At 40.6% G+C, this 72089-nt stretch overlaps 3 protein-coding genes across 6 annotated transcripts; all 3 read left to right on the plus strand.

Moving 5' to 3' along the window:
* Nucleotides 1-635: 635 nt before the first annotated feature.
* klhdc3 (kelch domain containing 3) lies at nt 636-23143 on the plus strand. 4 transcript variants are annotated; one of them, XM_085369471.1, is made up of 11 exons: nt 636-696; nt 2205-2470; nt 3497-3673; nt 3888-4003; nt 4091-4162; nt 5557-5770; nt 6052-6138; nt 7488-7596; nt 16880-16953; nt 18615-18693; nt 20638-23143. In XM_085369471.1, the coding sequence occupies exons 2-11, from the start codon at nt 2359-2361 to the stop codon at nt 20702-20704; spliced, it is 1107 nt and encodes a 368-aa protein (XP_085225597.1). In that variant the 5' UTR covers nt 636-696; nt 2205-2358; the 3' UTR covers nt 20705-23143. The 4 variants fall into 4 exon arrangements, with proteins under 4 accessions (XP_085225597.1, XP_085225594.1, XP_085225595.1 ...); XM_085369468.1 differs by having other exon boundaries at nt 2205-2463; XM_085369469.1 differs by having other exon boundaries at nt 2208-2463.
* Nucleotides 23144-27896: 4753 nt separating this feature from the next.
* Nucleotides 27897-32167, plus strand: LOC146620221 (uncharacterized). Its single transcript, XM_085369621.1, has 8 exons — nt 27897-27997; nt 28934-29097; nt 29289-29434; nt 29538-29637; nt 29992-30253; nt 30333-30442; nt 30718-30856; nt 30946-32167. Exons 1-8 carry the CDS (start codon nt 27897-27899, stop codon nt 32165-32167), a joined length of 2244 nt encoding a protein of 747 aa, XP_085225747.1.
* A 1052-nt stretch (nt 32168-33219) lies between these two features.
* Nucleotides 33220-34258, plus strand: LOC146620222 (uncharacterized). The gene is made up of 3 exons (XM_085369785.1): nt 33220-33295; nt 33571-33709; nt 33799-34258. Exons 1-3 carry the CDS (start codon nt 33220-33222, stop codon nt 34256-34258), a joined length of 675 nt encoding a protein of 224 aa, XP_085225911.1.
* The last annotated feature ends 37831 nt before the right edge of the window (nt 34259-72089 follow it).

Genomic DNA, 72089 nt, shown 5'->3' on the forward strand with positions numbered 1-72089 from the left:
AGTCTGCCAATAAAGATTGAATTGAAATACACATATCCATTGCTGTTAACGGGTATAGTAGATGGATACACATGAAAAAAATCCAGTAAATGTTTTACTGTTCAAATAGGAAGACTGCATTTGCTGAATATATTTTATATTTCCGCATTCATGTAAATTTTTGAATGGAGTGTGTCAGATATCCAACAGATAGTTAATCTTGATGAGAGAGCCTTTAAGCAGTGACTGCAATGAACCCTAAAAAAGAAAAATCAGCTTTCTTGGATGACATTGTGATTGCAATCTTGGCATATTTTCATTTACATGTTAAAAATTTGCATTGTTATAGTAACTGGTCACATTATTATGTGATCACACCACGTGGATGACAAAAACGTTAAGCTTCTGGGTCACCTAACAGGTTAATCCGGCCATTCTGCATAACATCACAGTTACAGCAAGACACTCAACTCTAACTTCTCTCTGTGCTATGCAAAAACGGTGTCGAAAAATGCAGCCGCTGACCTATTTTGCACTTAGCACGGCAGTTAGTAAATCCATCTGTTTTTAAAGCAGAAAGACTCACGTGCGTGTTTTCCCCAAGTATAAAACAGCCGACAGGGGGTGCTCGCGGTAATTTCTCATTCCATCACGCTTGGTAGAGGCTCTCGGGGGATAGCCCTGCCTGGCTGCCTGTCAACCACAACCGGCTCGAAGGTAGAAAAATTGAACATATATGAATGTTATTCTGTTTCACTTGACTAACTCGTAACTTTGCCAAAGCTGGGAGTGAATGTCTTTGTGTTACAAGTTGTCTGTCGTTTGTTTAGAGTTTACGTTAGCTTGCTAACAGCTAAATAGTTAGCTTCGACTGTTTAGCTTTAGCCTAGCCTCTCAAAGCCTAGCACCTTGGCTGTCAAACAGCTGTTTGCAGTAGCACCATATTCGTTACTGTGGTGATGATGTTGAGAGATAAGCGACCGCGGCGGCTAGCCAGTGCGCCACAAAAGGTTGTTGTTATGCCTGTTAACGTTAGCTAAAGAGCAAAGCTAGCTAGTGTGTGAGGCGTCCACTGGTTGTTATAACTGTTACAGCTCAATGTCACCAGCTTTAGATTAGCTTCATCTGTCAACAGTTTGTGCTTCAGTCAGTCGAGATCTGTGCAGAAGTATGCACCCATTTACAAACGAGTCTTATTTACTTGATAGCCGCTGTGCACTTTGAAGCACCGTTGTTAGTCATCTGATGTCAACAGTGCACTGTTCAATAGGACAGGGGGATAGAAGGTGCTTTCTACTCAGCTCGGCTCTTGCAAAAATGTTCATGTTGTCTAATTGTATAGCAAATTATTCGAGATGAGTATTAAGTATGTATAAAGGAAACTGTGTGCATTTATACTGCTAACTTTGAATAACCTGGGAAAGGTTAAACGGTTTAACTGTATTTGCATGTTGGGGTGTCAATTTACCCATAGTGCACATAGTGCAATCATCGAAAATATTGGCTCCAGTTAAGGTTCACATGCCTGGTGACTAGATTTGTGCTTCTGTTGCTCCTCATAGATATGAGGGCTTAAAATAGGTCTATGTTAAATGGTGCTCTAGGGGTTTTTTATTTTTAACGGTAAACAAAGGTTGGAGGTCAGTGGTAAAGTGTGTCACAGGGACAGAATAAGCAAGGGGAGAGGCAGAGTTACTTGTGTTTAACAAGTAGTGTTTTATGTCACTTAATTTCACTGTTCAGAGCTGAAAATGTCGCTTTGGAAATGTTTAATTTCCCATTGAGCTAAGAGCTGCAGGTGTACTTCAGTTTTGTCAATCATTATGGATAAAATAGGCAAATTATGGTTGTATTTGTTTTTAAGAAAAAAACAATAGAAACACTCACAAATATTAAATTGGCAGGATTTCAATACTGTGTATAGATTGAGCAATCTCCTTGAGTAGTGTGGCAGTGTTTTGTGTTCCTATAGTACTGCCTAAAGGAGGCACATGTTTACTCTGACTTTGAACTCATTGTAGTGCAGTGGGTGGGTACAAAGTGAAGAGTGAATAGAAAGGCGTGGTAAGTGTAGGTCTAATCACCTCTTAAAATACCCTGCAAGCATAGATACAGAGGCTTGTACCTGTCAGCAACAGCAGAGCTGACGTTAGCCCAAGGGAACAACAGTTACCCTTTGTTGTCCTTGATTGCCCCCTCACAACTTACCCTGTTGTTCTCTTTAGCAGAGTGCTGCTACTACCCTTGTTGTGGTCACAGGTTTTAATGGCCTTGGTTTGATGGGAGCATCAGAGTGATGGTCTAAGCGCTCACAGTCACAGAAGTGGGGAATGTTGCGCTGGACTGTGCACCTAGAAGGAGGGCCACGGAGAGTCAACCATGCTGCTGTGGCAGTGGGTCACAAGGTGTACTCCTTTGGAGGCTACTGCTCCGGGGAGGACTATGAGACACTTCGTCAGATTGATGTGCACGTCTTCAACACAGGTATGTGGTAAGTGTGTGTGTGTGTGTGTGTGTGTGTGTGTGTAGAGATCAATTGTTTCATTTGTAAAAGTGTTTAAGTTAAAAAAATATATAAATTAAAGGATATTCTGGAAAAAGACTATATTGGTGTTTATGTAAAATTGATTCATTCACTTTTTTTTGTATCTTAAATGGGTGGGGAAAAAAATCTATTTGACAGGCAGGACAGCACTTCTTCCCCCCCCCCCCCCCCCCCCCCCCCCAGTGTATTGAGAAAGGTTAAACTGTTGTAATTTGTTGAATGTGCACAACTTTACTGAAAACTCACTCAGGTTGGCAGTTAAACCCCAGCTTTTCGTAGCGGTTTGCAACAATTTTTTTTTTTCCAGTTGTTGTTTTTCAGTTGCTATCAGACAAGCACAGCTGTTTTCTTTAAATGGGTTAAGAGAAACACCCTTAACTCATTTTGCATGGTTTTTCCCCATTGTGTGGTCAGCCACCTGCTTTAGGGTTTTACGACTTCCCAAAGTAGATAGAGCCTACCTGCTATTGGTGTATCATGAAAAGATCTGTGGAACTAATGCTTTGAGTGTAATGGAAATGGGACCTCTTTAACTACAGTTTCCTGCCATCTTGCTTTGTCCTCCTTCCCCCATTGGCCCATTTACTGCAAAGACTGATTCAAATTTTTTTTCTTTTCTTGATGGTACTTTTTATTATTAAAGTGATGTGAACTGTACTGAAAACTCACTGTGAGAGAGTTGTAGGCACGTTAACAAATTTTACATTTTTTAGCTCTCAGAGCAAGAAAGATAATAAAATAAATTACTGACTACCAACCTAATATCCATTTAAAAAAAAAATAAAAATATGCGAATAACTGAATTTGTAGAACTTCCTTTGTAACGCAGTAAGTATCAAGTAAAATTTGTCAGGCAGCATTGTTTTTGTGTGTGTTTGTTTTTAATTGAATTTTTAAAAAAATGTTCTTTCATTAAGTTTTTATATTTTATTTTTTTAATAAAGGAAAATGTTTACTTTTTGTGTTTTTTAGTGTCATTGCGCTGGATGAAGCTGCCTCCAGTGAGGATTACAGGACTTGAATGTGCCCGTGAAGTGCCATATATGCGTTATGGCCACACAGCTGTGCTGCTGGATGATACTATCTACCTCTGGGGCGGGCGTAACGACACAGAGGGGGCCTGCAATGTGCTCTATGCTTTTGATGTCAGTAAGTAGACCCTCGTCTAACTCGTGCTGCTGAGAGTTTCAGGGTGTATTTCCTTTGAGATGAACCTGTTTGAAGTTAAAATTGTGACAACAAAAAGTAGAGGAACTGTTTTATATTAAGAAAGCTGTAGCACCTGCATGCGTGTGATAGTTTTCCATTGCATGTAACGCAAGTGCTCTGATCTCAATATTGAACAACTGCGACTGCTTCACAGATACTCACAGATGGTACACACCCAGGACTTCAGGGACTGTTCCAGGGGCGAGGGACGGCCACTCTGCCTGTGTCCTGGGAAAGGCAATGTATATATTTGGAGGATATGAGCAGCTGGTGAGTTTGATTTTTGATTTATTTTTGCTTACACAAACTTTCTCTGTGAACATTAAAAATGAATCTTTTTTTATTTATTTATTTTAGGCTGACTGTTTCTCCAATGACATCCACAAACTGGATACCACTACCATGGTTTGGGCACTAATTAATGCCAGAGTGAGTTAAAAGTCGCTAGCTGTTGCTTTTCAACCGTTGCTGGTTATTCCTTGACAGTTTTTCTGTATTGAGCATTCAAAATAATTCTCCTAACAAACAAACAGGAAACCCTCTCATAAAAAACAAAGATGACACAGCTGAACATCAGCAACATAAGTTATCTGTTGGTGTATTGGCATGTTATAAAAGCAGCGCAGTATGGAATTTCAAAGCAGCTTCCTGCTAGGAAAGTTCAAAAAGCCTCACACTGGATTATATACAGTCTCCTTTTAGCAAATACTATTTTTGTTTATGCAGTCAACATGCTCATGTGATTAAACGCTTGTAAAGTATATTTTAGTCATCATATGACGGAGTTACTGTGGATTAAGTCAATCCATTCAGTTTTAGTTACAGCCATGTTGTCAGTAAGGAGATTGGACTGTGGTGCTTACAGATTTAGCGGTGCATGTAACTGAATAATACTTAGGATTGCATTCCTCTTTAGGAAAATGAAAACTTCTGTGCTGTTACTCACTTGCTTTTTTCCCCCTTTGAACTTTGGGATCATTTAGCGTTTGTATTTTTACATTTGCATGTGTAAAACTCACTTTTCAGTATTGGTTCTGGTATTCTTTCAACCATGTTAACGATTTACAAAGCCCCCCTGTCTGCATAAAGTTCATGGTTAGACATTGGCAGCACATTCCTGAAAGGAAGGCTTGTGAAAGACTTTGGCATGACTACAGGGCAGTGACATGTAAAGTGAGTCGAGGTTTGCCTCTGTTAGAGTTGGTTGCAGTATGTGAGAGCAGGTCCTGTTTCAGTCATATTTCTGGTAAAGTTCATATATCTTGATTATGATTCTGTGTCTTGCTCCAGTTAAATTGTTTACACTATCCCAATGACTGGGCTGACTGGACACCACTATCCCTTTGAAAAGGGATGGTGGTGCCTGGGGGAGGTTTGGGATTCACTGTGGTTTTGTAGTTGGAAAACTGATCCACTAGATGGCAGTGTTTACCTGAAATTGCTGGTTTTTTTTTTCCTGGGCGAAATGCCTGAGATGGTTGATCATTTATATGGAACGAATGAGCTTCAACACTGTCCCTTATATTGAACGTAAGAATTGTTTCTGACATGTAATGGTTTAGTTTTGAATATTAGGATTTTTTTCTTATCCCAGGGAATAAGATCTGGAATATTTTAGGAAGACGAATTCCATACCAAGGCTTATGATCAACATAACTTGATGAAATTTTAGATTTAATAAAGACAGTAAATTAAGTTTTACCAAAAATGTTCTCAATAGCTATAACTTCAGTGTCTGAGTAGACTGCTCTGCTCTCTCTTCACTAAAACTTTGAGTGTGGAAGAGTTTAACAGTAACATCGTGTGTTGTCTTTGCTCTGCAGGGAACTCCAGCACGCTGGAGAGACTTCCACTCGGCTACCATCATTGGGACAAAAATGTTCGTGTTTGGAGGAAGAGCAGATCGTCTTGGTCCCTTCCACTCCAACAATGAGGTCTACTGCAACAAGATCAGAGTATTTGACACAAAGACTAACTGCTGGCTGACCACCCCTTCAACACAGCCACTACCAGAGGGACGCAGAAGTCATTCAGCCTGTAAGGCACAAAATACACGCATAAAATCGACTGTGTTATTAGACCAGTATCTGATTAAATTCTTTTAATTTGAGTTCTGTTTGTTCCAATATATTTACAGGCTAGGTGCTAATCTTTTATATGCATCTATGTGTTGGATTAGTGTTGTGAGAACAGTGTTGTCAAATATAATCTGCCAACGTTATTCGATTAAACAAATCAAGGTACTTTATCTGGGTCAAGTGGTTCCTTATAGTATACTTCAAATATCATTAATCTGGACTTTTTATTTATTTTTGAAGTTTCCTACAATGGAGAGCTGTACATATTTGGAGGATACAATTCTCATATGGAACGACACTTCAACGACCTTTGGAAATTCAATCCAGGTAAGTCTATATTTACATCATTTAGATTTGGAAAACCTGTCCTGTTGCTGTAGAGCACTGCTACTAGAGGGTTTAATTCCTGGTAGCTTTATTTTTTAAAGAGTTCTTTAAATTCCACCCTGACTATTTACCTCAATACAAGAAGTGCAGGACTAGCTTGTGTTGACCTACTTTTCTCATTTCTTCATGCATAAATAACCGGTCCTCCTCCGCTGCATAATTGACATTTGCGTAATGGTGATTGGCTGCTTCCTTTTTCACCACAAAGTTGCTTTCTGTGTTTCATGTTTTGCAACACAGATGCTGGAATGACAGCCCATTCAGTTGCTGATGAATGTTACCTGATTGCATTTCAAATTGGTTTAGGAGGTTTTCTGGAAGAAAGCCTCAGGCTCTTGTTACATGCTAAACATAGTCACTGATGAAGCAACACACCTGTGGTAAACTCGTTGTGTCCTAAATGGTGTTAGATAGCACTATATTATCTGATACTATCTTTGTGTCAGGAAATAAATGACAAAGGTAATACCAGGCACTAGCTAAAAGTCCATTATTTTAATTAATTTATGTTTAATTGTCTCCCAACTGCCATTTCTAGTTGTAACTAGAGAAAACCATTGTGACAGCAGTTGCACATGGTGTTGAATCATATTAAAAGTAGATCATTAATGTAGCGATGTGTTGGTAAACATTGGCAGGGAATTTGGACAAGGACAGCCATAGCTGTTTTCTAAACTCTTCTCTAGTTTATTTGAGAATTTGGTCTTTTTTTGTAGTGGATATGATCTTATGTGCCTGTGCTATTTAAAGCTGATTTCTTCAGTTGCCATCTAAATGTGCTCTGCAGTTCGCTAGGTGGCAGCACTTTAATTTTAGTCATAATTATCTAAGGGTCTGAATGGCCTGTTGCTATAGAGATGCAGTGATGCTGTTTGGGTCTGAGACAGTTCATCCTTATATGGAACAAGTGAGTGAGCTTCAACATCGTCGCTTACGTTGCATGCACTTCATAGAGGACTTGTTTCTATTTTTGAAATGTAAGATTTTGTGTTGAAGGTTAACCCCCCCTGTCTCTTTTTATTTTTATTTCTTTATAAATATTCCTTTATCTTAGAGCCTTGCGGTTTAATATTTTTAGGAAGCTGAATAAACAGCAGGCATAGTGAGAAACTCTTCTAGTTTAGCTGGTATGACGTAACCCTGTTGTAGTTTAGATTTATTGTGCTGCAGATACATTTCCAAAGAAATCTCTCATTGTATCTATGCCCATTCTTTTTATCCTTGTTTTTTATATAAAATATAACTTTTAATATAATCAAAATTATTTTTGCCTTGTGTGTATACACTAGAAAACTTCACATGGAAGAAAGTTGAACCTAAAGGGAAAGGCCCATGCCCTCGGAGGCGTCAGTGCTGTTGTATGGTTGGAGATCGAATCATCCTCTTTGGAGGAACCAGGTGAGGCACAAAATATTAGTACTTGACCTAGATTTGAACTTCAAATATTTATTTATTTTTCAATTAAATTGTCATCATTTGTCAATCATTTGTATATTTACATCTCTGCCAAACATTTTGTGTGTGCTGTACTCATTAACTCATTCCCTAATTCAGAAAGAAATGCATGTTATCAAAGTTTGCCCAGACGTTCATGTAATGACACAATGTAATAGACACATGGATGTCAGAGTCAATATGATGGAAACTTTGTATCGATGTTAAGATTTTGAACATTTACAAAAAATCCCCCCCCCCCAAAAAAACATAATCAGTTTACCTGGGTTCACCTGATAAACTCTGAGTTCACAAAAAGACAAAAATCTGGTCCGGTAGCCTAGCACCTGAGAAGTCCTTAATAATGATGTGTACACCATCTGCGCTGGTGAAGGTTTCCAGGCAATTAGAGTCTAAAAAAAAAAAAAAAAATACATGTCTTACCTCTACTTCTCAGGTTCATTTCAGAAAATGCACCAAAGGACATGAAATTAAGCATGGATGGACTTCAGTCGCTCAAATTTCAGTTGTTCTTTCAGGAAAAATCACAATGGCTCCTCATTGCACTAAAGATGACTGCTTAAGTGTTCTTTTGTGTCCTTGCCTTCACAGCTCTCATAAAAAACACTAAATATGGGCTTTTTGCACTCAGTTTTTTCAGTGATTGTCTTTAGGTGGGTGGAGGGGGTGGCAACTTTTTGTGCATCTGACCATTTCAGGACAGACGACAGTCTTCTCTCTTCAATATGCCAAACACAGTCTGGATCCTGTAGATTGCTGTCTACAGTAGTGATAACCAGGGGCTTCGTAGCTGGTTAGGTGCCGCTGAGGTGGTGACGTTCTTGTGATAGGCCAGTAGCCGCTGGAGTAATGAGGTAGCTTACAGCATCGTTCAGGGTAGTCCATGTCCTGGGGTACTGTTATCAGCAAGACCCTGTTATCAGGAGAACTCCACTGGGATAACCTGATGGTAGGATCACAAGGCTGTGGATAAGGCTACTTTCAGACCCTCTACGTCTACGTGCCCTGTAGTTTTTGAGCCACTGACTGTTGCTGGATGTGTTTTGTAAAGCTTCACTTGCTACCACATTGTGCTGTGCATCACACCCCAAAACGCGTACGTGTGACACACATTTCAAATAATATGCAAAAGCATAATACAGAAGAGTTGTCTCTCTAAATTTGTAATCATTAGATATTCATGTAGTACTGAGAAGCTTATAATGAAAATGACAAGCTCGGGAGGAGTCTTAATTTTTGAAGGTTATCCTTTGTTTAGGTACTCACTGGGATTAGTCCAGAATGGAGTCATGATTTCCTGTTCTGAGCAGATAGGGCTGGAAAAGGGAGTGTCACTGAGCTGATGAAGGGTGCAGAGGAAGAAATCAAACACTACATAATATCTCTGACATCCTGTTTAAAAGCCCAAGGGCACAGAGGTTAACATATTCATGAATCTATCTTTAGAGAAAAACTGCTTTGTCTATTATGTGCTTGGTAGTTGCTGTGTTCAAAGTCTGGAGAGGGGTTTTCTGTTACTGTAAAAATTGGAGCATGATCCTCACAGGCTCCAAGTAAGTTGGCCACACAGGTTCTCTTGGCCAGCATTGCTCATTATTTTGTTTTTGTTATTTTAGAGCACACTTAAGCTTCTTACACGCAGGAACTCCCATAAGCATTTGCACACAAACACCATCCAAGCAGACCTAAATTCTTTTTCGTCTTTTGACTAATAAAGTTGTAATTTTAAGATTTGAACAGTGTTTAGGCTTTGTCTTGACTTGCATTGATAAAGACTAGCCTGATCCAGTTTCATTAACTAATTACGTTTGAACAGTCCCTTTAAAACCAGCACCTCTTGTGTTTATTTTTGCACGGCCTAACAACATGAGGGCTGTTAACAGGGCTAGAAAGTTATTAGTGTCTGTCTCAATGCAGTTGACGAATGCTTGCACAGGCTGCCATGAATTATTTGCTGGACACCTTGCTTGTGTTTGTTGTGGGGCTCCTCATTTCAGTAGATCTTCTGAGGAAATTGTGTTGAAATTTATAGTCCAAATGTTGTTTTCCTGAGTTGGTTGTCCTTTCAGACTGATCTTAAACAGAACCCCTCTGATATTTATTCCCAGTTTATTTTACCTGCAGGAATTTGTTCAGAATAATTTATCACTTTAGTGAAGGACTGTTAAACCATTAGTTCAAGCATGACTGCTCTGCTTTCCAAAGGGTTGTGCTTCAGTCGTCTTGCAATATGCTAAAATGCATTCGTAAATTAAAATGTAGGAACAGCTGAATGAGACACACTGCTGTTAGCTTAGAAATTCCAAGTGTAAGTAAGATTTGAAGTCAACAAGCCTGGTTTACTCTAATTGGGTGCTGTTAAATTTGGATTCAGATAATCCTTTTTAAGTGGAAGATACCTCTATTTTCATACATGCTTTCACTTTGAAGGTAAATGAGCAGACTGTGTGTGAAAGACGGGCTGGTCATTAGTGGCAATGTGTTGAGTACCACTTGCGTCGGTGTAAACAGGACTGCTGAGCTGCAGAAAGGTGCGAAAGTCTGCCCCATCTCTGATTTATGACCTTAGGGAGCATTCTTTCTCACAGAGTGCAATTTGATATACCCCCAGTGCCTCTGCTACACTCATTTACTGAGTTCTGCTCACTGCCCCACGAAGGACGACCCGTGCATGACCAACTCCACCTGTACCGACCTTCACCTATGCATACAAGCAATGAATAGTTAAACCCTGTAAATTTTGTTTTCTTTTTTATTTCTTGCTTTTTTCTTTTCTTTTTTTTCTTTTCTTTTTTTTTGTTCCCCGAGGAATGAAGTGCAGCTCAAGTTGAGTTGCGTATGAAGGCAGAGCCACACAGTGCTCATGTTGTCATTGTTGGCTCTCTTCTCACTGTGTGTTTAATTTCTTACGACAAACCCAGGTTGAGCTAAATCAGGAAGCATTTCAAGCCTGGGAACAGGGCATCCTATGAGGGGCAGGAAGTGAACAAGGACATGACAGCTTGGCATGCTGGGAACAGACAGCTCGGAATCTATGAAGGGAAATCTGGCACAGGCCTCTGAACTACTTGGACCTGATGTGCATTCATTCCAACAATGCTTTTAGGGAATGTATTTTTACCATGACGGCATTCATTCATCTTTGAATGATGACAGACTTAAATTATCTGTGTGTTTAAATGTTAATCTGTGATTGAAGGCTTTTTGTAATTGCTTGATCCTTGTTGTCCTTTGCGCCTTTTTTAGTCCTTCAGCACCTTTTTGTGTATACTGCTGATAATTAGTTTTTTCAAAAGCAGGTATAGTTTTCATACACCTAGGATGATATTACTGTGCATAAGTAAGAGCAGGTAATACATCTGACTCTTACATATTTCAGAGATTACAGAAACCTACTTATAATCTGTATTTACATTTACAAATCAAATACATGATGATAAATATAGTGTGAGTGCAACTCAAATAGTTAATAAAAAAATAATACCAGTGTCAAGATGATATCTAATAAGATGAAAGTGAGGTGTATGTTTTTCTTCAAAAATAACTCCTTCATTAAATGAACTTTTTTGTTGATTAAGGAGAATCATGCAACTCCTGTCTTGAAACTGCTGGTCGTGTCTCCACAATTGGGTGATATTGAGCAACCTGGGATATTTTAAGGCCTTCAAAATCAAATTTTCCCATTAATTTACTTATTTGCATCTGAATGTCAGTGCTTAGATATTCTACTGACTTATGTATTTGGACACTTAGTGCCTTTTCTGGTGGTGTTTGCATTTGTCTGGATGTCTTCACATGACTTAGTGAGTCACAGCTCTTGTTGGGCTTACGTCAGCGTGGTACACACACTCTGCTGTGCCAACCTTAACACATTTGTTCCATTTTGGAAATATGCAGAGTCACTTAGTACATTTAGTAAAGATGGAAAGCATGCTGACGCCATTTCTAACATTAGGATGGAAAAAAACAAACATTTTTAATATTTCTGGCTTCTGTCGAGTCATTGCACTGGATGAGTGGGTTGAAAGCTCTAAATATAAGACTCTGGGTTTGAATTACTTGATTCTAAAACTCAAACAGATCGGAGTCGTCTGATCTCCACTGAGAGTGAATTGCTGCTTTACGTAATTAGCAAGCGGGAGACCACATAGCAGGTAATCTTGCTGGTAGCCAAAACATTCCAGCTCCAAACCTCTAGTTTAAGCTACCAAAATCTCACTGGGATATTTAATCTGTGTGGAATTTAACAGCTCATTATAAAACTGCAATTTGCTGAGCCAGAGAAGTCCAGGGGTTTTTGTTTAGTAGTCCAGGAAGGTCAGAAGCCTGGTGCCTCTATATCTCGGACACGGCTGAATTGCGCCTTTATCAATAGCTGAAGTGGCAGCTGTTACAATAGACATCTGGTTAAAACGTGACTTGTTATCACCCTGGAACCTGCCTGTCTAAATGTTAGACTCAACACAGCATGGGTCTGAGAAATGATAGTCCTCTCTTGCCGGGTATTGTACCAAAACTAAAAAACTCTGCTTGAAACTTTAATATTTTTAGCTTCAGTAGGCTTGCTACAATGCCAACTCAATATCTTAGATCTGCCAGAGTGGAAATCGACTCTATAGATGCACGCCTGTCAGCACAACAGATTTTGATACCACACATGTTGTCTTTTGGCCTTTGGTGTCAAAGGGTACCCTGCAGAGTTTTCCTTTATTATTTGTCTGTGTGTGTTTAGTATTCCTGAGACAAAACCTGTCAAACAGCGAAGGTGACCCCATCAGGATATGGGGCATACCGCGCGTGGCAGGACAAGACCTTGGGGGAGCTCAGCTACACTGTGATTTACTCTTCAAAGACAAGCTCATGATAGTATTTCATCTGCATCTTAACCCTCCTTAACCTGCTAACGGTCTGTATACATTATGGTGTCGTAGGGGTTGAGTGTTGCACAGCAGCTCAAATAAACAGCCTTACACAGATGATGCATTGTGATGCTGTTGTCCATGTCAGTAGACATTTCTAAATAGTAGTATTTTTGAGTTAGTGCTGTCATTACAACTAAAACACCTCTGTGCTTTTTGGATTAGTAGAATAACGTAAGACTAGCAGATTTCACACATGCACAACATACCTTAAATTTAGACATTAGAAGATGAGCTTGCACGTATGTCTGCATCTGAAATTTAAATGCTCTGTGTAAGTCTCTGCAGCCTAGTACAATGTCTGTTTGACAACACGGATTTACACTCATGTGAGAGTGGTGCTGGGAGGAGGCCAGGGAATTCACTCGACAAGTGTTACTTGCCTCCTGCACACACTACTCGGGCAGGTCTGCCATGTGCTACATGTGAGGGGAAAAGACAACTCTGGACTGTGATCCTTCTTACATTGTCTGGAGTTTGTGCTGAAGCTGTTTAAGTAGTAAATTACAAGAAAAGCCCACCAGTCAACTTGTGTAACAGGATAATGTCTGATGTTTTAATCAGCAAGTCGTGTTTTAAACAGTGCTGCTTTACGTTAAAATTGATATTTCTGGAAAATGGAGTACTCTTATAGCAGTACTATAAGAACTAATTGCTCAAGCAGTGCACTGATGGAAAGTTAACCAGTGAGCTAATACATGTTATAATGATCTATGAGAACTGTTTATTAGTATGTAAATGGCAGTGTATCAAAATCAACCAAATAACCTATTTTTCCAAAATGAATCTGGCAGTTAAACATTTGACAAACCCTTTGAGAACCAGTTATGTTGAGAGCTGTGAGAAATGCTTTTTTTTTTTTTTTTTTTTTTTTTTTTTTTTTTAAATCACCCTAATTTTGCTAGGTAGCTAGGTTGATAAGAACCTGTCCTGGGACCAAGGGACCAAATTACTAACCACTCTGACTTTGCAGTGCCTTTAAGTATTATCACTAAGTGCAATTATATTTTATCTAGAGAGACTGAAATTTGAGTTGCATGCTTCATTAGGGGTTGGCATCTCTTCTTTCTAATCTAAAGTCAGTTATTTGTCTCACTGGGAGCCAGCTACAGGTTGTATCTCACCCTCTGCATGGGGTATAGGTCTGGGCAGCTCTATGTCTTAATCCACTGTCCAGCCACTGCCCAGGAGGGGGCACAGATAGCTGGGTAAGACGAGTTGAGACAGCAGAGATTAAGCCAAAAGCATTGAATAGAAATCTATTGAGCAGTGATAACCAAGACCATTACAAACTCTTGCTGGAATCTTAACAATCCTTTAAATTCCTATTGGATAATGTCTATATAGATTGTTTCATTACATTTTAAATGCTTTTGCTTTTTACCTTGGGTAAGGTTAATAGACATGACCAAGCATTGCCTATACTCTTAATGTATTGAATTTTAATAATTTTTAGCTTGTACTGTTGTCTGAATGACAGTAACAGTTAAAGCTTTTTTTTTTTTTTTTTTTAAACAAATATAACCCACCAGTGAGGACCTGGGTTGCCCATCATATCAGAAGTAATTTTAAAATGTTGAAAGCGCATCACAAACTGTTCTCGCTGCTTTCATGTGTTTTCAGTCAAGGTGTTTCAGCAATAATGTGTAAGTCTGGCTCTCCTGATAAAGTCCTCTACAGGAAGTTGTAGTGGATGATGAGTTCCTGTGAATTAGATGGTTCTGATGGACCAAAGTTCAATAGGAAGTGGAGAAAGGAAAGGGATGCAGATCATATCATTCCCAAGAATGAGGATATGCCCAATGAAGCCACTTAAAACATGCTTACGACAGGTCAGGTTCCAGGTATATTGTTGACTCTATTTGTTTTGAGATAGCAGAGGTGTCATTAATAGAATTTCTATCAGATCCAAATCTTTTCTTTGCCACTTCGTTTTCAGTGTTGGTTCTGAAAGTAAGTTGCAAAAATTGTGGGCAATTAACTTCTTCGACACTTTGAAATAGTCCTCGGCTCTTTGGTGTCTCTTCATTAGTTTTAGAACTGTAGCTCAACTCTTTGTTCTACACTTTTGAAACCTTGGTGTGTAAGATAATGAAGTGGAGCAGGTAGTGCCTTGCTAGAGAGGACCGGCAATTAGGTGATTAGACGCCCTCATTGAGTGTTGTTTGAAATAGCACTCAGTGTTGTTTTAGTGGGGGGGCGGCATCACTCAGGCCTCATTCAGACTGGGAACCACTATGCTGTAGGGGGAGGAGCACTTTCACACATGGTGATACTTTGCTGATCAAGTAACAAAGTGGCCCATCAAACACCAGGATGCCACATAAAGTCACACACTGTGACTTTCCCGTTTCCGAATAGTGTGTCAGACAGCCATTATTGCCGCTGCCTCCATAGTCTGCTTCAGCCCTTTCTCTTTGTTGTGACCCATAAAGTATTACCATTCCCTAATTTTCTGCTGAATTTCACACCCTGACTTGCATTATCCACGACCATCCAAAGAAGCCATATCCCAGTGGATGCAATCTTCATCTCTGTGGTTGCTCGTGTTAAAACATTCCCTTATCTGTACTCTTTCACGCGTCAGCATCCAAGGCCGATGCCCTCCCTACGGGTTTACACAGTAGTTCACAGCTACTGCGGGGTGCTCTTTAGATAGAGATGTTGCTTTTCATTACTTCTGTTGTGTAGCCAGGTTGCTGATATTTGTCCATTCCACACATGTGGTATCTAAAACTCCCAATTCACTTAATATTTCTATATCATACTGTTTCTTACGTTAAACAAATGCTGTTAGCTGGCTTAACTTGAGAATGATGCACTTTAAAAAAACAGGAAACTGTTCACTGAATACGGCAATGCCACCCAACAGCATGGTGTTTTTTTTTTTTTTTGTTTGTTTGTTTTTGTTTTGTTTTTAGGATGTTTGGGGGAAAAAAAAGAAAAAACAAACGGCTGTAAGACTGATTTAATGAGTCATATCAAAGCCATTTGTTTGGTTAAAATTAATCATCAATACTAATTATCACATGAGGGATGTTTGTGCTAATTTAATTCCGGTGGCAGTTTTAAAGTTTCAGGTAACTCACATGTGTGTCATACATTAAAGAGAGTGTTTCTCACCACTATTGAAATGTACCCTTTCAATCACCACAGTAATGTTAGAGCTTGGGTGAGTATTCTGATAAAGGCTCCCACTTTAAGCCCGGGTGGGTCACCTCCTGGGGGGCAAGGGGCGTAATGACTTCCCCAGCTGGCCCCCTGGGACGACGGAGCTCGTGCTCTGCATCTCTCGTGGCTGCTTTAAGCCACCGCCGTGTTTGTTTAGGGAAGATTAGCAACGTAAAACCCTTACAACATCCTGAACACGGAGCGAAAGGAAGATGCGATGGAGAAGACAGCAGGAAAGGGTGAGAGAGATTGATGGGTGGTGGCGAGACGGTGCATTGAGATCAGCAAGAGGATGGTTCAGGGCAAGAATGAAAGACGAAGAGAGTGATGAAAATCGTAAATGCAAAAAAACTGCAACAAATCTGTTGCCAACAATTTTATTTATTTTTTTCTTCCTGTGGTAATGTCTGGGTTGGTTGGACACATGCCAATCGCTAGCTGGTCCAAAAAGCATCTTGATTTTACTCTTAAAACTTGGCTTCTGCATTTTACACTTTCTCCTTAATGGTTCCATAGAACGCAAACGGCTTGGTGAATTTAAATGTAAAGTGTAGTTTTATCTTCTAGATGAGTTTTATTGTTACATTATGAATATAAAGCAGTCGTGTGCAGCGTGCATTTGGAAAGCTATATGTACTACCTTGCTATATGTGCGAATAAATCTGAACTGACAGGCTACATTACCTAGAAAAGGTAATTAAAAGAATGGTTTAACAGGTATATAGTTTGGGCTTGTTCAGCTGTGGTGCACCAGGTGTCACAGGTGTATGTGCTTAACTGTGGCAGGAAACAGATGTGCAGTGATATCTATGGCTGCTCAGGTCTGGGAGACTATCAGCATTGGCCAGTCTGTCTTACAAGACTGCTCCACTTCCTGTGGACCTAAATCATGCAACACATGATAAGGAGAGCTGTGTGAGAGCTCTTATTTAGGATAGTCTGTGGCTCCCTGATTATGGTCCCAACTGATTCATGTAATAAGATAAATAACTGAGAGTCCAATGCTGGAATTCTATGGTGTGTGTCGCATTAAGTAGTTGAGTAATGCTTACGGTCTTTGTAAGCTGTGTGAACTGTGCTCATGAAAACAGGAAGTTTATAGAATCGCTCTAACCCTATTACTTTTCTCTTTACAGCCCCTGTCCAGAGCAAGGAATGGGAGATGAATTTAACCTCATGGATCATTCAGACCTGTATATCTTAGACTTCAGTAAGTACTCTTGTCTTTATTGGTATCTCTCTTAGGATTCTGTGTTGTTGCAGATAATGCACCCCCCAAGCAATTTTTGACTCAATGACATAAAGAAAACATTAAGATGATCTCAAAGGAGTCACCAGAATCGATGAACTGTGTTATAATCTGAACCTGCACCTTCATGGTTTAGATGTCATATCTATTTTACTGCTTTAGTTCAGTCCTGCTGCTTTAATAGTGAATTATCTCACAAAATCCACTGTACTGCTTCTCAACAAAGGGGTTGGCAGCAACTGGCTGGTAAAGTGCAGGTTCTGCAGCTAAAAAGACAGTAGGTGGTCTCCACTAACTGTTACAAGAGTTAAATTTACAAGCCTGGCTGCACGCTTCCAGAGTCTTTACCATTATGAGTACTTGCTGAGCTAAGGGTTTGTGAATTTTATTCATTTACTTAAACAAAAATCCTACAAACATATATTTTGACTTTTTTTTATATTATACATATCAAAGCAGCTCAACAAAATAAAAGTTAAAAAAAAGGCAGATGTTGTAATTAAGACTGTTTTACCTGTTCAACTGATATTCATCCATTTATTTCAGCTAATTATAGATTAATTAAACCAAAATACGGTTTGTCATATGTGAACGAGATATGATGAAGAGTTAAGGACATAAAATCCCGGGTTTTTTCTCATTACCCACTCTCGTGTGTACAGGGACATCTCTGCCAGACAGCTGTTCGGATTGATTTGTGATGCGTTAATTAAGTACAACATTAATTAGAGCCCTACGGTTTTTGCCAGTTGAAGCTGCTGCAGTTAACATCTTTTCTGGCATAAACTTTGCCATATTGCCAAAAACTCAAATTCAGACTTGAGTACAAACAGAAGCCAATGCTGGTCAATAACTGTTGTGAATTGTACAGCAAATGTTTGTCAGGCAGCCCACAGATAACTTAAAAGGGAATTATATTGACTTTTCTGTTAAGATGTCAGAAAAGCAAGCTAAACAAATGATTGTTTTTAAAATAAGATTTGGGATGGTTTTTTTTCCCCTTCTCTGTAATAAATTATGAAATGACTGCTTTATTTCTGACCAGACCTAGTATACTTGGCCTTGGCCCTGCACGGTGCTGTCAAATGCGGCACTTCCGTCTCTTGGACTACCAAATATGGCAATATCCTGCCTGCACTGGGGTAGCCTGTAATGCTGTCAGGTCACAGTTAGGGTTTGTGTAGGTGGGCTTACACAGGGACCTTATGGGACTGGCAGTACCCAATGACAACCCCCGTGGCCTACGCTTCCTCGTGCCAGTCACGTTCGCCTTCACACTGTTTATCACTGAACATATGGTGGAACAGCCTTTGCCGATGATAGTAAATGAGAGGGAGTTTGTACGTATTATTAGAAATCTGGCTTTTAATAAGATGATTTGTGTACTGAAGTGACTTCCACACTCACGTCATCATGTCCTGCTTGTTCTCATACGTGAACACTTGCTTTATTTTCTTTATTTTTTCCAGCTATTGATTATTTTTGCACCCTTCCATCTACAGATTCTTTAGATCTGAGCTGCCTGGCTCAACTTTGAATTCCCACAGCTGAAATTGATATTAATAGCTTGAGTATGATTAGTGCCACTGATCATCCTATGACTCACTGCACTCTCTTTTCAGGCCCTAATTTGAAGACTTTATGCAAAATAGCTGTCATTCAGTACAGTCTGGAGCAGTCGGGACTCCCACATGATATCAGGTCAGATGAGCATCCTCCTCTCAAACATTAGCACTGTTTTGTCATAGAGCTGACATATTGTTGTTCGTGCTGTTTTTATTATGCCAGTCATTGTAGCCACTACTCAGTCTCTCTCTAATTAGGTTGTTTTTCAAAAGAGGCAAATTATGATTCATTATCCTTCATTTAACTAGTGGCAAGTTTTACTCTGGCTTTTGTCTGACTTGGCTTAGGTCCTCGCATGTAGAAATCATAATTATAGATCTAAATGCATAAAGGTTCGAGTACAGAAGTCAGACAGCCAGGAACCATTTGTATAGTGCTGCTTTCAGTTGCTTCATTGTCTGTGATCACATGTACAGCTTGTATAAGATCCTTCCCTGTGATGTAGAGGAAAGGCCAAAATACAAATGCAGTACATGGTGTGCAGAGAGTACCTATTCAGCCTTTAAAGAACTGAAATTAACAATAAAGTGGACTACAAAAAGTAATTTCACTACTTTGTCCTTGGAAATTAAATATAACAAAATCTTAATGCTAAAACTTTATATCTTTGAGATGATTAACAGTCATTAAACAACTTCAGGTGTGGTTACAAAGTAGCAACATAAACTAATCAAGTGAAAAGTTGGCTTTGACTTAAATTACTTCTTGTCCACCTGAAAGGTTTTGAAATGGTTTAGGATTGCTTAAAATTAATTAATTAAAAAAAATTTGACTTGGTGATATATAGGAACGTCATAGTTACACCACACTGCTCATGGAGATCATGACAGCATGAAATGCTATCGCAGTTCTTCTAGTTGAATATCCTGCACAGGAGTTGGCACACAAGTGTGTAAAAAGTCCCTTTTTTTTTTTTTTTTTTTTTTTCCCCCCCCCTCAGCATTTTGAATTAATAACACATAATTTTCCCGTCTTGCTGACTGATATCAAATTGTTTTGACACATGACTAGCAAGAGACTCAATTTTGACAGCACTACTTTGATTTGTTGTGAGGTTGTAATGGCAGGTTTGGGAAGTTTTAATAGCTGCATTTAAGCCCATGTTTAATGCATATAAAGGTAAGATGCATTAAAATAGACTAGCTGTCAGAAAATGTGTATATATAAATTGCAGAAAAGCAAATTAAAGTACATTACTGTTCCCCTAAAACCTTAATTCATAGATTCGGGCAAGCTAATGGAGATCATTAGGAAAGGTGTTTGTCTAAAATTGAGGACTTCCACTAAGGGGATTTTCGTTACACGTGGACCCCCTGGAACCTGATACTAATTACTCCTCTTAGCCTCTCATTTCTCTTGCACCGTCACTGCCACCTTGCATGTTCCCCACTTTGGTGTTTGCAGTTGTGTTTCTAACCTTTTTAGAGGGTTTTCAGTTGGGGTCACAAGACTTTGGTTAACTCCTTTTGCCCCTCAGTGGCATCTCCAGGTCCTGTGCCAATCTCCCCTCTTAAACACACATGTGCACAACAAAAAAACGAACAAAGCCGTTTGATAGGGAGTGAGTGTGAAACCAGACCCAGTGATAACAATCTGGAGCTCAACCTCTGACCTGTCATCAGGTCAGCACTAGACCCTGTTGTCAGCTCCTGCTCCTGATGCTCATGTTACAGCGGGGGCCACGATGTAGCCCCTCACGTGGGTAAGGTGGGGTCAGGGGTCCAAATATAAACTACTTGATTTAAAATATAAAAGGATTCTGCAAATATAAAATTGTAGACAGCTTAGCATAAGGCTCAAACCTGCCCATTTCAGTTATTTTAATAACTGAACTATAAAATTGTGAGCTAAAGAAGCTTAAAAGCAAAAAATTAAATCCAGCATGAACATCATGCCTATTCATATTTGGCACTAATAACTTTGGGTTTTGCACTGGTGCACTTTAAAATCAAATTAATTGTTTGCTGGTGATTACTAAAGCTTTTTTGTTTGTTTGTTTTTTGTTTTCTTTAACGTCAGGTGGGAACTGGCAGCCATGACAACCAACAGCAACATCAGTAGGCCCATCTTCTCCTCCCATGGCTGAAGAAGCTTAAAAGTGAAGCAGAACCCAGACTCTGTTTCAGGACACTGGGCTTTTATCTTTCTAAATCGAGGACTGTTTTTGTATAGTCTGGATCCGATTTATTTTACACATTCTACAAGTTGAAACTTTTACTGACCAAAACATCCCGTATCAGACTCCCTTGGACACCACCGGCTTTGCCCTGTCTGGGGATATTTTAGCCCTTAAGATGGAAATCGTTGATGCCTGTTCACCTTTTTTCTCTTCTTTCTAGCCTCTCTAGAAATTCAATCAGCCTATGATAATCATAGACTTCTAATGTTAAGCACAGGAAGAGACAAGAACTTCAGCCAAAGGTTTTGAGAGCTAACCTCTTTGAGGATTGTCATCCAGATGTCACACTCATACAAATGTGAACCTTCTGTTTCAAATGCAAATGGTTATTTCACTTGCAGCGTTCTCTTACTTAGCCATGTGCAACTATCAGGTTCGTGGGCAGATAGAGCTGGTGCATGTTGAATGAAAGGAGAAGATTCTTTACCACAATATTGGAATATGATCGTTACAAAATAAGCTGGTTTTCAATGCTTTGCCATTTCCCTTCATTGTAATTCTGTCAGTACCCTACTTAAGTGGCTACAAGGTGATTTGCAAGGCAGCCAATGAAAATGTCTGCCTTGTAGAGTGGAGTGCTTCTATCTCCCTGAACTGCATGCATCATTGGGCCTTTAAGATTTCCCATACACTGAATCACTAAAGGAGGTGTTTTGCAGGGAGGTATTTGTGTTCTTCCAAGAAATGCTGTAGTTTCACTAAAGGGTTCACCTGCCCACCCCCCTTTAATATGTTTTACAGTGCCAAACGTGGAAGGGAATCTTGATGCAAAGTGTGCGTGTAAGCTAGTGGTCCTCGCCCACCTCATTTAGTTTACTTGTTGTTGAAGAGATCATCTGATATGCATAGTGTAGTTTCTTTTTAGAGACAATCCCATAGTTTAACGATGTGACCCTCTTATGTTTGTGCATAATGACAGGCAAAATTGCAGATGTTTTAAATGCACAATGGCTGTTGACAGATTACATGCCACACTGCTTGAAAATGACTTGGAAATTCTCAAATTGGACATTTATTTAGGTTGTGGGTTTTTACATTTTATCTGACTTTTCAAAACTTGATTGGTGATGGGCTTTTATTTAAAACAAAATAAATAAATAATCACAGCTTCACCCACATTAGTGAATGAACAAGGCCGTTTCATTTTTTTTAATATATATTGTCAACAAATTCTCTATAAAGACCAAAACAAGCTGTGTGTCTGTGCAATGCCTTTGTTTCCACTGCATGCTCAGTAAACCCACATGGCTCTGATGGTTCTGTCACTGATACACAGATATAAATTTTGTAGGTTGGGTGATTTTTATTTTATTTTTTTGACAACAGTAGTGTCTCAGACAATCTTTGATTAAAATTTAATACATATTTTTGGTTTTGGCCTTTGTTGACAACATCAGACTTAATGAGCATAAATTCATAGGTGATAAAGTTATTTTAACCATGGTTTTACTTTAATCTGGTCCTGGGAAGGAAATGCCTGAGCTAAGGTGGGATTGGAAGCTGTGTAGCCACACACTCGTGAGGATGTTTGAAGTGCCGGTCCTTGGGACCAAGTGTTCTGTTGCTTTCAGTCTCTGATTAGCTGGTCGACATTTAAAAAACCAGCAGGGCTCTGGGTCCCAAATATTAGCGTTTAATAACCTACATCCTGAATATTTACAACTGTGTCATATAAAGCAGTGTTCTTAAAAAACAAAACCCCCAATCTTAAACATTTAAGTAGCTGGATAAGTGCACTATAGCCATGGGACGTTTGACCTGACGGAGAGGAGATATGTTGATGCTGCGTTTGCCTAAACAGACTTCAAAGTTTGGGGCATTTGGTTGCTCTAACCCCTTTACAGACCTGTGGTGCCACTGAGACTCTGTCACTCTTAGCCCCTGCACACGCATGCATATTGACACACTCTTGATATTCCTCAGATATTTCTTTCATTTGTTTTGTGTAAAGTTTACGGGTGACATTTTTAGTAAGGACCTAAAATTAATTGCACCATAGTGGGATTAAAAAAAAAAAAAAGTACCTGCATAACTTTCCTAGATAATAGCCACTCTCTTTCCTCCACATAATGAAGTGTCCTGCTCCACCACCCAAATATTTTTGCGTCACATGTTTAATTGGTTAGCGTCATTTTACTTTGAGTTGGATTTACAAATGAGTGATAAGCTTCTCGTGGTTACGCTTGCTTTACCATCTTTTGTGTCGCGGACAGAACCATGATAAAGAGATTGTATGCAGAAAAAGTTTTCATACCAGTAAGTATATCTTGAAAAGTTGTTTAATTTAAAAGCAACATGGTTTTAAAAACAGAACAAAATCTGGAGTGTGTTTGGATTCCTTTTACGACTGTGGGCTCCTGTTGCTGATTTGTTTTTATATATAATTTTTTTTTTTTTTTTTTTTTTTTTTAAGTGGGTCTCTGTATCTGGCAAAGTTGGTCAGGACTTCCTGTGCAATATGCTTTATAACTGTGTCAATAAATCTGAGACAGTCAAAGTGGTTACTCTTTGTATCCATTGATTTCTAAAAGTGTCCAGAGTTGTTGTCATTCATATACTGCTCTGTGGCAAAGGTGTACTGTACACCCTTTTAATTCTAAGGTTTTACCCATCAGGACCCAACAAACCATTTGGTTCTTAGCAGGTCTTAAAATTGAGTAAATGCAACCTCCGATGAACAACAAAACATGACGCATTATCCTCCGTTCACCAAAAACTAAGCCAAAATGCTCCTCCACCACCGCGCTTGGCACATGATAAGGTGTTTATGCTGATATGCTGTGTTTGGTGTTGGCCAAAACATTAGTTTCTGAGCATTGCCCGATCTGACCGTGGGGTAAATTTGCTAAGGTGTCCATTTCTTGGCAACTGAATGTTTTTCATTTGTGAAAACATTCACACTGATGTGCTGCTTTAATGCTGCAGACCAGCGAGCTCACAAAACATTTGCTTTTATTGAGGTGCTCACACTTCAGCGGCACCTGGCTGCTACATACTGTCTTAATTAAGGCTCCTGTTGATTTTTGAACTTTGACTTTAGCAGGTTTTAGTTACATATGTTGCATCTGTGTTTTTAAATGTTGTCCCTCATACAAATATTAGACTTAAGAGATGGTTACTTTCTTTTTCACATCACTGCACATATTGTGTCATAGGACTATAATAACGTGCTCTTTATGCTTAAACTTTGTTACCTCTCAAGGCCAGTATTTGGCATGTGGCAAGCTGCATGATGCAAACGTGTTCTAAGGCCCTCACCACCTTTGTTAACCCAAGACACTGATTTTTGGGGGCCTGTTTCAGGCAGAGTGAACAATTTTGTCTTTTGAGATCACAGGATGAAGTGAATTTAAATTTACTGTTGAAAGAAAACAATCTTTTATGTTTCTGACCACTTCTCTGCACCAACAGTCCTTTGTCAAAGGAATGGATTTGATCACTAAATAATGAGCATTTCTACTCACTGGAAGGCAGAGCCATGTGTGTCCAGGTTCCACCTCTTTGCTCTACAGACTGATAACTCCCCTTTGAGCTACTGTATATGGTACTTAATAGTTAGCAGGACTTTGAAGCCTCCACTTCTATATTTTCTGTTTCCTGCTTAAAAACCATCCACATCTACCCCAGCCAGCCTGTCTGAGACCCCTCACCGTCTACTCGACTGGGTTACCGCCTAACCCGCTCCCCCCGCACCAGTCTGCAGACTAATGGATTGTGTGTGGTTGCTTTTTTGGTTTCCATAAAATGAGCATCTTGCACTGAGCCTCAGCACCAAGCTCTGCCCCTGCTACCAGTGGTGTCCTGGCAGTCTGTTCCTGTCTGTCACCAGCCCCCTGCTATAAAGCCAGTGTTATCTTCAGTGTTAAGTGCACGCCACAGACGGAGGGTCAGCTTAAAGTGAGGCAGCAGAGACACCCTGTCCCGCCTGGTCCCACCGCACACAGGAAGCAGTGCTTCGCTGGGTCCCCTTTGTCTGGCCCCGGAGCCTGCTTCGAGCTGTGACGCAGGCGCTAATGCAAGGAGACACTCAGCCAAATTACGCTCTAATTTCCCCTCAGGACTCAGACGGTCCCACTGGCCCTTGAGAATTGGACTGAGGATTTGTTCAGAGTGATTTGTTTTGTCTTGTCCCTCCCATATCGATGTCCTGTTCGCTCACTCAAGTTCTAGTTCTCTGGTAAAAGGCGACTAAATTGGGGATTTGAGAATAGAGGGATTCAAGGAGCATGAGTCCTTAGAGGATAGGAGGCATAGCTGTTTAAATACACCCAAAGAGAAACAAAAGTAGTAATTTCACTAATGAACACGAATAAACGTGCAAACTAATCAGCAGTTTCGTATGCAGGCATCACTTGCCATCACTCTCGTCTTAGATGAGTGTGAGAATTTGGTAGACTTCTAAGTTTCTAGTATGCTTTAGTCATGTTTTGTGATGCCCGTAATCTACTCATCTGCTTAAAGAACTAATTTTGTGTGAGCCGCTCAGACTCAGTGCGTCATATTTGTAGACCTGTAGCTTAGTTCCCTTCCAGCAGGGGTTTAATTGAGTGACTAATATGCACGCAGTCAAAGCCCTTTGAAGGCTGCCATAACTCACTTCCTCACAAGTCTGTTCACAGATTAAACAATGATGCACCAAACTGGTTTTCTGCTTCAGGTTTGAATGGCTTGTGACTTTGTGCAAAAGTCTTAAGCCAGTCCCCATTTAGACTGCGGTTGGAAAAATGGGAAATGGATGCAACGATTTGAGATGCGGAGACACAAAAATACTGTATATGATGCGCACACACAGTCTGTATAATTTTAACAAGTCAATATTTAGTATGATCACCTTTGTTCTTCAACACAAGCAAGATTTCTTTGGATGTTGGCTGCCTTTTGTTCTGTTCTCTGTCAAGATGATGCCACAGTGCTTCAATAATGTTCAGGTCCGGGCTCTGGGGAGGCCAATCCACGGCTGATTCTGCTTAATTTTGTTTTTTATCCAGGTGAGCTTTCACTGTGTTGGCAGTGTGTTTGGGGTCATTGTCGTGCTGAAAAATAAAGCCGATACCAATTAGACACTTTTATATTGTGTTGCATGTTGGATCAAAATCTGACTACTTTTCTGCGTTTATAATTCCATCAAATTTGCCAAGATCTTCAACACCACTGGCTGAAATGCAGCTCAGAGCCTGCAGTGAGTTTTATAGATGGCTGGAGACGCTCACTGTTGTACCGTTCTCCTGTGATTGATACATACATACATACATACATACATACATACTGATGATCATTAGAAGCGAAACAAATCAAATTTGGATTCATCACTGCATAAGACTCATCAACACTCATTTTCAGTCCAGTTCTTGTGTAATTTGGCATACCTCAACTTTTTCTCCCTGCTTCCCTTCCTTAAGAACGGCTTCATGACAGCCACACTTCCACTGAGACCATTTCTGATGAGGCTTCAGTGAACAGTAGACGGATCAACTAAAGGGCATCTCTCAGGCCTTTTTTTGGATTCTCTCAATTTCTTAAAGACATGACTTTCAGAAACTGTGCATCTGCTGTAGATAGTCCTCCATTTCCCTAGTTTTTTTTTTTTTTTTTTTTTTTAAGGACAGCACATTATGTCACGAGGTGCCACATTTTTGATTAATACCTTTTGTTTTTGAGAATCACCTTGTTTGTGGACAAATGTATTTTTTTGTTAGGTATTTTTTTTTTAAATTCAATGAAATGAGAACAACATTTTTGTGACAGTAATACAAATATTAAATTCTTAAGTGTTTCTTTTTATATTTCAGTGACTCATACCTCAGTGTTAATCGGCTGAATAAATAAATAAAGAAAACAAATGTTCAGACACAAGAACTGGACAGAAAATGAGTGAGAAAACCCCCGATACAAACCGTGGACAACATTTCTAAAGTCTGAAGAATTATTAAGGATGACTTGATATATAAATAAATAATAGTTACAAGACAGTGATTCCTTGAAAGCAAAAAATAAAGAAATAAAAGTTAACCAAAGACTTTTTTCATACTCTAAAGCAGCACAGAAAACCATCAAATGCGGAATTTCTACTCCACTGCATTTCACAACAAATGCTGGAGTGAGTTTGTAAAATCCAGCAGACTCAACCGCTGGTTCTTAATCTTTCTGTCCTGTGAGCGCCATCTGTAGTCGGTTCTCCTTTTAACCCTACAAAGCCCGAACCATGAAAGTTCCCAGAAAAAAGTTCCCACTTTTTAAACGTATTTATTTTACTGGAGCCTTTATTAAATCGTGTGACAAAAGTAAAAATGAATAAAAATAAATTACATATAAATGTACACGACTCATTTTTGCGACAGTCGGTGTTTTTGTGCACTTATGGGGGACAAAAATCACGTTATACGGTTAACAGGTCTGAGTTCCTGCAACACAGAAAATAGATCAACACTAAATAATAATAGCCAATAATTTACAAAAAGGTAAAAGTATTTTACAGTGTGGTGTGATGTTCTGAATTTCAAAGCTGTTCCAAGATGGATTATCAATTTTTCCCCTTCAAAACAACAACAACAAAAACAACAAAAAAGGACTGCTTTGTCCGGGTGCCAGGGGACGTCCTGATTGGCCAGGGAATCGCAGTTTTCTTAAAATACCACAGTGTCTGCACATATAAGAGGAAAGTTTCAAACATTTTTTTTGATGATTGCACTTTAATTCATCACCGCTCATTCTGCGTCCTGTCTGACGGGTTATTTTTTAGGGCTCTTTTCACCAAATATAACCCACCTCGGTCGTTTGTCATCGCGTCACAACAGGTAACATTATCCCATTTAGCCTTTTCCTCTTCCTCACTGGCTGGGTCGGAGGAGAGGTGTGGGGTTTGGGGCTATAAAAGGAGGGACGGTCACAAGTGCCTGACACTCATCTTCGGTCTGCTGAGGTAAGAGATGAAGACGCCTTTTCTTTTCACCTCACAGGGGGCTGCTTTAAATACTCACGATAGAACTTCTTTAAAACTTAAGAAAAAAGAACATTTTATTGCCTTTTTAAAAAAGCACGAGCAATGTCTGATCGTTTGCAACCAATGCTTATTCGTTAGGTGGAAACAACGGCGACAAAAATGACTATTTGGTGCAACTTGTGTAAATGTCACGTCAGTACTCCTTGCACTTCCCACCATCTGCCCGCGGATCACCGGAGCCCAGTCTACAGGAGGTTCAGGTCAGTGATAACTCTTCTTTCCCCTCCTCTCTGCTCCACGTCCTCTAGCGGCTGAATCAGCGCACGGCTGCTGGGAAAATTTGGAATCAGCTGTGCGTTATAGTGCATGCACGACGGGGAGCACTTAATCCCCTCCCATGTCTACAGCCTAGTAGCTTATTATTTGTGATACATACTAATCCAGCCTTGCACATGATGCCGCCAAAATTATGCTGAATCAAAGAAAACTCTTTCAAAGTGATTCTTTTAATATACATATATACAGGAAATATGGTTCTGAATATAACATAATAATGGAAATTCATAGTGTGTCCATTTGAAAGGTTATAACACATAAGCTAAGTCCAGATAACTGCCCTAAAAAGTCCAGTTGTGGATCTCTGATTAACTCACTGGGATACATTGTGATATAATTCTCCTTTTGTGGCACTTTCTGAGAGCTTGTGACGTGGGGCACCCCACTCAGAGGACACCCACTTTATAAGGCAATGAAGGGAGCATCAGAAGCCCAGCCTTCCCTGTGTGACGCCCACGCTGAAGCCTTGGCAGCTATAAAAACCCCAGGCTCTCCGTGGATGGGTCCAGACAGATACTGATCACGCAAAGTCTATCGAGAGCCCTCATTTCTGTTGGAGACGCACAACAGCCTCTCATATCAGCAGTTTCCATAGGAACCCTTGATATTCAAAGTCAGCTTTGGCTTGTGGGGAAGAGATATCAGGCGGGGTGAACTGTGGAAAAAAGAGGCAGGATCAGTTCAGAAAACTCTCTGTTAGGTTTTTGTTTTTTTACTCTACACTTGCCACTTAGACATCTTTTTTTTTTTTTTTTTTTTGAAATGCGAGTGATGAAATAGACAAAAGTTCGGGCTCACCGGATTTACTACTTTAGTTTTCAGTTCAGCCTTCTGACCTCAGTGACCATGGTCTCTCACAGATCCACCAAAGGGGCATCCAAAGCTCGACGGGACCACATCAATCATGAGCTCAAGAACATGCGTGCTCTGCTGCCCATCACCCTGGAGGACCAGGAGCGACTCTCGTACCTTCACTCCATGGCCGTCATCTGCACCTACATCAAAAAGTCTGTTCTCTTCCAGGGTAAGTTTTCATACTGCAGTCATCCTTTAATGCCTTTGAACTTTTAATCTGCATTCAGCCTGCATCGCTGTCAAACAAAATGGGACTGAGCATGAAGGCCTCTAGGGACCATATCAAAAAGTAACAGATGTGATAACCCGCAGAGATGCATGCTGTATAAGCAAGGCTGAACTCACTCTTTCCTCTCTAAGGGCTCCCAGCTGGAGAGCGATCACACTGCTCTCTGCCACATGAGGTCTTTCTTCAAGCCTTGCACGGTTTCATCCTCGTCTCCACCGCACAGGGCAGGCTGGTGTATGTGTCAGAAAATGTAGCCGAGTATCTCGGGGTTTCCATGGTGAGCCTTTTTGTTAGCTACATTGTGTTTTCAGGTGTAATGTTGCAGCACTTTTAGTTTCTGAATCTTTGGGAGCTAATGGGAAATTGTGTAACTTTCCCAGGTAGACGTGCTGCAGGGAGACACGATATATGATATGGTGGAACACTCTGATGTCGACATTGTTAAATCAAACCTGGACCTTGAAAACAACTCAATGTCAGGTAAGAAAGATTTGGAATTCAGTTTAAAATGATATGTATGGCATTTGAAACGATTATAGTGTTATCACATGCTGGTTGCTGGTACTGTCACAGATATTTCTACTGTGAGGAAAAAAAGTAAGCCGGTTTCCTTGGAAATTCAACTTGGTTTGATGCAAATCCAGTGAGGACACTAAAGAGGTTTCAGATCTGCAGAAAATGCCAAATTTGTGAAATGTGCTACTGATGCAAAATCCCCCAAATGCCCCACAAAGCCCTTATTTTAAGCCATTTTATTCATAGTGAGTTTTAAAACTTGCCCAACCTCTTTTTTACAAACATGAAAGACTAAACTGTTACGTTTTCTTTCCCCAGAGCGGAGCTTTATATGTTGCATGAAAACCTCCAAGACCTTTAAGTTGCAACATGGCAGCTGTTCCTCTATACTGGTCAGAGGAAGCTTCCAGTTCTTCCCTCAACCCTATGCATGCTCCCCTACCACTACAACCAGCGAGCCACTGTTCGTGGCTCTCTGCACCCCAACAGTGAACTGCCTGAGGAGCACCGACTCTCACTTCTGTCACAGCTTCAACAGCACACATGGACTGGATATGAGCTTTATGAAGCTGTCAGATAGGTACAATTGCACAACTTCTTCTGTGAGCAGAAATAATCAGCATGTTTCTGTTTATTGACATTTTGATTTTCCTTTTTAGCGTTTCTCCTTTGTTGGGGTATTCAGCAGAGGAAATGATTGGTCGATCATGGTACAGCCTCGTCCATCCTGAAGATCTGTCGCTGAGTGCAGATTCTCACAGAAGTTTGAGTAAGTGAACAACAGCCTTTAAGACAAAGAGACAGCTAAATGTTAGGATTTCAGTATTCACTGGCACATTAAATAGCTGTTGTCATCTATTCACAGCACACTGAGCACTTTAGCTTTCAGTTGTTGAATGATATGAAATAGTAAATATTAAGACTGTTTAGCATCATTCTCTTTGAATGCAGTTCTTTAGTTCAGCACGTTACATATTTATTTTAGCGTGTGCGATACGTTTGAGGTTTTGTGTGCACGGTTATAACCATGAACATTTCCTCCAGTGCACTCAGATGACGGCTTCCAGGTGGAAATGGTGCTGAGACTCCAGCGCATGGATCTGTCGTGGTGCTGGATCTATAGTCGAGCCACCAAAGTCTCTGGGGAATGCCAGACCATCAGCTGCACCAACTTCATCATCAGGTATTATGACCTCCTCTGGAAAAACTGAGCACATGTTTCAGTGTTTTCCCAGTAAAGACGCTGACTTGTTGCACGTTGTGTTACTGCAGTGAAACTGAGGCCAGATTTCTTCAGAAGAAAATCAGCAGCATGGCCTTCAAACCAGCATTTCTGCCAAATTCCTACCACTGTGCTCAACACCCTCAAAGCTCCAACAATAAAAGTCAGAGGACACCCAACAGCCAGAGTGAGGAGCCTGGTGCCAGAGATACGAGGGAGTCTGAGCACGACACAGACTGTGTGGTGAGCGGCTCTTCCCCGAGCTCACCTGCCCTTCTGGGTGATAGCCCTGCTGTCCTCATCCCTCCATACAGCCCCGCCTCCTCCAGCTCCTCTCTGCAGCAGGAGGAGCTCAGCCATGACATTCTGATGGATGTGCATGTATGCACAGATCAGTGGCTGTGCTCCCCTGAGGCCTCTCCCTCCCATTATTCCTACCCAGAGACTGGGCTCACCTGTCACCATTCACCCTCAGACTCCCTCCCTGCAGCCACTCAAACCTTTGACCAGCCATCCTTTGGCACGCTCAGTGGCCACACTCCACCCACCTCATCATCGCCATCCTGTGATTTCAGAGATTATACATCTGACGCTCGCTTAGTTCCAGACTGTCTCTCTGTGTCCGACATGTGTGAGAGCCCAGCGGACTGTGCTCTGCATCCAGATGATTTCGGCCTTCTGTTGCAGCCACAAGAGGGCAGCGTTGTCCAACTGCATCATGATGCTCCTGACTTATCCACACATACCAGTATTTTTAATCCCAGCCAGTCTCCCACATCCCTAGAGCCTAACCAGTATAGCGAAAGTGAGCAGGTGGAGATCAGTATTCTGGCCCAGCAGATCTCCTCGCTGGCCAGCAGGTTTGACCGGCATCACACTGTGAATCCCTATCAGCATGTGGTCCAAACTACAGCCACCAACACGATGCCCTCAGCCTGTGACTGGCCCCCTAATTCTCCTCCCCCCTCAGTTCGTCTTCCCAATCCTGCGCTGGTTCTTGATGTTGCCATGTTTGACAGCTTCATGAAAGATCTGAACATGTTCACAAGAAAAGGCAGCACATTGAGCGATACCAACTACCAGCAGGGCTTAGTGTGCAGCAGGAACGGGCACCATCCCCATCAGGAGCAGCAGGAGCACATTGGCTTCATTGCAGAGGAGCTGCTGGCTGCAGAGCACTTCACCGTGGGCAGCATCGCCATAGATCCCATCAGTATGCAGCTGGGATGCCATGATCAAACCACTGGGTTGCTTCAACATCATCTCTACTAAACAGTCCACCCTAATGAGATGGCACATGACAGTTGTCGGGTACAGATGGTGCTGAGACTCCAGTTCGTGGATCTGTCATGGTGCCGGATCTATAGTGGAGACAAAGAGTGAGTGACAGATCAGCTGCCTTGCATGGCTTCACCCTCATCACCAGCACACAGGGCACGCTGGTCTGTGCTTGAGAACGTGTAGCTGAATATTTCGGGCTTTCCACGGTGAGCCCTTTTGTGAATTACATTGTCATTTTCAGGTGTAATGTTGCAGCAGTGATGGATTTTGAATCTGTTAGAACTAACACCAACTATGACACTTTCGCAGATGTATGTACTGCGAGGAGACACGTTATGACATGGTGGGATGTTCCGATACTGAGATTGTTAAATCAAACCTGGACATCGAAAGCAACATATTATCAGGTAACCAAAATTTCAAATGATGCGCGGCATTTAAAATGACTGTATAAAACGATCCCCCTCTTTTTGCTGTAATATTACTGACATTGCTGCTGTAGGTGGAAAAAATGAGCCAGTTTCCCCTGAAATCTGTTTATGAAATCCATTACTGATGCAGCATTGTGCTACAAAGCCCTTATTTTAAGTGAATTTCTTCCATTTAATTCATAGTTGGTTTTAAAACTCGGCAAAACTAGTCTTAAATGTTTTAACAAACATGAAAGACTAAACTGACGTGTTTTCTTTCCTCAGAGCGGAGTTTTATATGTTGCATGAAATCCTCCAAGACCTTTAAGTTGCAACATGGCAGCTGTTCCTCTATACTGGTCAGAGTTGAGGGAAGATCTGGAAGCTTCCTCTGTGTGTCCTTCCTTACCACCACCACCACTGAGCCACTGTTTGTCACTGTCTGCACCCTAGCAGTGAACTGCCTGAGGAGCACGGACTCTCATGGACTGGATATGAGCTTTATGAAGCTGTCAGATGGGTACAATTGCACAACTTCTTCTGTGAGCAGGAATAATCAGCATTTTTCTGTTTATTGACATTTTGATTTTCCTTTTTAGCGTTTCTCCTTTGTTGGGGTATTCAGCAGAGGAAATGATTGGTCGATCATGGTACAGCCTCGTCCATCCTGAAGATCTGTCGCTGAGTGCAGATTCTCACAGAAGTTTGAGTAAGTGAACAACAGCCTTTAAGACAAAGAGACAGCTAAATGTTAGGATTTCAGTATTCACTGGCACATTAAATAGCTGTTGTCATCTATTCACAGCACACTGAGCACTTTAGCTTTCAGTTGTTGAATGATATGAAATAGTAAATATTAAGACTGTTTAGCATCATTCTCTTTGAATGCAGTTCTTTAGTTCAGCACGTTACATATTTATTTTAGCGTGTGCGATACGTTTGAGGTTTTGTGTGCACGGTTATAACCATGAACATTTCCTCCAGTGCACTCAGATGACGGCTTCCAGGTGGAAATGGTGCTGAGACTCCAGCGCATGGATCTGTCGTGGTGCTGGATCTACAGTCGAGCCACCAAAGTCTCTGGGGAATGCCAGACCATCAGCTGCACCAACTTCATCATCAGGTATTATGACCTCCTCTGGAAAAACTGAGCACATGTTTCAGTGTTTTCCCAGTAAAGACGCTGACTTGTTGCACGTTGTGTTACTGCAGTGAAACTGAGGCCAGATTTCTTCAGAAGAAAATCAGCAGCATGGCCTTCAAACCAGCATTTCTGCCAAATTCCTACCACTGTGCTCAACACCCTCAAAGCTCCAACAATAAAAGGCAGAGGACACCCAACAGCCAGAGTGAGGAGCCTGGTGCCAGAGATACGAGGGAGTCTGAGCACGACACAGACTGTGTGGTGAGCGGCTCTTCCCCGAGCTCACCTGCCCTTCTGGGTGATAGCCCTGCTGTCCTCATCCCTCCATACAGCCCCGCCTCCTCCAGCTCCTCTCTGCAGCAGGAGGAGCTCAGCCATGACATTCTGATGGATGTGCATGTATGCACAGATCAGCGGCTGTGCACCCCTGAGGCCTCTCCCTCCCATTATTCCTACCCAGACACAGAGCTTGCTGCAGCCACTCAAACCTTTGGCATGCTCAGTGGCCACTCTCCATTTATCTCCTAATCTCCGACTAATTATTTCAGAGCGTGTACATTCTCAATTCTGATGCTCGCCTTGTTCCAGACTGCTCATTTGTATCCGACACGTGTGAGAGCCCAGCGGACAATTTCGACCTTCAGGTTAAGCCACAAGGAAGCAGCGTTGACCAACTGCATCGTGACCCATACGTACCAGTCTCTTTAATCCCAACCAGTATCTCACATCCATAGAGCCTGACAGCAGAGAAACCAGTATTCTGGCTTAGCAGTACGGCTTAGTGTGCAGGATATATGGGCCCCATCCCCATCAGGAGCAGCAAGAGCACACTGGCTTCATTGCAGAGGAGCTGCTGGCTGCAGAGCACTTCACGTGCAGCATCACCATAGATCCCATCAGTATGCAGCTGGGACGCCATGATCAAACCACTGGGTTGCATCAACTCAATTCACCAGCTATATGCAAAGCAGCATTCAGCAAGGTACTTTCTACTAAACAGTCCACCTATTTATTGATTTGCTGCTTTGGTATGTAAGCTTTAGAGATATTTAATTAATGTCTAATTTTATTTTCTGTCTTTCTTTAGGTGGAGCTTGCTGAAGAAAACCCATCCTGAAATAAGTCTGAGACTTAACTGGACGACCACTTGTATGACATATTGTCATAAACCTCCACTGGATTTAAAGGCGAGTGTGAGTAAAGACAACTAAAGGACATCTTCTCAGATGTTATTTTCATATGCAACACTTTCCCATCCTGAAAAGCTTAGTTAAAGCTCATGTAGACATTCTTTTATTTTTCCTTTCTGCAATTTTGTCAGCTGGGTTTTATGTTAAAAGTAATAAAAGTACTTTTTAAGAATCTGACAGCATTTACACTGCCATAGATCCGTTTATCTTCTAATATTGTGACAACATTTTAAAAATGAGCACCTAGTGCCATTGTCACTGCAAATATCAGCAGTTTCCATAGGAACCCTTGATATTCAAAGTCATCACCTTCCCACAAGCTAACGCTATAAGGCAGGGTGAGCCATGAAAAAGAGGCTGCATGAGTTCAGGCCAATTACTCTTTTTTTTCTTGCAATTAGATTTTCATTTAAAAAAAAAAGCGCACTACACTTGGCAGTTACACATCAGAATGATCTTTAAATGCAAGTGTGGAAATAGACAAAAGTTCGGGCTCACCGGATTTACTACTTTAGTTTTCAGTTCAGCCTTCTGACCTCAGTGACCATGGTCTCTCACAGATCCACCAAAGGGGCATCCAAAGCTCGACGGGACCACATCAATCATGAGATCAAGAACATGCGTGCTCTGCTGCCCATCACCCTGGAGGACCAGGAGCGACTCTCGTACCTTCACTCCATGGCCATCATCTGCACCTACATCAGGAAGTCTGTCCGGGGTAAGTTTTCATACTGCAGTCATCCTTTAATGCCTTTGAACTTTTAATCTGCATTCAGCCTGCATCGCTGTCAAACAAAATGGGACTAAATCTTCAGTACCCTTGAGACCAAATCAAAAAGTAACAGATGTGATAACCCGCAGAGATGCATGCTATATAAGCAAGGCTAAACTCACTCTTTCCTCTCTAAGGGCTCCCAGCTGGAGAGCGATCACACTGCTCTCTGCCACATGAGGTCTTTCTTCAAGCCTTGCACGGCTTCATCCTCGTCTCCACCGCACAGGGCAGGCTGGTGTATGTGTCAGAAAATGTAGCCGAGTATCTTGGGGTTTCCATGGTGAGCCTTTTTGTTAACTATTCGGCATTTTCAGGTGTAATGTTGCAGCACTTTTAGTTTCTGAATCTTTGGGAGCTAATGGAAAATATTGTCTTTTCCCCCAGCTAGATGCACTGCAGGGAGATGCAGTATAAGACATGGACTCCAGTGCATGGATCTGTCATGGTGCTGGATCTATAGTTGAGCCATATGGAGAGTGCCAGCCCATTAGCTGGAGCAGGAGGAGGTCAGCCATGACATTCTGATGGATGAGCATGCATGCACAGATCAGTGGCTGTGCTCTACTCTCTGCTCAGAGACCGAGCTCACCTGTCACCATTCACCCTCAGACTCCCTCCCTGCAGCCACTCAAACCTTTGACCAGCCATCCTTTGGCACGCTCAGTGGCCACACTCCACCCACCTCATCATCGCCATCCTGTGATTTCAGAGATGATACATCTGACGCTCGCTTAGTTCCAGACTGTCTCTCTGTGTCCGACATGTGTGAGAGCCCAGCGGACTGTGCTCTGCATCCAGATGATTTCGGCCTTCTGTTGCAGCCACTTTGAGGCAGCTTTGTCCAACTGCATCATGATGCTACTGACTTATCCACACATACCAATCTTCTACAGCCACAGAAGCTGGTTCTTGATGTTGGCATGTTAGACAGCTTCATTAAAGATCTAAACATGTTCACAAGGAAAAGCAGCATATTGAGCAATACTAGCTACCATCTAGCAGCAGTGTATAACAGGAATGGGGCCCCATCAGAAGCTGCTGGCTGCAGAGCACTTCACCGTGCAGCATCACCATAGATCCCATCAGTATGCAGCTGGGACGCCATGATCAAACCACTGGGTTGCATCAACTCAATTCACCAGCTATATGCAAAGCAGCATTCAGCAAGGTACTTTCTACTAAACAGTCCACCTATTTATTGATTTGCTGCTTTGGTATGTAAGCTTTAGAGATATTTAATTAATGTCTAATTTTATTTGTATGACATATTGTCATAAACCTCCACTGGATTTAAAGAAGAGTGTGAGTAAAGACAACTAAAGGACATCTTCTCAGATGTTATTTTTTATAAGAAACTTATTCCTGAATGTAGAGCTAAAGCTCATGTAGACTTTGTTTTCCTTGGGCTTCACTCAAAGTATTGACAGGTGTCACAATCCTGTAGGTAGCAAACTGAAATGTCATATGTGCCACCAGCTACAGGCTGAGACATCCGTCATCTTCTATTCTTCTGATACATCAAGAAAACAAATATCAGTAAAAGACATTTCAAGGAAACCTTCACTAAAATGTCGTGTCTGCAAGCAACTTATGTGGGTTTTATACTGTCCCAACACTATGGATAAAACCTGCTGTCAGCTGAGTTTTGTTTTGCTAAAGTTTTTTTTTCATAAAAATGTACTTGAAAAACAAAATAAAAGTAAGTGAGATCATTCACCCTGCTTTATCGCCATAGTTTTTAACACAAATTGGGTTTTTTTTTTCTTTGTATGCCATTAAAACTTTCATACTGTCATAGTTAAAGATGTTAGACAAGATGAAGCTACCTCAGTGGTACAGCTAAATCCATTCAAAGTCTGAATTTTGTGCCTTAAATTGTGTTATTCCCTGCATATTCAGAACTCTGAGTCATTCCTGCGGTTTGCTTCAGAAATATTTGAAATGTAAATAAATCTAAAGAAAATCAGAGGCTTTGTTGTTTATTCATTATAACACAGAGTTAATAAAGAGGACTGCCCACGTTCTCTATAAGGTTTTGCTGAATGCGGTTAAGGGGCCTATAGTAGATATTTAAGAGGTAATATATAAAAACGTTGAAACTTTATTTTTAATGACAGAAAGACGTTGTGTGCACATTACTGAGATGCCCTCTTACACATCACAGGTCGCCCTTCTTTATTATCAGAGCTGCCTGGGGTAGCTGGACGCTTGCAGTGACCTGAGTGAACCAAAAGCTTTGTGTTGTAAAAGATACTGAAGCACCCTTTACAGCTGGAAAGACTGTTGATTTGGAGGTCCATCACCAGAAATGACCTTTCATACTACACTTTATTATGTAAGCCATCATTATAAAATATTGACTAGTGCAGGCACAAAACACATCTTTATGGAATAACAGTTATTTATCACAAGAGGGCCTACTGAGTACTTTGTAGCCAATCAGACCACAGCACATTGTCTACTGGGCTCTTCGGGGCTCCATTGATTTTTACATCTTGTGGGCAGTGACACCAACAAGAGCACATAAACTGTGCACAGTGAAATCAGTTACGGATTTAGGTTGATGTGCAGAGTCGATGAATAAATGCGCATTTAGGCGACTGATGGATCGCGGAGGTTAAAAGCAGAAAAGATTTGCATGCATGCACAAACGTAGGGGAGAAAGCTCGCGGGGAGGCACTACAGGCATGCAGCTAATACAGTGTTCATGTTTCTGTCATGAGACTTAGAATCACCACTAGATGGAGTGATAACTCCAACACCTTTGTCTTAACACAGACACTACGTGCTGTTGGTGTGACACTACTTAAATAAGCAAATAAAGAGGAGTGTGCGTGTCTCTGTGTGTGAGTGTGTATGGCAATGAGAGCACAGAAGGACATCAGTTCGGTCCATTCATGAGCAAAGAGTCCAGATGCCGAGCGTTATCCACGGAGACCCAATTAAGAGGGATGTCTGTTGAAGGGTACAATGGCAAATAAAGTTCCTAACAAGTCTCCACATCTGCTGTGCTCCAGTCTCCCCGCATCACTCAGCAGCACCTGCAACATCAGTGATTTCCCCGAGGCACGGTGACACTAACATCGCGGCTTTGGCGCATTTGTCCACACCAAGGAGACTGCAAAAAATATAAACCCTTTTCATTTCACCGACACACACAATGAACACTCCAAGCATTCCCATGTCTCTGCAGATTACACAGCTCAGCAGTAAAGTCAGTTTGGCACTCTTCCGTCGCTGTGGTTACACACTTCCAATAAGCTCAGGCTGTGCGCTCTGTTTTTATTCCATCTGTAAAAATCGTCACAAACAACATTATTTTTATATTATTATTATTATTATTATATTATATATAAAAGGGAGATGCAGTTGTAATATTAGATTAGTGTCTCATTGTGTGAGGGGAAATAGTGATGCAAAGTAATGGCACACGCTGATGATGTCAAAGCAGAAGCGAGAGAGATGAAAAATCAAGACGCAAACACGCATATACAGACACAGGCTATAAGCAGGGACGCACTCACTTTATCTATAACTCGGATCACTTAATCACATAGGCCACCCTGCTATCTCTCTGATATTAAATTAAGATGAAGAGTGGTGAAATTAACAGAATCCATGCCTCACAGGAGTGGTGAAGTAATGTAGGTGTCTGGCAGTGGAAGTGAAAGATGAAACACGTTCGGGGGATGCTGTGATTCATATCTAGGATCTGAGAGTGTTACTGAGGCTGGAGGTACCGCACGGTGGAACTGACAAAAGAGAAACGGAGGCAAAACTGTCATCTGCCTTACTTCAGTAGCTCATAAAGTGCTTTCTCAGGTGGATGGCTGGAGGGCGGATGCTTGGAGGCGGGTAGGCGCAGGGGTGCATTTGAACAAAGCAACTCATGGATGGGATTCGTCTCCAATCCGTGCCTCCCACAGAAAGCCAGTTTCTCATATCCCCCCTCACCTGTGGCTTCTCACAATAATTGCCTCGTTTGCTTGCAAAAGAAAAAAAAAACTCTCCAAATTGAAACTCTAGCTGATTCCAGGAAACAGGGCCTCAGGTGGCATGGCCGTGTCTTCGTTTATTTACAGGCTTTATGCTTTTATTGTTGCTGCAACCAACGCTCGAGAGCTCTGTATTGGAAGCTTATCTCTGGCAATACGTGTATTTTGAAATAGATGAGGATGTGGCGAGCCACCCAGCTACGATGATTTGTCCATTTTGCTCTGGGATTGTTTGGCAGATGGAAACGGTGACACAAACCGAAGCCACCAAGGTCACAGAGAGGTGCTGCAAGCTGTCTTGAGGGACACCCGTGCCGTTATTACGTGTTAACCCGAAACTGGCTTTTTATTCTAGTCTAATTTATTTTCTCTTCATCTCCATGTACGAAGCAGCTTGCTATTGTTTTGACTACATCACATTTTCATCTATAACACTGTTGCCCCATATTTCAAAAAGAGGCAAAATCACCTGACTGGTCCTGGTTCAGTCACAGGCAGCACACTGACACTGTAACTGGGTTAAACAAAAATACTCAAAATAGACCGCAGCCTGTTCCTTCAGCACTCCCCTCCCGTTTGTCCTGTTGCTATGCCTGAAACCACAGCTCTGATTCAACACTGGATCCCAGTCATGAACAGTCAACATATCCTGCTGATATTCAACAGAGAAAGGCCAACCAGCCGGGGAGCAGAATACAAATGGCGGCCTAACAGTGGATCCTACTTGCATATGAATGATTGTTTCATTTTCTACTGTTCTCTTTCAGGGAAGAGTTTGCTGCTCGAGGCAGAGCACCTGTCCTCAGAGGAGAGATAAGCATCCCATGGCGGCAAGATTTGATAAACATCTTATTCTTTGTTGATGGAAATTCTTCTGTACTAAAAAATAAAAATAGTTCTCAAAAAAATTCCATTAGGGAATTTAGAATACATGCATAGATAGTGTATAGTGCTTTACAGCAGTCCCGTGGAACAGATTTCCACGGGTTTAAATTTAAGCTCTTTACTGTGCAGAAGCAATACTACTGGTATTAGGGAGGTAAGGTCTCCTGGTATATTCTGTATTTACCTCCAAAAACTCAGACTCAAGCATTCAGAAAAGCAATGATCTGTGCAGGAATTTCAATACACATTTGCTCATAGGTGGATCTCCACGATACAGTCTGATTTTCCGAGCAGCACCGTTGTCCTTGCAGTAATGTGGATGTTTGAAGTAAGCGATGAAGACGCTGGTAATGCTTGTAATTTTCCGCATGTGCACCACGCGTATTATATATGTACACAGGGCATGCATGATTAACGAGTTTATCCCTCTACCTCTTCACAATCTCAGGGGTCGAAATAAATAAACATGAAAGAGTGCATTTTTTGCAGGGTTCACAGAAGCTTGAAAGATGATTTTAAAAGCAGTTAAATGTGATGCAATTAGAGCCTTAACATGAGCTAGTTCATTTTTAATGAGAGTTGAATAAAAAAAAGGAGTCAAAGTAAAAAAAAAAAAATAAATAACTCATGCATAGCTAAATGTATTTAATCAAATAATGCAAATCAGTTTCATAAAAGAGTTACTGTGGACAAATTTATATAGTGCTGATTAAGAGTAATCAGACTACTTTCAGTGATGTTGAATTTATTCATAAACAGGTGGAATGAGTTAGTATATTAAGCTGTGCACAAAACCAGTAACTTTCCGAAGTTCCGAAGGAGTAGCTCCTATGGCAGGTTAAGCTGTTGCAGAGATTGGGTGTAATCACTGTAAAATCTCAATTTTTGTGTCTGGGGTATCTAAGATAATCTGACTGATTAGATGTAGCTCTCTAACTAGGGAATGAAAATGCAAGAGTTTGGCCAAATATGGTAGTGTCATCACCTTTTAAAAAAAGAAAAACACAGCCAGCGTTGATAATATAATTGCTGAAACACAAGTGCAGGTTAGTTAATGAAGTCATATTGGGATGGATGGAAAAGACTGAAGTGGAAGCATGCTGGCAGCAGGAAAACTGATGGTGTGGATCGTGGGCAGAATGGGATCCAGGGACCTGGAAGTTAAACTACATTGGAGAAGCAGACGGGTACTAGAAGGACTGTGATTCAAGCAAACACAGGAGCAGAAGACAAAATGATAAGAGCTCAGATGATGGCAAGAAACGTGACAGACTGCACAAGCAGAGTCTATGTGCTGGTATGTGCTAGGGGGAAGAGCAGAGTATTTGAAGCAGGCTTGATGATTGTGATGTAGTGCAGCTGCTGATTCTCTCCTCCAGCTCGAACACACCTGTCTTCACTCCTACAATCAAGCGCACAGATGAGAGAGAGAGGAACTCCAGGCAAGCGTGGAGGAAGTGGAGGCAGAGGATGTAACAATAAAACCTTAAAATCAATCCTGAAACAGACAGGAAGCCAGTGGAGGGAGGATAGCACTGGTGCCTCATGGTCATACTCTTGTTGTAAAATGAGCAGCCATGTTTTGTGTCACCTGTAGACAGTAGGGAAATCATTACTTTGCACTTACACACACAGGATTACAGAATTTCACCTCTGTGAAAAGTCTTAACAGAAAACAGCAGCGCTGACAAGTGATCTGATCTGTTTATTGACTTTGAAGGAGGTATTGCAGATCATGCCAAGGATTTTCACAGAATATCGATCGCATGAGGCCAAAGGGCCAAAAATCAGACAATATATCAGATCAAATAAGGAAAAAGCTCTAGCTGTTGATGAACACAACACTAGAGTTTTAAAAAAGGTCATCTGCTTGTTTTCTGCTTATGTGTTTACTGCTTTAAAAGGCCATAAACTAAAGCTGAAAACATCAGACAGTGTTTGTGAAACATAAAGCCCTCTTAGCTAATGCAGCTACAATAGTTAGAAGGTCCCAAGGCCCAAAAAAGCTGCACAGTGTTGCTAAAGTCAGCCTATACTTTAACTTAAAATAATTCCCCCCAGGGATCAATAAAGTATTCTGATTCTGATTCTGAACGTAAACTCTAAAACATTGATGGGTAAAGCTCTTTCACCATCTCGATTTGTGCTCCTGTCTTTCCATCATAAGTCTCGCTTTCAGTCTGTTTCAGTCACGAGCTATAGCCTACCTCTTCCCTGACTCATGTTCTCAATCAGTTTCTCCTTTGGTTCAACTCTCATTTCCCATTATGTACTCCTGTGTTTGCTGCAGTCATTATTCACTCCCATGTGTGGTTCAAAGAGGAAGCAGTTTTCAATTCATATCTGAGCGTGGAAGGAAAGAACTAATTCTTGCAGATAATATGTTAACAGATATGCTATTTCATTTGAAGACGTACTTATAGGCCCGTGGTATTTTACCATTCATTTTTACACTGACCATTTTATTTAATCACTGTTTGTGTTTTGCTGTCCTTAGATAATTATTTTATGGTGTTTAAAATTTAGTTAATTGCCCCTGACCAACCGTGTGACATTTTTTCTTTCACCATTCATTAACCAGACAGAGAAGGCATTGTTAAAGTTTTCTTTAGGCAACCAGTATTAATAAAAAAATTTTTTTAATCACTGAACCAAGTGTCCTGTTTTTTGGAAATCAAAATATGGTCACCCTACTTAGGTGCACATATATTGTAGTTTCACACACAGTCTGTAAAAACAAACCGTCAAGAACTGCAGATCCTTAGGAGAAACTATTCCTTTCAATTTTTTCCGGACTTCTGAGCAGTTTAAATATCTTTACAGTTGTAAGCTTTATTATAGGGATATGATGGTAGCATTCTGTCAGGACAAGAAAGACAACCAGAAAGCATCTCTCCTCTTTCATCTCAGACAGCGCTGCCATTAAACTTCTTGTCTGTTTGCCTTCATCCTTTACATTACTGCCATCTTGTGGCCACAGTCTGCTATTGTTGCTGAAAGCTGCACTTCTCTTGTGCTTATAGGAAACTGTAGCTGTCTCTGTTTTACAGGCGTGTCCTTTTCCCATTAACAATGAGCAGAGATGCCAGTAACTTTTTTTCCTGGCGGTTTTTATTATGTGCATCTCTGCTTGCCTTTCTTTAAAAGTCACCGCAGACGCAGGAAGATCGTGAAGGACCTCAGCCATCCCAACAACAGACTGTTCTCTCTGTTGAGGTCAGGAAAGCGATTCCGCTCCCTGAAGACCAACACAGAGAGACTGAGGAGGAGCTTCTTCCCGCAGGCGATACGGTCTCTCAATCACACCACCACACAGCACACAGTACTGACCCACACATACAGTTCTTACACACACACTGGACATTCTGGACATTGTTTTCACTTCATCACTTAAATCACTTTAAGCATATTTGCACTGTACAAGACATAATGTGGATTGCACAACACTGGACATTATATTCTTCATTTCCAGTTAATACTTGTACAGCTGCTGTTATTGTGTATATATTTATTTATATTTCTTCATACATTCTTATATAGTTCTATATTGTGTATTTTGTTGTACAGTTATTTTATTTTCAACTTTAATTTATATATTTTATCTTATTCTTTCCCAGTTAAATTTACCCTTCATTCTAATTTGTGTTGTACAGTTATTTCATTTTTAACCTTAATTTATATTTTATTCCTTCCTAGTTAAATTTACCGTTTTTAATTTTTCATATTTATTTCCTATCTTATTCATAGCCTTTTCCTTTTTTGTTTTTCTTTAGGTCACGAGCAGTTGTCCAAGCATTTCACTACATATCGTACTGTGTATGACTGTGTACGTGACAAATAAAATTTGAATTTGAATTTGATTTGAATTTGACCGCTGGGATGTAATGCTAAAGCAGCGTTAGCCTTTCTCAAGTAAGCCTTCTTACCATTTTTTCCATCTTTACTTGCTCTAAGACTATTTAGCAGCACAACTCGGGTTGTAGCTGAAATTCTATTGCATGACATATAACACAAGGACTAAAGGGCAGGCTAGACAAGCACAGAAACCTTGCTGAAGATGTGATTTGCCACATCTTTAAAATACTGCTATAGCATTATTTTAATGCTCTAGCGTCTTCTTAATGATAGTAATGTGTTGTGAAGTCTTTTTGTATTCTTGCCAGTTTGCTTTGTTGTATTTGAGTAACCGTAGCCTACAGTTTGTATTGTTATCTAGTAATTGTGTGACAGTGGATTCCATGTCACAAAACACTTAACTAGTGTAACGAGTAGTGCACTTACTTTCTCATGAGCGTAATTAACTACTTTTAAGAAAAGTAACAAGTAATGTTTAATAGATTACCCGTTTAAAAAATGACCTGACACTGCACGTTGTAAAGGTTTTTTACTCACACACTGATGCAGTTCTACAAGTTCAACCCTCCACGTTGCCGCTAGGCAGATTAGCCTATTTTAGCCTTTCTAAATAAAATAAGACAATGTGCAGTGGGAGGGGAACTCAAATACTAACCAATGAAAGCATTCACACAAAAATCGATTTCACTTTCATCCAGATAATTATTTACAAATCAGTCACCATCACTGGGAAGTAAAGAAGTAGTTTTCATGACATATCATCAAATATATTATAGGAAAGTACAAAAAATAAATAACCTGTATGTTACCTGGGGCAACATTGTGCTGTAATTGCAAAAGACCATGGAAGAAGGGCACAAAGTTAGCATACAATGTAAAAATATATTGTATTTGTAAGGAAAAGAGATGGAATTATCCAAGAGTGTTTTGTAATGGATTTAAAATAATATGTAATTCCCATTCTCTACTCGCACATATTAGGGAATGGAGTGATGATGAGATATCATATGGTGATGAGGAAGGTGATTTTTGTGTATATGTTCATGCAATTAAATGTTGCTTTCATTAAACGTGAAATGTGCAGCACATAAACAAACAGTGTGTCTAGTTTTTAATGTGTTTGGTTAGAACAAAAATTTTCTTTCAATAAATAGAAATCTTTCTTCTGCATGAACAGATCAAATGTTTCAGTTTGTGCATTATGGTATATTGTTGCCTTGAGGCAATACATTTTAAATAAATGTAATAAAAAAAAGATAGATATATATTGTTATAGTGTTATAGCTATTTTTACAACTATGTTTCCTACTGCTGTTATTTGTATTGACAACATATAAGCAGGGAGCTGCGTGACTGCTATGTAATTAATATATGATACATAAGGAGTGATATATGGGGATTCTAAATAACGCATTATTATATTATGACTTTGTTATGTACATTACAGTGACAGCTTATGACCGTTTAAATACATAACAATTTGAACACATTCACAATGTTCCTGAATAACAAACAAATTGTGTTCCTTTTTCACAACTGTTTTCTTAACCTCTTATCTAATTGAAGGTCACTGTGGGCATACAGGGTGAGAGGTACATCCTGGGCTGGTTGTCAGTTTGTCCCAGGAGCAGAAGTAGAGATTGCCAGGGATGAAGCTAGCTCACAGAGTCACATTCACATTCCTGTACTGTATGCCTGGTTTGCACCATCTCAAACGTCTGCTCCCTCTTTGCCATTAGTTTGTACTTTCAAGCACGTTTGGCATTTTATGAGTCATTGTCTCTGTTTTTAATCCGCCTTGACTGGCAAGAGCGTTCTTTTTTTTGCCTTTCTTCTGTGTGACTCTGTGGGTGAGTGGATGATTCTTTGAAATTCACCACAAATCATGGGACCCCTTTCGACGCCCAGTTATCTTGGGTTTAGCTCTCATTAATAATTCTGACGGTGTATCTCACTCAAAGGGCATGAAGGCTCAGCTCATGCATAACGAGACAGTATTCAAGTCAAATGTTTCCACATTCTTATTTTAGAATGAATTTTTGTGCATAATTCTTCTAGCTCCAGTCCTTTTAATCTTTTCCTTTGACTCTCTGGAAACCTTTTCATCTACACATTTGGATTTTTCCGAACTGGCACAAAATCTCTGACTTCTGTGTCCATCAGCTGAGGAGTTTTGTTATTATTGAAGATACACGGAGAAAAGAGAAATCCACTGGCTTTTCAGAAAACCGCATTCTCTGCAGGCTACTTTGAAGTTCCGGGGATTAACATATAATGTATGTTTTGTGTAGATGTTAATATTTCTGAATGATTTCAGACAGTGCTCTGTAAAGTGTAGTGACACAGTAAAACAAAAGGAGCCAAAATCCTCCCATTACAGAGAAAAAAAAGCCTCCCCGTCTGAGCGAGCTCGGATCAACCACGAGAAAAACTTTGGGTGGCAGAGGGGACAGAGGAAAGCTCTTGTGGTTTCAGCACTCTGCAAAACAAACTGAGCCTGGCGGTGGTCGCTGTGTGACTGTGTGGGTGATCTGAGAGGTGCTGAGAAGACAATGTGGGGAAGAACGTCCCTGTGCCATAATGGCACTCGTACGTTTTTTTTTCCCCATTTTTTTCTTTATTGCATCACTCGACCTTCTGCAGAACATGTAAAACTTCGCTCCACTGCTGCTCAGCAGGGCTTGATGCATCCATTTTTTATTTTCTCATTTTTCCTCTAAAACACACGCTGGGCAGCAGTGGATGAGAGTAGGGCTGCCACAAACGATTATTTTGATAGTCGACTAGTCACCGATTATTTATGCGATTAGTCGACTAATCAGATCATCATCCACTGGACGTAAAACTACAGCTTATTGCACCAGCAGCATCTGCTCTTATATAACTATCATTAGCTTACAGCTTTAAGCTTTTAAGGTGCTAACTAAAAATAAAGACAAGATGATAGTTTATTAAATTTTAATGAAATTTGCAGATTGTTTCGGTGAAGTTTAATAAACTCCTTGCTATCTAAAATATAACAGGACACTGGAGTATATTTTCCAGCATCTCACACTTCTGATAATCAGCTGTCTGCTTGACGTTTATTCAGCTGTGTAAAAACTATAACTTTAATCTCAGACAAACTGATTTACTCAGGAACAAATAAAATACAAAAAAAAAAAAGCCAAACAACAACATTTTTAATTTATCTAAGTGACTCATATATATTTAACCTGAGTAGCGAAAGACGGCGGTGGGTTTGAAAACAATTTGCCGGGAGTCCGGTGTTCTCACCGCGCTAGTGACCTAGCCCCCGGCTAGCTATCGAGCTAGTGGGTAACAGACGTCTCCGAAAACGTCGGAGAGCTTTTGAAAATATGTGGTGTCTTGATAAACTGAGCAGATATTTGAGGTTTACACAGCTACATTCTCGCCTGAAAATATGTTAAACGTTTATTTTGTGACCCAGAAAGAATAATAAGAGTAATATTAAAACTAACTAGCTGCCGCCATTGTTGGAAACTAAGCTGGGCCGCGCTATGAATTCTGGGACACAGCTGCTTCTTCTTCTTCTTCTTCGGGGTTTAACGGCAGCTGGCATCCTTGTACATGCAGTGCTGCCATCTTCTGTTTCAGTCCGTTATTACACTCTTAAATCCTGCTACTTATTCCTGCGTCTTTTGGGATCTTACAAAGCTTCAAACGACGCGTCGACTATTAAATCAGTCGTCGACGATTTTGATAGTCGACGTAATCGTGACTAGTCGACAAATCGTGCCAGCCCTAGATGAGAGACTCTCGTAGTGTTCCAGATGAACATTATTACCTTTTTACTGTGTCACAATAAGGTATTTCATCATATTGCAATCACAAGTGTTCCTGAATTCAAGCACAAAGAACATTGACAAATATTACCATGGAAACTGTAAAGCACTCACACCACTGTATATACAGGTTCATAGACTTATTCTTGGTAGCCTGGACTACATTAATATTATAGATTATCCTTTATGTTATAAATAACCTGATTTTATTAAACAAGGGAAATCCGGTCGTTAAGTGATGACGTGACGAATCCTACTTCCGGGTCTAAAGTAGTCTGCGTTTAATATGGCTTTTGTGTTGTTAACATGTTTAATGTTTTGTATTTTCTTCTATTTAATCTCAAAAAGCTCCTAAAACAGTCAGTGATCACTGTTGACCTCCCTCGGCTTTTATTACCACTAATCATTTAAGCTCAGTTTTTAAAACCTTAGGATGTAACTACAGCCCAGCCCATGCAGCAGTATATGAATGACTAACCTCGTATTGTGGATGGATGATCTCAGTTGTTCTCCTGAAGTCTGGTCCCTTTACAGCATCCTGCCATGCGATCACATTTGTTCCTGACCACCGAGAACACTCACGTTAACTTTTATCGAGTGGAAAAAAAGTTAGCTTGTTTAAATTATGCTAACATAGCTGTGTCGCTAGCGATCACGTAGCACATCATTATATACAAGCTAGCCCAACTTCAGTAACCCTACAAACGTCACTGCTGTTTAGTTTTCTGTCTTCATTTATGTTGGAAGTGATAACAGAGCTGTACGTTTTAATTTGTTTCCAAAACCCCGCAGTCAGGACATGCTATATTGTATTCAGATAGAAGCTAGCGAGCTAACTTCCTGCTAACTTATAACTCCGTTAAATGTTATAAATTCCGTTTTCATGGATGCCTGGATGTTAAACTCTATTGTTACACCTGGTAGAGCAGAACTCCGATCATTTTATTAAAGATGAAAGACTTTAGACAGTTTTTCAACTCTCAGTAATGCCATACTGATCGTTTGATATATGGACCTGCAGCGGAGTTTAGGCCCAGACACGGCTAGTGACGTCAGACTGAACAACCGGATAGAGAGGATGTTGATTGTTCTTACCTTTGAGCACTAAAGTTCATCTCTTGAGCCAGGAGCTGCTATGAATTTTAGCAGATACTCTCTATAAAATGTGTGCTACTACTTCGTCATCAGTCTTAGATCATAACTGGAGCCATAATATGTAACCTTAATGTAACATGTAGAAGGATTTAAAAGAAGAAGACCCGTCCATTTTGCTGATGAAGATTTTGCTCACTCTGTCTCTCGCTAATGGTGATAATTGGAGACAGCGCATGCCTGGGCGAGAGTTTGGCAGTGCCCGCTCATTGATTCATTCATTTTACCCTCAGATTAATGCGTTGACTGTGACCCTGGTGACCTCTGGTCTGCAGGGAGCCCAGTCACCTGCTCAGGTCACGCATACCCCTTCTACAGTTCGTATAGTTGGCGAATAACTGTACTACAATCAAAGCTATGTGCAAAGAAAATAGAGTGAGTGATAATTTAGCTTGGGTCGGCTGCCAAATGGAAAATAAAGATGTAATTAGAAATTAAAATGAACATACTGTAGATTTGCTATAGTACACATTTTTTATTGTGCAGTCCCAGAGCACACACTTACACACACTCACACACATGCACAAACAAATGGCTCCGTGGTCTAACAAACAAAAATCAATAACTGTTTCACATAGCTAATCAAACACAATCTGTTTGGATTTTGGACGGCAAAGAAGTTGATTTAAATTGAATAAAGCCTATCCAGTGTTAAAGCAGCAGCGTTACCCTCCTCTCGCTTTCTGAGGTCCATCAGGATATCTAAAATGATTACAGAGCCTACCACCGCGCTCACTTTTTAACATTTCTCCACGCCACCTTGTTGGTATGTTGTTGTCACTTTACTCCCTCCTTGTTCTCTTTCTAATCCGAGGTTTATGACTGCGAATGCACAGTTCGGACGTCTATTGGGAGTTATGATTATGAACACTGAGGCTTTGACACTAGGATGATTTATAGTACAGTAGTCAGTGAAGGTGTGCTCTGCTCGTGCCACCCGGGGAGATGCCTTCCATCACAGCTCATTTGCATTCACTCGATTTCTGCAGCGACGATGACTCATACCCACTAATGAGGCACCCACAGGACAGGAGAGTGCTCAACCTAGAGTTACACTATTGTTTCATCCTTCACTGAAAACCTGCACGCAGCTCCTCGCCCTCCTCAACTCTCAGTTGTGGAAAAGCAGTCATAACCGTTCATTTCAGTCTAACACCCCATAATACCTTTGCCTCTCTGTGAGGTGTGCTGACTGTTCCCAATAACATTACAAAGCCCTGTGGCCCAAGACGCCTTAAAATGTTCCTTTGCCATATTTTGATGTCTCATTTCGCCGCTCTACACTTGTAAAGTCACTGCACCTGATGCGTTCGGTCACACTTTATTTATTTCCATTAAAAAGTGCAGGAGTATCCTTTCACTGCGCTAATTTATAACAATTTAATCCTCCAATCTTACAAGCAAAACGCATTAAAGTTCAACACAAATGAGAGGGGGATGTGTCGCCATCAGCGATCAAACCGTCCACACTCCTTTAGAGGTGTCGACTCCAAAAACTATAATTGTCCCAATGACTCGTGACCACGTAGGACACAAATTTTTATTTTATCACAGTAAAAAAGCCACTTCCAGTGTAATGAAATAGAAAAGAAGTAATAGAGCAAAAGGAACATGCTTCTGTATATTGAGTATTGCTGGGCCAGTTAGAATTGAGTAACATTTAAGTGTTTTTGCATTAAAAAACTGTCAAATTTACACAGATTCTGTTGATCTTTTATTTTCCTTTTTCGCACGTTCTGTTTGTGTGTTGGTAGACAGTCATATCCAGGCACTGTGTACACTTATTTCTTACTTTTCACTTTAGGGATGTCAAAATACATGCTGTAGATAATGAAAACACTGTACTGGCTGTGGTACATTTAATGGAGTCAGCGAGCTATGAGACCTGACTGAATAAGCGGTAAAGAACTTGAATGTAATATTGTTCCCACACCAGAAAAATCTCTGTGCCGGCATTTTTCTTATAACTGTAACACCTTTGCAGAGAGGCAAAGCTGTAAGTTTTTCTTGACTTTTCCAGAAAGAAAAATAAATATTTCTCTGCAGTTTGGCATTTGGTTTCACACTCAGTAAGGCACACAAAAACTGACGCACGTCTAATTGTGTTTGTGTGAATGGAAAATATTTAATTGATTTTCAGCCACATTTCTATGTGCAAAACTAATTGCAATATGATATTATGACTTTCAGTCCACCAAAAGCAAATTTATTAGTTTTAAATTCAATACGTTGGCTAAAAATAATTCATATGACGATGAGTGCTGAATTTGTGCGTTATTTTTTCTCGGAGTTGTATGTCACAAACAACACTATCAGTGACACATTATCTGCACAGCAGTGGCAGAATGAACAGGAGACAAAGGCAGCGGTTTAATCACTAGAAACCTGTGCACTTCCCCCCTCCTTTGTTCTGTCTTTCTTTGAGCTTATTAAATTTCGCCCTAATTATCAACCAGCTCACAGCCATAAAAAAAACTCCACGAACTCAAAATGAGTGTGTAAATTTATATTTCCGAGTCTAATAACAATGCACTGCGTCATTTGAATAATTTCCTCCTCGTATTCTTTTTAGCAGTAATCCTCAGGTCATTCTTCACGGGGGAAATGAGCGTCCTTCCTCTTTCTCTTTGAACAATAAACTCCAAAGGCGAGAGCACATTTTAAAGCGTCTCGGTGGGCATTACACGTTTCCGTCAGTGATTTATCAGCCAATAAAAGTAATAAATCAAAGTGTTTAGAAGCATTTTGTTACAAAACACACACACATGAACAACAGTCCAAATAAAAATGGGTTTGCGAAGGCTTTTATGTTCTTAAAAAACCCTCTAAATTTCTTCAAACTGTACATAGTTGGGTTGTCTTTCTAATTTAGGCATCATGTACTGTATCTAAACTGATTTGTGCTCTCCTGCTGTGTGTGGCCTTTCAGTCACAGTGCCATTACTGGAGGAGAGCTGGCTGTGACTGACAGGTGTAGTGGGTGGTACAGATGTGTGTGTTCCCCCGAGCGAAAACTGCAGCAGTCCCCCCCCTCCTCTTTCTCTTCCATCGATCACAGGCAATTAGAGCGTGTCTGTCCACATGAAAGGTCACAGGCTCCTGACAGTATTAGCTGCTTACATACATAAAAGCCTGAGGGGAAGCATGTGATGCTCTGGATGTTCACCTTTAGTGCTTTACACGCCACCATAGGGACTGAGCGGAATGGCTTTGGATTGCCTCACCAACAGCGACTTATAAAAAGCAAATGGCTCCACTGAGAAGGGAAATACGGAGTTCATATTACCCTGCCATGTTCTAGCGTTGATGAAATTACTCTGTCCCCTTCAGTTGGCAGCAAGAATCAAGTATTAATTACAGTTAATCAAACTTTGCAGATTATAGGGGAACGTAGAGAGGGTGAAAAATTGCTTCGTTCGAGGCATGTTGGTGCATTTTAAAGTGCTGAACGGCCTTTTTTTGCTGAGGTTGGAATTTTGGAGTATTAGCAAGTTATTAACTTTCTCTAATAGGAAAATCCAGCTCTAGGAATGCAAATGAGGTGAAAGAGCAGTAAGGTGACAATGAGAGCACTGCTCAGCTGCTCATGGGATAATAATGATGTGTTCATTCATGCACAGGGCGAAATGGCCTCTGCGCCCTTCAGCGCCAGTCCAACACAGACTTGTCAAAAGTCAATCCAGAAACTTTTTCTTTTCCAATCAGTCTAGTTATATAATTGAATGTCACGGTCCATAAACAGTTGTTATTTATTGGGAAAACCACCAAGGGATTCCCATATGAGGCTGACGGCAAGGAGATTAGGATTTGGTGTCACCACCTGTATTTGTCTGATTCAGAGTAGTGCTTCTACTCATTTCTGCTCGCTTTATCATTGATGCTAATCAATTTGACTGTTCGGCAACCTGGATATGTCCTTGTACTCCGACTGTGTCTGTTTCAGGAGTTTGACCAGTGTTGGGTGTAACACATTACTGTAATCACATTACATTTTTCTTGAACTCAGTAACATAAGATGGATTCTTCAGCTATCTGCAGGCGGATAGAAAACCTGTTCACTTATATTACAGTCAGCTAACTTGAAGCCACATGCAGAGAGAAGATGAGAGCAATCTACAATTTTTGAGGAGTTGAAAGACCCCAGAGGGATGTTAAAGCTGAGTGCTGCCAACGCCAGTCAAGAAGCCAGAGTAACAAAGGCAGTTATGAACAGCAAGGCTTGTAGTACTGTAGTCTTCATTTCTACAGTAACATCACTGCGGGCTGGTTTTCAACATTGCTGTGGCTCTGTGTTAAAACCCAGACACATAAAAAAATATCCTGTGTCTGTGCGTGGGACTGTAGCCTAAGGTTTATATGGGTAAATACATATAAGGCCAAGCTGTTAAATAGCACAAAAGTAATGTAACACGTTGCTTTTTCTAACTAACAACCGCAACATGGGGTTTGCTGTATAGAACAAACTGAAACATCCTGCGTCTGTTTGGGGAATAAGTAAAAGTAAGAATATTGAAGTCGCCAAATCGATAAATTGCTTTGGATGCCCTCATATTTATTCTGCTCAGGCAGCTGAAGCTGTAGATATTTAATAAAGTTAGAAGATAGGTCTTTATGCACACAGCTAAAAGCACCAAATGAATCTTGATCTCTTGTTAACATTTAGTTAAAAGCCCAGCTCACACTCATTTGTGAGCTTCATTAATAACCTCTTGCAGACAGGTCTGTGTTTACTCCACATATTTTGTCTTTTACATGACCAGAATGTTTATTGTGTCTATCTTGCAATAATCTAATGGTGCCTATTGTAGTTGTTGTCCATTTCAAACTTTAATAATCCATCAATCGATGATTGATGATTGATGATTAATGATCCTTAGCCTATTTTGGTTGCTCCCTCCTTTGGGATCTGGTGCCCTACACACAGAAAAATGGTGTGTGTGTTTGTAGCTGTGGCGTTGCTCATCAGGGTTTGGTCATCTTTATTCATGTTTTTATTGATTTTACAGGGATGACTTATTTTGTAATTGTGAAAATTTGCAGCGTCAGGTGCATAAATCAGTTTCCTCCACACAAAAGACAAAAGCCACTTGACCAAAATACTTCTATTAGGCATCCAAAATCCTGCTGTCCTCATGGTCCATTGTTTCATGTAAAAAAAAAAGAAAGACCCTTCTTAGAGGAGTTTTAGTATTGTATATCTCTGTATCATATATATAATTTCTTTTAAAGAAGCCCACCCTGAACCCCTCTTTCTACAGAGCCCTCGGGGTGTAATATATAGAAGCAGGTTGCTTTTTATCTGTCTTGCTGCTCTGTGTCGTTAGGCAAGAACTGGTAGTCAAGGCTGATTGCAAACAGTAAGCAGTAAAGAATAGCAACAGTACAGCTACTGTAGCTATACTCATAGTGTCAAAGTGTAGTGTAGATTCAACTACAAGTACAGCTATAGTCGTGCATCAACCACAAGCAGCTGTGCTTACAACATTGCTGCAGTTTGGTATTTTAAAAGGATGAACAATAAACACTTTATGCAATGTGTGTCTCATTATCTCTTTCTATAGCATCTGCAGAGATTTTCCCTAAACTTAAAGTGCATTATAAATGGACCGGACCAAAGCGAGAACATTTCCTTTGGTTCAGGGAAATGCAGTAAAAATACAGAACAGAAAAAAAACACAACATTGGATAAGGCAGCATTTATTAAAGTTGTAGAACATAAAAGGTTTTGTAAAGTAATGCAGAAGTGTGTGGAGGTAAAATGTAGTGCCTGGGAACAAATATCGATAGCATCAGTACCAATGCTGGTATCGCTGTTGGATTTATCCTTTAAGTTTAGTATTAGCACACTAAACTGTGTTAAATTAATTATTCCTTGGAAATGAAAAATGGGCATGTTCGCACTATGAAAAATGACTGAACCTTTTTGCGTTGACTGTCACGCCTATTTTATTTATAGCCTAAAGTGCAATAAACAAAAGAAGTTGACCCAAAGTGTTTTGGAGAAAACCCCAGTTTCAAAATACACGAAAAGCTCAAAGTTGATTTAGGGGTTTTGAATCAAATATCTTTAAAATATCTTTGCAAACTGATGAGTTTGTAAGTGCCTTTATAAGTTAAAAGTATCGGTATCAGCACCGGCAACACTGACGCTGTATTGACTTTGTATCAGATTGACACAAAGTTTTTCAGCACTGTTGTCTGCTGCTGAATATCTGCTGTTCAGTTGACAGAAATGTTCAAATAATAGCATGTGAACAAATAAGCTGACATGTTTTATTGACACCAAACACAGCATCCAAGACACTGAATTAATGAATCAGTTAATGCTGCAACTGGAAGCTCATCAAATCTGAAACAAAGCTGAGAAAATCAAGACCGTAATTAACAGGATTAGGAAACACTGTTCAGACATGATAAGGTGTCACTAAGTGTCTCTTTTACATGCCGCTTCAAATGTCTGGGAAATGAGGTGTATGACAAGAACAACGTGAGTGAGATACCAAACAAACACACAACAGATGGAAGGGGGGCGGCATCAATTAGCAGACATGTTCCAGTCCACGTGCCGCGATGTTTTTTGAGCTTTCTGGCATGCTCGCCATGCATCAGTTGGCCCCATTACAAATCCTCTCAGAAATGTCATTAGAGTCAGTGACCTTTCAAATAGCAACCAGTGTGCTCGAACACAATCCTTTAAATGCTCAAAAGCCCAATTCACATACCTTTGCGACTGTAGATAGATGTTTTTTCCCTGCTTGACTACACTATAAATGATTTGCACTTGCAGTTATGCCACCCTTTCGACTGAGCTAGGTCTACAAAGTGCTTTGTGTGTTTTTTCATTCACCTATTCACACATGCAGTGTGTTCATCAGCCATTGGGAAAAACTTGGGGGTATTGCCCAAAGACCTGTCAGCAGAAGGGAGGCCAGGGGTGGGTGTGTGATGTAGTCACTGACCCTGGCTCAGTACACTGGGTTCAGAAAATAATCAGCGCCCTTTATGTACTCTTCATTGTGATGCATGCTGTGCTGGTTAACACACTATTGCTATATTGTGCAGTTTTTTACGGTGGCCCTGGGAGGCCAAATGGACTGCAATTTAAGAAAACACCATCAGTAAGAAAAACGCTGCAAAAGCACACAAAACACAACGGAAATAGGAAAAACAAAAAAACAGATTTCCAAAAGCACAAGGGAAGTGTTTCTGGGGAGACAATAACCCGACGGACCAGTTGCAGGAACCAAAATATGCTAGGTGAGCGTGTTTTAATGTCATGATTCATATAATACTGATGATGGATTTTTAGGCTAATAGTTAGGCTAACACACTTACCTCTCATCTTTTCTTTCCTCACAAAACCGATAGATCCTCCACTTCTTTTAAGTGTCTCCCAGCGCAATTCTTAGCATATTTTGGTTCCTGCAACTCGTCCGTCGGGTTATTGTCTCCCCAGAAACACTTCCCTTGTGCTTTTGGAAATCTATTTTTTCCTATTTTCGTTGTGTTTTGTGTGCTTTTGCAGCATTTTTCTTATTGCTGGTGTTTTCTTAAGTTGCAGTCCGTTTGGCCTCTCAAGGCCACCGTAGTTTTTGCTTAAACATAGAGCTGGGCGATATGAGATTTTTTTCATATCACGATATGTTTTTTTCATTTCAGGCGATAACGATATCTATCACGATATAAGCCAAATAACTATATTTGTAAGATTTAAATGTGCCGTTGCTCACAAGTAAAATGTGAAATAATCATCAGCTTGTTTTTATTTAAATATTTATTTCCCATAAGTTCAACAGGGTAGATGTACTTAAGGAACATGAGACTTTTTCAGATAAATAAAGGCAAATATTGCAAACTACACAAAAGGCAGCCGCTAAAGCGTTTAAGTTTCAAAATAGAAGAAACGAAACAGACTACTAAATTGTCAATTCCACTTAGAAACAAAATATTAATTCTAAAAATAAATCTTAGTTTGTTTTACGGAAGAACAGACAAAACTGACTAACTTTTGTCAATATCAAATAAACTGAGAACTAAAAGGAAATTCTCAATCTCTCCTTGTTGTATAGCTGAGCTTTTCTAACAGTTTTAACAGTTACTTTAGTCTGACAAAAGCCGAACGACGAATTAGCGCTTCCAGTCAGAGATTGAGCATGCACCGCTTTATTGTATTTCCAGACATGCTTTCGGCACAATTTACAGTGAACGCTACTCTGTTTTTGTCAGACTTGAAATAGCCGAAATACCTTCACACTACGGAACTTCTATGGCTCTTCCGTTCGACAATCTCTCCGGCATTGGAACCATCATCTGTTTTCTCTTCGGTAACCTTCGGTCGCGCTCTCGGTTGATTTTTCTCTAGTCAGTCATTTCCTCCATTACCGCTGGCTGCTTCCCAAACAAATACACATGTGCGGCACGTAACAAGTCACGTGACGTAACGCTGCGGCTGTGATTGGTTCGGCTCTGCGCTACTTAATTTGGATTGGCTGTTGTTCTTTTTTTTTTTAAAGAGGACAAGAGAGATGAGGCCTATCGCAATAGTTTAACTTTTCTATCGAGGAAAAGTTATTTTGCAATACATATCGTTATCGTTCTATCGCCCAGCTCTACTTAAACGGGAACGAGCTTTCTCATCTTTGCGGCCACACTGTTTGCATCGTTAGTGACTGGAGTCCGCCTGTGGACATCTGAGTTGACTGAACATACAATGTCACAGAAAGATACAAGCGCGCATAAATATGAAACAGTAGTTAACACCTTGCTGTAGACCTCTGCAATAAAATGTGACTATATAATTCTGACTTTAATAAATGGTGTGCCAAACCAAGTGGATCTCCATTATTACCATGTGGGCATACGCCTGTGGTTTGGTAAACAACTACCATTAACGGACATAACAACTGCAGTCTACTCCCTCTCCCATTTTAAGGCCCAAAAGCAGCATTTTTTAAGTCCTGATGCCACACGGGGGTGTTAATTTTATGAATAATTTGGTGTTAATGTGTTGCATGCTGGCTGTACACCCAGCTGCCTGCAGACAAATTACTCCACTTTGTCCGTGGGATTGCTTTTTAGTCAGCAGCTAATGTGTTAATAAACTAGACTGCAACGACAAATAAATGCTTTGTTTAAAGTGATTCCTTCTCCTGCGGGCAATGTTTTTATGAGATGTGCGCCGCTCTCGCTGCTAGAGCTCACTGTTGCTGGCTTTTTCCCTGGAAAAGTAGCACATCCTCGGTTATGGTCTAGTCAAGGAAGTGACTAAGAACACAGTAGTCAGGTCTATGGTATCCCAGAGTGTGGCCAGAGTCAGAGGCTGAAAGAAGAAAGGCTTGTGTGGAAGCATACTTGAAATTTGACAACATTTCAAGGACTCTGAGAGCATGAGAGAAATATTTCTCATCTGAACATACAAAATTGTATTTTTTTTTAACCTAACATTGTCAGGTATGGTGGTGACATGTAATTTGTAGAAACTGTGATCATTTACAATATCCTATCATCTTTAAAAGAATAAAGTTTGAAAACAGAATATATCCTAAAGCCAGTATGTCTTTGTTTCATCTTTTGGCAGAGGAGACAAAAATCTGATTTTGATGTCAAGAGACTGGTAACAGTTCCAGCAGAGTTAGCACAGTCTCATTCATTAACCTCTGCTGGCACTTGGTGTCCTCACCCTCAGCAGTACCTCAACCTGCATAATATTGTCTGTTCTCTCTCTGTCTGTGACTATGTCTCTCTGACCCATTGAAACTAGTCAAGAATAGCACTAATTGGTCAGTAATTAGGTCACATCATTTCTTCATAGGCATGCAGACACACTGTCAAAAAGTGGCAGATCTGTTGAGCATTAATTTCCCTCATCCTCAGACCTGATTCTTTTGTATCACATGTTACTTTGGGGTTTCATGTTTTACCCAAGATACTAGCATTTTTATCCTTAACATCAAATGGAAAACTCAGGAAGTGAGTTCATCATCTGTGTTTCAGTCTTAAAATGTGACATCTAAAGAGAGTTTGGAATAGCATGCTGAGAGCATGGAGAATCATTGTTGACCATGGGGAAATACGCTCTCTTTGTTATTCCAAGCACAGAGTCTACTCACTTTGCTGCATCCAAATGTCCTAATGAGGACACACATGTGATCTTTCTTTCAGTATTTAGGTATGAACACAAAACCAACAGCACAAAGCAAAGATGAAAACCAGCACAAAGACACTTTAAAGTGATCACCACAGTGATTCTACTGTAGAAACACAAACAGGTAGAAATGGAGGCTGCAGCCTGACTGCCCATCACTGCTTTTGTTACCTGTTGAAGTTCAGGGTCTGGCTGCTGGGCCGGCGTTGGCAGTTTGGACTCTCGTCCTTTTGTGCAATAAAAATAAAAGTAATGTCTATGAACACACTTGAGAACGCGCCACTGTTTTCCTCTTCCATCACATAAACTGCAATCAGCTAACTGTAGCAGTAGTGCAAGTGGAACCAATAAGAGGAATTTATGGCAAGCAGACTAACAATTCATCATCAAACCTCCCCTTTCTAGCATGCCAAAGGACTTATTAAAGTTCCTGAAATCACCCACTGGCCCATATGTTTGGTTTCATCCCACATCAAACATGAATCCCTACTTAGCCCCACTTCATGTCCTGCATTACGTTTAAAAAAACAAGTACCTCAGTATCTGAGAGAAAACTGGCTCTATGTAGGTCAGTGTTTCACTCTCTGTGTTTAATATGGCAATTTTCCTTCACTGAATCTGGCAAAAGTTGATAAAGAGATAATAATAGTCTGTCCTCGTGTTAACGGCATATTTCACCCATGGATCAATTGATAGATTGCCTTGTAATTTCCCTTCTTACCATGAGAAAGAAAGTGTGAAACAGAGAGGAGAGCATCCTAATCTGCTCCAAATGGCTCCCTCCGGTGGCTTAGACAATGCTGATGTGTCTCTAATTGATTTCCATGGCATCCTTAGATGAGTTGCAGAAGAAGAGAAAGAAAAGCGCACTGTCTGTTGCACATTTACAGGTTCCCACCATTAAAGGGTATGATGATTAGGGACTGTACGTAAGTTGTCCTCTGTTCTCCTTCACATCTAATCAATCATACCAAAGAAAGAAAAAATAAGGAAAAAATGTTAATTAATGATAGCATTTATTAAGCGTCTCCACATCAGCTTAGCACAAGAGTGTGAAAATCGAGCTTCAGTGGATGCTGACAAGAATAATGAGGGAATATAACCTTGTAATTTGCATGTCTCTAGGTTTTAAAACACACTGAGGCTGACTGATTGCACTTAGCAACTGAATCATCCTGCAATCATGCTCAGCAATAGCAGATTAGATAGAACAAGTTATGACTTAATGATTGGAAAAGTTTATTTAGGACCAGGTTTTTAATGCTTCCAGTGTCCAAGTGTTAAAATAAAACTGCAACATTTTTCAGCCTTATTTGTCGTCCCGCTTGACCATCCAACTCTTGTCTTCAGCCAAAGGACTGGGTAGACCTGGGTAGGTCCTCTTTAACCCTTACCAGTGTCATGCACACAGCATTTATCTCCATGTAGTGATTGTGGACTGCAAAAGATTTAGGAAGGCTTTGCTCAATTCATCAAATTGCTAGAAGCTCTTTTTGTTGATCAAATGCTTGGGCTTTGAAACCTTGCCAGCATGACAGCAAGGGATGGATACTGTGTTATGTTTCATATGTCGGGTTGAGAAATGTATAGGAAAAATGAAAATATGCTCATGTCTAAGCTTGCGACATGTTCGCTATTTTTGTGTTGTAAGGCAAGGTGAGAGACGTAAATTCTTTTTTGTATTCAAAACGAACAGAAGGATTAACAACTAGCAGCTCTTTTTTCATGTGGTTCATCAATAAAAGCAATAGCATGTTGTTGCCAATCAATAAGCACCAACAGACAAACCTTTTGGCAACGACAGCCGAATCAACAAGAGCCCAGGAGATTGCTGGAGTCTCACTTCAAATTAAACCTCTGAACTCTTCACCTTGCATTCAGCACGGGCCCAACATTTATCAAAGATTTATAGCTGCAAAGCTATTTGCATCAGCACAACACTTACAATCAATTCTGAGCCTCGAGAGAGGCTTACCAACAGGAGGGCTGTCAGCTATTCAAAGGGTTCTGTGTGTACGTGGAGCAATTTTCATGAAGTAATTCATTTATTTTTTTGTATTGCCAGTGTGTAAAAGGATTGTCGCATAACTTAAGAGAATAAGACTTTCTTAGTTGTAGTCATCACCAGAAATTAAAGGGCAGTAGTAGAAGTTCACCAATTCAAAACAAGCAGACACACAACATCTTGTTACGTATACTTTGATGGGTTGGACCCAGTTTAGCATTTAAAACTGGCATCAGAGATTTTCTCTATGTTGACATGATAGCTTCCCTGATTCATGATATGAATCCTGTTCCATCAAATCCCAAAAGTGAAATATTAGAGATCTGCTGATTGAGTTTTGTGGCATGGCGTGTTATCCTGCTGAAACCAGCCGTTAATGGACGGGCACACTGTGGTCATAAAGGGGGGGACGTGTTTAGCAACAATACTCAGATGGGTTGTGGCTCAAAGTGTGCCAATATCCCACCAATCAATACCATACCATCTAAATGCCGCAGCAGAGATTTCCTGTTTCAAGCTCACAGGAGTGAATGGTGTGATCTTCTGCTACTATAGCTTCATCTGCTTCAAGGTCCAACAAGTTGTATGTTCAGAAACTCTGCCTACTTGAACAATTGCCTTCCCATCAGCTAATAGCAAGGCATGTCATGGTCTCCCTGTGCTTCTGGTTGGCTCGCTCATTCCACTCTTTCTTCCTCCTCTCTCTCTTGTGTTTGTGCACGTGTGTGTGTGTGTGTGTGTGTGTGTGTGTAGGGAGCTCACCTGGCTCACCTCTTTTGCTCCACACCTGTGCAACATTGCTGATTACACATCTGATTGCTGTTGGGCTCATTACCGGTGCCCTACTTAGGATGGAAACCTTTGCCAGATTGTTGCAATGCTTGTGGTGAGAAGGGAACTGTGTTTTGGAGAGACGCTGAAGAGTGTGTTGTTTAGGAGCAAGAACAGAAAAGTGAAATTTGGGGAGTTGACGAAGAAGCCAGCTGGACACCACTCGCCTGCCTGCCCTGCCACAGCGTTCCTTGGAAATCCATTATCATCCCTGCATTCTCTTATTACTCAATAAAGTGCCTAAACTTTTACTCCTGTGTTCTGTGCTTGTGTCCAGGTTTCTCACTAGTGCGTGACAGAATGACTCCTCACTGGATATTTTCTCTCTCCTTCTTCTTAATCCTAAGGATGGTTTTGTGGGAAAATCCCAGCAGATCAGCAGTTTCTGAAACACTCAGACCAATCCGCCTGGCCCCAAGAACCATGTCACGTTCAGAGTCACTTAAATCACATTTCCTCCCCTTTCTGACACACATTGGCTGATTAGATTAGGCTTAACAAGCAGTTGAACAGGTGTACTTAACAAAAGTGGCTGTCAGTGTATATTTTCAATAAGATTTTAGACAGCATCCCAATAGTCTTTTGACAGTGGTTGTGTATATATAATTAATCTAGAGGGCTCTTAATTCTCCCCATTCAGTCTTGTAGCACTTCAGTCTGTTTAGTGACACGTTTTTTCTCCTTTTTGTAAACATAATTGTGTCATTCTTTCACCTCCCAGTGAAGAGCCACAGATTTATATTCTCAGTTTATTTTTTACAGCCCTTCTGCCATATTCATTATAATCATCCATAAATATACAGGGTGACACACTGAGATGATTGTTTCATTACCTCTAAATAGCTATTACAGATAAATGGAGTAATTGCAAACTGGACAGTAACCACTTCACCACAAATAGGGTCATTGTATGTGTCCATGGGGCTTTTATTAGCCTAAATCCACTTTGTGTGCCTGATTCACATTTTGGCAGCCCTGAAGAATAGTTATATAGCCCACATACACCTATTATTCAGAGTGGTGCTCTTGCTGGCAGCGAAAAACATGTAGAACAATACCAAGAGTGGCATCAGCTGCAAAATGAAGGGATTCATTGAAGCAAATGGAATGAAAATGTTTGGCACTGACTGTACAATAACTCAGCTAGCATACAGTTAATTGTGAATAGCAATACATAACAGTGAGATCCTGATGATTCTGGAAGAACACACACACAGATAAACCTACACAGTGACACGAATCACTGTCATGGTCTCAGTGATGGAGAAGCTAGAGGGAAGAAGAGGAGGGCGTCCTCAGTTAGGTGTGTGAGTCTGATACTGGTGTAGCTTCCATTTTTCTGTTATTAAGACAATATTTCCAAAATACTGCAGACACACCGAGCTGTTTATTGACATTTGGTGAGAAAGTTCACCAAAATGAAGGAAATGAAGACCCCAGAGCTCCGACTTTGAGAAGAATAAGTGCATTGACGTTAAATGCTGCAGCAACTGCTGTAAAAGCCATCCTACTACACAAGGACTGGAACACATTAGTGTCATGAATGTTACGTGATTCTTTATTATCCTTTTTTTCTGTCAGGGACTGTTTGCAAATATCTCAGAGAGAGGAGATACCATCATCTGAACAGAGACTCGACCTGCAGGTCGCTGATTGTCTGATGTAACCTCCAGTCTTGTCTCCGTGTCTCAGCCATGGGACATATTTTCTTTTACTAAATAATGACTAAAAACTAACTCCAAAAAAGTAAACTTTCTGGCAGTGTCCACTGGTCAACAACAGCTTTTGTTGCTAGGCAACAGGAGCGGCATTTTGGTGATGCAGCAGTTTGACAGCTTTTTTCTATGTGGGCGGGGCATGCATCTATGCCAGCTGAATTTGTCTGCGATACATTCATCTCTTGGTGAGTAGGCTGAAATGAACAAGCCAAGATCTACAAGTGGATCGGTGAGTGCTTCACCACAATCCCAGAGCTGACGGAGCTACGAGAAGAGTTGAAGGAACACAGGCGAAGGATTTTAAATGAAAAGAAGACCCACGAAGATCAGTGCAGACCGTGGAAAGAGTGCTCGCTGACAAAGCATATTTGTGCAGTTATCTAGACGAGAATAAGATATGAAATTAAGGATGAAGTGAAGGAAGCCATAAAGCAGGACGTGCTGAAAATCCAGAAAGGAATCCAAAAGGGAAGAAATGCAAAGAAAGAAGCAGAAAATACCAAGAAGGAATTACTGGAAAAAAGAAAAATGCAGGAGGAAACAAAAGAAAATGCTAAAAACCTCAAAAAGGAATTGCTGACAAAACAGGAGGCAAGAAATGAGACTTAAAACGCCAAAAAGGAATTGTTAGCAGTTCAGAAAGCACAGAGAGAAGAGAAAAGTAAGGAGGAGGCAACAAAAGACATGGAAAAAAAGAAGAAATTTCTTAAAGTCCAGAAAGCACTGGAAGAGGCAAAAAGGAGAAATTTTCAGGCAATAACAGAGCTAAAAAAGTGAAGAATGAATTGCTGAAATTCCGTGAAGCAATAGAAGAAGAGGAAAATGGAAAATGGAAGGCAACAAAAGAAACTGAAAATATAAAGAAAAAAAGAATTGCTCAAGGTCCAGAAAGTATTTGACAAAGAGAAGACTGAAGTGAAGGTATTACAGACAGAAATGGCGCACTCAGACAACCGAAAAGGCAAGAAAAAGAAACAAAGGAGATGCTTAAACAGAGAGTAAATCTGGTAAGGAAGAAGCTAAAAGGGCAAGGAAAAGATGCAGGTGAGCAGCTAGAAAAGAATTTAAACGAGCTGTAGAGGATAAACGTACAGAACAAGAACAGGAGCGGCATCTGGAACAAATTCTTAAAGTGAAGAAGTCCCAGCGACACAAAGACACTGATTTTGCCAGGGACTGTTTGCAAATATCCCAGGGAAAGGACATGACAGCATCTGGACTCAAATAAGCAGCCTGCTATGTCCTCCAGTTTTCTCCACCTCCTTTCATCCTCCCTTTTCCCTTTCACAGCCACAACAGTTTAAGATCATGCCAAAACATCTTAATTGACTCTGGACACTCCAAAACCTTTATTTTTGTTTTGTGAGCTATTTGACACAGAGAGGAGAAGATGTACATAAAGATACAAGAATAACAGAGAAGAAAAGGTTCCAGCAGGACGATGTCATGCAATCAAAAGTCGAGAAGCACGGTGTAGCGAGACCGAGCACACTTATGTTACACTGCTGTACTTCTACAGCCCAGCTCGCTCTCTCTGCGGACAGTTGGGGCTCGAAGCTAAAAGCAATTATATGCAAATTGACTCATAACTTCATCGGGTGAACTTTAACAACTTTCACAGCTACATGCAGAGAAAAGCTGTGGAAGATAAAGAGACAAGAACAGCAGAGAAGGAGCAGGAGATGCACTCGGATCTCAAAGATTTTAACAGCCTCAATTTGATTGTTCCTTGCGATCATTTTGGTCTTCAGGCCGGCGATCATGTTAAATTCATGCAATTCTTTGTGAAAATCTATGAGATGTTACTCTGGCCTAATGAAACCAGCAGTCGTGTATCACAGAATTGAGTTTTGAATGTGCTGTGATGACAAACGGTCTAGTGAATGAATTATAGCCTGCTTTACTGTGATCTCAGTGAAGGATTTGTTGTCAGTTTAATGCACCACAAAACATCTTGTTGCTCTTGTAGAGGAGATGGCATTTCAGCAATGAAAATCTCCGCAGCATCGTTTCCCGTCTTTCCCCCGGAGATCGAGTTTAAATCAAATTTAACAAGGTCCGTTCTTTGAGGCCAACTTTTAATTAGTAGAGAGGGTCAGTGTGGCTGCCGGGAGTCGCTCCCTGAGATAAGCTCCCAACCAAGTCTGTATCATTATCCACTGTAAAAGTTCCTACCTTCCCTGGCTGGAGGGCTGCCAGCAGAAATGGAGCTGCTGTGTGTTTTTGGGATCTTCAGAGTTGTTTAGAGGCAAAGCAAGTCTCTGGAGAAATGTGCTGTGTGCCTACATTGCAGAATCCATTTGTTACATTTTTATGGGTTTTATTTGGGCGTCTCCTTTGAAATGGATATACTGTGGTTGAGTTTATGTATGAATGCGTTAAAGACACGTGGCAGAGAGGCAGAGAGGGAGAGCACAGAGGGATATAGATGAAAAACAGAGAGAGGTGTCCCAGTCATCACCTCTGCTGCACGGTGCATATTTCCAGACAGCGCTGTCTATTAATTTTATGCTACTTTTATTTCAAAAGCTCTATAAATATGCAGAACAGTCAGATGATAAAATTCCTATCCCAGGAATTGCAAGGTAAGAGGAACCACGGAGTCGTCCTGAGATGAAGACAAATCCTGATGGATTTTCTAATTGACCACGAGAGAACAGCAGGGAATCACCTCTAGCTTTTTAGATCCAGCCAAAGGGAATGAGGTGAGGCTCTTAGCTTAACAGTGTTAGTGTAATAGCAGTTGACATGGACTACCTTAATACCAGCACGGCATGCTCATCCATCCAATTATGTGTCTGCAGTGAATGAAACGGGTCGCCATGTTTCATACAAATGTGCCTTCTTTTCTTTCTTTTAATATTCATAATATAACACCCTCTGAAATTTCCCAGTGCTGTTTGAGAGTGCTGCTGAACAGCACTTAGATAAATATGCAAGAAGTTTCTCACTCCATAAGGAGGAGTCTAACCTTTACTTGACACATTTTTGCTCCGGAATATTTCTTACAATATTGCAGCGCTTATGTCGCAGATTTCTGTGAACACTGTGCATTTACTATGTCCAAATGCACTCACTCGGCTCCAATTTACTTTTTCCTTTTCGCCCAGAACATGGTGTTTTATTCACAGGCTTCTCCACAATAGAGAGGCTCGCCACCTTTACTCGTGCCTCAGATGACACTTAGGGCTGCGTATAAGTTTTCTTCGGTCGTTTGTGCATAAATTAATTAACAGTGACGCTAATTTCAGCAGCATTGCAGCAAATCCTCCTAAGGCGGGCAGCTCTCTTTCCATCTACTCAGCGGAAAGCGCATCAGAGTTGCTTCCCGGACTCAACTTCACAGCATAGCAGCCACAAATGTGATACAATAACTTCGTGAAATTAAACGTACATGTTTAAATCAAGTGGAACTCTTGCGAAAAAACCAAATCTTTCACTTTCTCTGAGATTCTCAAACCCATATATAGAAGCATATACTTCTAATGCTCTGTTTTCTCGACACCCTCTGAGGACAGCCTTTGCATGCCACTTGGTGTTTGCTGCAGGGATTAATATGGAACCTAATATGGTGATTTCAGCAGGGAATTTATACAAAGGCAGCACCATAAGCGTCCTAATACAAAGTGCAGGTGTACTAATCTCCTGGAAAATGCTAAGGCATGAAGCACAGAGATCTCTGCTTTGAATTGGCCCCTGTGAGTCACCATGGCACTCACGAAAACGTGGATTACACTCATGAAGGTTGCGTAACACCCCTGCAGTCTGCGTAAGCAGCTCTATAGAGCATAGTTTGCCCGAGTGCCTATAGATGTCTCCTAGGTAAGACATAATTTCTCATTTTAATGTCATTTACCAGCAGATTTGATTTAAATGCTGCAGATGCGACGATGAGTTCTACAGCAATCTTTTGTGGCAGCAACAAAGTGCGTGCACTCTTTTGAATGCTAATTATCCCCTCAATCCCCCTTTCAAATCTTTGGTCACAACATTTTTAATGAAAGAGCATAATGCAGGAATTTCCAGTTAATAAAGCACAATAGAAGGTTCAGAAGTCCCTGTTTCACTTTGCTGAAAACACAGAGGGCACAATGTAACCCAGAAAACTCTTTCTGCCTATTAGGAATGTGCTGCACTTTTGTTTTTCGAATCACACCCAGTCTCACGCAGAGGATGTGCATAACGACGACTGCAACAAAGAAGAGTCTATGAAAGTCTGAATTCATGAACATTTAATTTCTGCATTCCCTCAAATGCAAATCAATGCACGACTCTCTTAAAACAGTGATATCATAAGGTTTATGATTTCACTCCACCTACTGGTGTCAGATACGCCTCTGGTGACAACAAAACATTATCCTTGTAAAGACAAGAGATGCATTTAACGTGTACTTAAACTTCCAGTGTTCAGGCTGAATGTCTCTGCTGATGAATAATATTGATTGGCAAATGGAGGCCTCCGGATTTTACATTCAGCTCATCATCGTGACTCATTTTGCTCTAATCGCTCATCAGTAAACGCTTCGGTCAAGATCCTCAAGCTTGAAAGAGAGGCAGGTCTGGGAATCCAGCAACACTCGCCTCCTCCCATAGAAAAGCGACAGTTTTGTGGATTTTAAGAGTAAACAACGTCTCCTCTGGCATATTAAGCCAAGTGCGGCGAAAACTGAGGTCAGATCTTGATTTAATTATTGCCTGCAATTATTGCTGTCATCTTACATTCGCTCACTTTCAGCCTCATGAGGTGGGCGAGGAGGAGGCTGCGTGGGTAACCCATCTTTACAGAGTCATTTTTTTAAGCATTAAATGTTCTTGTCTGCTTCATATGATAAAGTCATTCATTATAAAATATTTAGCTAACTGTCTTCTTAAGGGCTTCTGGCTCTTTAGTTGAAGAGACTGTTATTGTGCTGAGCTTTTACACATCTTTAACAAACATCAAGCACATTTAACACTTTAACAATAAACATATTCAAACATTTTCTTTTACAGAACAATATGAAAATATTTATTAAGTATCAAATATTCATTAAATCTGTACATTTGTGTGTAGAATATCAGCATATACTGCTTACATGGATCACTTATAACATTTTGACCACATGCCTAATGTTGTATTGGTCCTCCTTTTGCTGCCAAAGCAGCCCTGACTCATTGAAGCATGGACTCCACTAGAGTCCTGAAGCGGTGCTGTGGTATTTTGCACCAAGATGGTAGCAACACATCCATCCATCCTTTAAACCCTGTAAATTGGGAGGTGAGGCCACCATGGGCTTGATTTCTTTGTCCAACACATCCCAAAGATGCTCAACTGGATTGAGATCTGGGGAATTTAGGGATCAAGTTAACACTTCAAATTTGTTGTTGTGCTTCTAAAACCATTCCTGAACCATTTTTTACATTGTGGCAGGAAATATTATACATGTAGTGGACTGAAAAAGTGTTTGCCCCTTTCCTGATTTCACACGGGTCTATGTAGGTTTGGATTTTTTCCCCTTAATCATAAACACCTTCATTTAGAAGGTATTTTGTGTTTACTTGTGTTAACTTTGTCTAATATTTAAATTTGATTGATGATCTGAAACATTTAAGTGTGACAAACATACAAAAAAATAGGAAATTAGGAAAGGGGGCAAACAATTTTTCACCCCACTGTATATGGCGAATGAGGCCACAGGGATCAGGCGAGACCGTTTCAATTACAGGGTCTACATAGTCCTCAACAATGCAAAGGTAGGTGGTACGTCTCACGATAGATGACAGGGCCCGATTTTTCTCAGCAGAACATTGTCCAAAGCCTCACACTGCCTTGACTGGTTTTCTTTCTTCAAAGAGAGCATCCTGGTGCCAGGTGTTACCATATTAAGTGACACACACACACACACACACACACACACACACACACACACACACACACACACACACACACACACACACACACACACACACACACATCTGTGATTCATCAGACCAGGCCACCTTCTTCCACTGCTCCGTGGTCCAGTTCTGATGCTCTCATTCCCATTGTTGGTGCTTTACGCAGTGGCTCTGCATCTCCAAACACAACAAACTGTAATGCTCTGTGTATTCTGACACCTTTCTATCAGAGCCAGCATTAAACCTTCCAGCAATATGAGCTACAGTAGCTAATCTGTTGGATTGGATCCGATGAGCAAGCCTTTCTTTACCATGTGCATCAGTGAGCCTTGGACACCCACAACGCTGTCGCTGGTTCATCACTGTTCCTTCGTTTGACCACTGCTGACCAATGTAGACGTGTAAAACCCCTAAAGAAGTGCAGTTATGGAGATGCTCTGACACGGTCGTCTAGTTGGCCCTCAAACTTGCTGAAATGCTTACGCCTGCCCATGTTTCCTGCTTGTAGCACATCACCTTTAAGGACAAAATTTTCACTTTCTCCCTAAAATAGCCCACATCAGGTGCCATGATGAAGAGACAATCAGTGTTATTCACCTTACCTCTCAGTAGTCGTGATGTTACGCCCGATCAAGTATTTATCTTTAAAGTATCTATCTTTAACTTGTTGCTTATTGCTCTTTTTTCCTCAGTAACTTAACATCATCTAATAAGTTATTTTTACTGTTATTTTACTGAAGACTCAAGCGGCCTAAAGGAGAAAGTTGAATGAAATCGATAAAAACAAATGAGAAAGTGACAAATTTATTCACTCCAAGCAGATGCAATTTACTTCTCCTCTGTTACAGTGTCGAAAGAAAAAGTCACAAAAGGCAGAAATCAAGAATGTTGAACAAGTTTTGTCTACACCGAGTGTAGATCATCATAGAGTAAGTACAATAATCCATTTTGAGACATGATAAATACACCTATCAGCCACAATATTAAAACCTCCTGCCAAAGGCCTCTCTTTGTGTAGCCAGCGTGACCCAGCTGCCACTGGGCTGCTCACCAGTCTGCAGGGCTGACACAGAGAGACATCCACTCACCTGCAGCAAATTTAGAATCACCAATTAGCTTAACATGCATGTCTTTGGACTGAGGGAGGAAACGGGAACACCCACTGAAAACCAATTAGGAACAAATTCTTTTCTTTACAATGGCTGCCCAGCAAAGTGTCTTGAGGAAATGATGGGGTAAGGGCTAAAAAGAATTCTCAAAAATGAAATGAACAGCACACGTACACAAAAACATTTCAATCCACCCACTCCTGACACACCACCGCAACAAAAATAATGTGACAACAAACTACTGTATGACATGCAGTCTAAAACACAAAAGCAGCAGCAAAGGTAAACAGGAAATGCATGGGATGTTAGTGAAAAGCAGGCAAAAGTAGAAAATGTAAGTGGGTCGTGTCATTACACATGACATGGATTTTATTGTGTGCATTGTGTTGTGGGGCCATTACTGAGCAGTTTTTTAGGCTGCCAGGGAGTAATACTGTTGCAACGGGGGTGTGCAACAATATTTATATGTGTCGCATGTATAAGAGCTATACAAACTCCACAACCTCAATTTAATTTCAACAAGACAATCAATATATTCACCTGTCATTTGTTTTAATGTCGTAGCTGATGTGTAATAAAAGAAAAAAAAAATACAACCCTTCATTCTTCACCCTGATTACATTAGTTGATCATGTTCTGTCCTTATTGTGCGTCCCTTTGCCCAACTTGACAGACAGCTAACGGTTTCAATGAACATTGGAGGCGGAAGTAAGTTTAAGGCTTTTTACTTCGTCAGTAGTTCAATGATTGATATTCTTTTCTTCCCGTAAAACTAAAAACAAACACAAAGTAAATGTCACAAGATGTCTTTTCCTCTTTACACACACTTCTAGGATATGAACTATACTGTTATATAGTATGTGTAATCAACAGCGACTCAGTATTGATCACAATACAACTTAGCGAGTTTAGCTTCCTCAAAGATAAACATAGCACATGAAATAACTGGTTTCTAAACAAATCTATGTAATAGAAATGCACCAAATAAACTTGTAAACATGTTATACATTAATACTC

The sequence above is a fragment of the Diplotaxodon limnothrissa genome, linkage group LG13, assembly GCF_057381915.1.
Source record: "Diplotaxodon limnothrissa isolate DT_005_m linkage group LG13, D_limnothrissa_male_GT1.1, whole genome shotgun sequence".
Lineage (NCBI taxonomy): Eukaryota > Metazoa > Chordata > Actinopteri > Cichliformes > Cichlidae > Diplotaxodon > Diplotaxodon limnothrissa.

Bases quoted from the DNA above. Each gene is read 5' to 3' on its own strand.
- LOC146620222 (XM_085369785.1), top strand. From the start codon at position 33,220: ATGATTGGTCGATCATGGTACAGCCTCGTCCATCCTGAAGATCTGTCG. The intron at 33,296-33,570 runs GTAAGTGAACAA...CATTTCCTCCAG, and splicing joins AGATTCTCACAGAAGTTTGA to TGCACTCAGATGACGGCTTC. The intron at 33,710-33,798 runs GTATTATGACCT...GTGTTACTGCAG, and splicing joins TGCACCAACTTCATCATCAG to TGAAACTGAGGCCAGATTTC.
- klhdc3 (XM_085369468.1), top strand. From the start codon at position 2,310: ATGTTGCGCTGGACTGTGCACCTAGAAGGAGGGCCACGGAGAGTCAAC. The intron at 3,674-3,887 runs GTAAGTAGACCC...ACTGCTTCACAG, and splicing joins GCTCTATGCTTTTGATGTCA to ATACTCACAGATGGTACACA. The intron at 18,694-20,637 runs GTCAGATGAGCA...CTTTAACGTCAG, and splicing joins GGACTCCCACATGATATCAG to GTGGGAACTGGCAGCCATGA.
- LOC146620221 (XM_085369621.1), top strand. From the start codon at position 27,897: ATGACTATTTGGTGCAACTTGTGTAAATGTCACGTCAGTACTCCTTGC. The intron at 29,435-29,537 runs GTGAGCCTTTTT...TAACTTTCCCAG, and splicing joins AGTATCTCGGGGTTTCCATG to GTAGACGTGCTGCAGGGAGA. The intron at 30,857-30,945 runs GTATTATGACCT...GTGTTACTGCAG, and splicing joins TGCACCAACTTCATCATCAG to TGAAACTGAGGCCAGATTTC.